A 60,959-nucleotide genomic window follows, 5' to 3' on the forward strand; every position below is an offset into this window, starting at 1 on the left:
TATTTGTAGTACTCGGAATATGTTAATTTGTTATTGTCATATATACGTCACATGTACGTATTGGTCTTTGTTCTCTATATGATGATTGATACAATAAAACCTTAAGCAACTACAATGCCAGAAAAAAGAAGAATTCTGCGAATTGATTGTCTCCTGCTGGAAACATTTAACTTATCATAGAATTACTATTACCAGAGCAATATCGCTACAAAACCTGGCTAAGTTACTTAAAACGCACCTATTTCAAGTTTGGAGAGGATTTGTTGAAGTAAGAGAAGTAAATACGGTCAACGTTGGATGACAGTGAGGAAAATGAGGCCGCTAATGAAGAGGACAGCTGCAAGATCTTACATGCTAGGTACATAACGCGTTTTAAGTGAATGCCATTCAAAGAATAATATGTCTGTGAGCTCGTTAGTCTGCATGAAAGTTGAACTATGCAAATCAAATGAATACAGAATATGAACACGCACCCCTACGTTTTACCCGTCGTACACAATGAGTGAGCAACAGCCGTTAAAGTAGCCGAATGAAGATTTTATATAAAAAAAATCAGAAATGCATATACGCAGGTTTCTAGACAAAATAATTACTGAAACTTGAGTCACTCCGATGATTGACAAAAGACAAACCAATGCAACATAAAACTTACATACAAGTGGTCACACGGAGAATATACATACCTGCACTTATTTAAAAGCATGGTTTTTAAGACTTTATCAAAAAAATATTTTTGTAATACTTGAAAGGTATAAATGCAATAAATGTTCTACTTTCTCTATATTATTTAAATTAAAACACTTAATTGAAAATTGCCAAGCTTAACAGAAGTGTAATTTAAGATTGACCATTATTCACACAGACATCAAGACCAGTTTCAGGTCGTAATATTCTTTTCTAAATTAGCATATTTAGATTGTGGTAATGACGTGTTTCCCTTGTATATGAACTTTTTGTTGTGTTGCATTGGCCGTGGCAGTTTGACTATTGATGGTTATTTGACAGTTTAGCAAATCAGCTTATTGATAACATAAGTCACCTGTCAACTCAACCAATCAGCGGCGTTGACATTTGTACTGACTTGGTTGACTAATAGGGGTTATTAGCGTGGCCTTTGGTACTCCCAAGGTGAACGTTCGGGACACAATCGGTAAGCAGTTTGAGCTATATTGGTGAAACTTAGTAAATCGCGACCACATAGTTGACAGTATTTGCATAAATCTTGCCTACTGCTGTGTATGATTTATTTTAGATCCGGAAGGGCGACAAATCATATGGAATATATGGGGTCGGGGGTAGTGAAAACCTCATTTTGTCTAATAATATAAAGAAAACAAGACTAGCTATATTATACTGTTTTGCTATCATGACAATATCATCTACTTTAAGTTACGAGGTTTATAGTCGACCCGTTAAATCACATCGGGTGAGAAAGAATATGGGTTTCTGCGCCTTGTATATCCAATATCGGGTCACCTACTTACCCGTAACGTATATATCACATCGACAACCTGTAAATATGTTTAAATGTTTCATTTATTCATCGGAATATTCATCGGAATTGGAAAATAGACGCCATTTTGGTATGATATAAATTTGATGACCCAATATGGAAAAATAAATATTCACCGCGTGACCAGTCCTTGACCAATGGTGTTGCGTCAAATATGTTGGAGGCGTGATATACACATTTATCAGTTTCAACCCATTACCGACGTCATTGTAACGACAAGACTATAATGTTTTCATGCACATATTAAAATAAATATAATTTCGTTACCAACAACTTTGCTAAGAATCTATATGGATAGTTGAAAGAAATAAGAACAGGATAATACTTCCCTTGAGCTTGCACCAGTGTCAGATAAAGAACCAACACAATAAAGCTAATCGCCATGATGAGGTTATAAATAAAACACAATTAACGCACATTTGAATTCATTTTGTAAACGCTTGAATTCCGCCATTACTTTAATTTACCAAATAAATAAAAACTTCGAAAATTTACTGTCATGTTTTCAACTTGATCAAGATTTAAAGTCAAATCCTTATTTAAATATATTTTCAACCAGTCATGCCTTAGCAACAAATAAATATTTAAGCTCACAAATAAGGAAGTGAATTTAGATAAGTGCCAGTAAACACTGTACGGATACACTTAAAAGAAGACAAATTTAGTAGATGAATATTGTTACTTCCGATAGAGTATTCTCATTGACATGGGTTAAAAGTAGTGGTTAATGGAATTGATAATTTAAAATAAATTGATTGAGTGAAAATTGTATTAGCAGAAACGTAGCGTTGTATGCCAGGCAAGCTAGACTAATATGATCAGGCACAGTAAACATCATTACAATAATTACCAATTTCTAAAATGTTACAATCACTTGTATATTCCGCAGCGTTTACCAAAATACAAGAGTCTGCTTCTGAGATTATAAGTATCTTCCATGACCGTTCGTGTAAGATAGCTTTATCCCTTGCGGATACGAAGTTTACCGAGTTTCCACACATCACCTTGCTAAAGAGTTAAGATGAACCTATCTTCCACGAGCGGCCATGGTAGATGCTTTTTCTGCCGTCTCATTTAAACAAAATAAAAGTGAAATGTATGTTTCCGCTGGAACTCTTGTTTGTAGTTTAAATATAGATAAGCGATAATTTATGGTTGTAAAATATAAGGGCGCAGAAATTCAATATATGTAAATAGAAAATTTGTTTTTTAAAATGTTGTAAGGAGATTTCAGTTTCATTTCTTGAATGCAACGTGAAAACTATTTGATGCCATTTCTAGCGAGATATGATTTATATATTTAATTATTGCCACCAGACAACATTGCAATGGTGCTACAGACGAGGGTCTTCAACACGGGACGTGATGACAATAAAAATGTAGTTTCATTCGGGTAGGTTTTGATATTTACCCATGGGAAGATAAAGACATCCAGCATGGCCATATCTACTTATCTGGGTGGTAAGAAAACATGTATACATTGATAAGTATTTGTAGCACATGGACATATAAAAACATTGGCATTTGATAACCTTAATCCAACTTCAGACCATATGTGCGATTTCAAACTCAAGACATCGCTACTTCTCCTGTTGAGAATATCCTGAATTAATCATGAATTGTTAATGAATAAATTCAAGAATAGTTCATGAACAAATGATGAATTATGCACGAATTTAAAAACGACTTTGCTCATTCATAAGAGTGTTCATGAGCACTTAGTTCATGAATCAGTCAGGGTGCATGGGCACACACGTGATGAGCAACTTACTGTCCATGACCACATTATAAGAGCCACCAACTGTGTTTGGTCTTCGATCCTCGGCTCACCCATAAAATCCTCCACCATGCAATATAAACTTCCTCCATGCACGGCACTAACCTAGTATTCAATTGATCCAAATACTTTGTTTATTAAAGCGTCACTCTCACAGATTGAACGTATTGGCAACTTTTTTTTTATTTTGTGTCTTTGAACGAGCCAATATTTGCGAAATTCCATGGAAACCAGTTATATAAGACTGCTGAAAAAAATTAGATCGCAGATTTTTATACTTAAGTTCATAAATTGATCATTGGTTTGCAGATATTTACGCAATATGTGGCTGTTTCCAAGACAAAAAATAAAAAAGTTAAAAAAGGGTAAATTTGTGAGAGATATTACCTTAAAATTAATAAAAAAAATACTTTTTTAAAAAAGGGGACAAGTTGTTTTCCCTGTTGTCGTAGGCACACTATAGTTAAATGTGCCCCAAAAATGTTCTCAAAACATTTCAATTTTATTCAATACGTTTATAGTCAAAATTGTATTTTAATACATCAATATCAATAGAAAACATAGACGTGTATTATTCACCAAACATTTTCTCATAATATAACATTTTTTCCATAAATCACATACTGCATATGTAATGGTTTAAGATCATGAGTGTTTACAAACAATCATCACATGTGCGATGTATTTAATTCATGTTGATATTAATTAATAAAGTGCTGGATGTTAAAGACTGCACCGACAAAGACCGAATATTTTCAGTAATAAGTGACACGTTGTCATTCACCACGAACAATGAATTAATTATCGTTGAATCTTGCATAAATATTTTCAGGATTTGTGGGAGGGGAAGGTGCACATGCAGATTTTCAGGCCGACTTCCTTGCAGGTGTCATTATCATGCAGCGTGTTGGAACTTTCAGGGCGAGTGATTTTTGAGGTCAGTTGTTGGCAGACCATTGATAAGACACGAAGTATCATCAATCTTTTCCTGTGACATATTAGAATAGAAAAGAAGTCCGTTGTCGCGATAGCATGACCACCTGACTGTACAGAAGCAGCACGCTATCAACTAACGTAATAGGCACCTTGTTATTAGCCCGATTTTAATGCAAGTGACAGGATAAGTTCTTATATCAGTGCTCTCTTGTATAATAATAAAAATATATCAGGTACATGAAAATGACATATTCACTAACTTATTATTAATGGGAAAAACCTCTGTTTTCCACAAGTGGATAACATTTTCTCTCTCCAATCCATTTACAAATTTTATAGAAAATAAGTCTCAATTGAGTTAGATCAGTTGATTTCTGTTAACTGTGATTATTGATATGCATGAGATATTGTTTTTAATTGTTTTTGTACAATCCAAGCACACACTGTAAAGAAATTTCTCACCTTAGTTTTCATAGATATAACATATGAATCAAAACACGACCATCACCAACTCCGACTATTCTACATGAATATATGTGGATGAATGTTTGGTCAGTTTTTGTTGCTCTGTACGTAGTATGTCTCCCGTTAAGCATATGTTAGGCCCTGGTAAACAGTTTATTTCTTAAATGTTTGGCTACTGGTGGACTTGTTACTTCCATTGTATTATAAATCAGTTTACGGTCTAACTTAAGAAGTTCTTAGAAAGGATTGAAGTGAGTTGTTGGCGGACTATTGATAAGATACTAAAGTATTGATCAGAAATAATGGCAGGGAGCGACCAGTCCAAACAAAGCACAGGAAGTCGACCGCCCATAGTATGAACATAATTCAAAGTTATATTTTTTGTACACGGAAAGGCGTTTACGGTGCAATTGTGCTTCCTTGAAAATTCCCCACGACAAAGCAGTCACTAAGTGTACGCTGTGACAAACATATAACATTTAATTAAGTTGAGTATCTACGGTTTACTTCCATTAAATATGACTGTTAGGGGCCTACCCTATATCCGCACTAGTACTTGACACAAATTTTAAATGTGGACACCAGCTATAACAATATGCTCAATTTTGAACTTTTGTAATCTCTGCTAAACCTATTCAGTAAGATTCCTCTCTTGGATGACCACCTGAACTATGATCTCTTTTATAGTGCACTTTTAAATATCATAGTTAAGGTGGTCACCTGGAACGCTTGTAAGCTTTAAGGTTTTATTGCATTCTGAAAATATATTGATTAAAACAGCACTTGAACTGAGAATAGTTATTCATACAGTGTTATATCAAGTAATACCACATCTCGTATTAAGGATTGCTTAAAACTATGTCCTTAGCTCTTTCGCACGTTTCATAATTATTGAATCATATTATTCCATCCATCTTTTGTATAAAATATGAATCGCACGACATCATTTCATGTTGTATAACGCAACTTCAATATTGTCCTGATATGGGCTATCTCAAAGAGATAGCACATACAAGTCTTCTTACTTACTTTCCTTTGTTACTGCCCTTGGTTATCGTTTTCAACATATATATTATGTATACTCAAAATACATTAATTAGGGCGTTTTTGTTGGTTATAAACTGGTTTCGGCTTTATTTAGGTTTTACGAAATGTGCATGTGTTGTTACAGTTTCAAATAAAAACAAAACCAGTTTTATCGTTTCTTTAACGAAAACCGAAACCGGTTTTCGAAACTATTGAAACCCATACCGGAGGCGGTTTAATCGGTTCGTTCCATCCGAAAACTAGTTTACTTTGAAACCAACATGGCGGTAAGTGATCAACCACGTTTGTTAAAACTCAATCCTTTTGATAACAATGCCTTACAATGGGCAAATGAGCTAAATGATAAAGGTTATATTTATAATTGGAAATAATGGCTACATGCAGTAGCTCCCCCATGTTGTTTAAACTGTATCCAAAACCATGCATTGTTACTTCAAGTCAAACTATCAAAACCGAGTTCGAAACTGCTGAAACCATTGACACCAAAACTGAAACGGGTTTGGTATCAACAAAAACGTCCTTATTCACCTGTCAATTTTCTTTGCTCTCTACACGTTTCCTTGGTGAAGAGTATCCGAGGATTATTCGACGTCTACAATTCAGTTTACTTTTATTATAACACTTATGCGCCTAACGAGTTAAGACAATAATAGAGAACGACTTTTCGTAAAAAACAAACATTTTAATTAATTTTATTTTAATAAGATAAGGATTAATTTCACCCACATCGCTGAAGCTCCCACTGTCAAACGTCACTGATGCATAACAGATTACCTAAATGTTGCATTTTTACACAAAACATATGTTAATAATGTAATGCCTCCTTAATATGTTCGAAAACTGATGAAAAACCACTTTTTGCACAGGTAAAAAGCAAATATCGACATCTAAATATGACCTATAAATAGGTACGGCACTCACAGCCTGAGAAGTTGAAATTTAATAAGGTTGTATGATGGTGTCAATGCAAACGTTCAATAAAAATCTTGCGAAGAAATGTCAATACTACAACCAAACATTTCGTATATTGGTTTGTAAAAGGGTTATTGGTTATAATCGAACAGTAACTTCAATATTCATTGAACGTATCTTTCATTCTTGCTGATGGTCTATCATAGTAACTCAAATGAATGGGATTATAATCACAAAGGAATAGAAAATGGATCAAACCAGTCAATTGAAGAAGAATCTTTATTCAGTGTCATTTTGTACAACATATATGAATAAATTAGGTCAAAATGAAGCATGATTAAAACATTCCAATACATACAATGCAAGTCATATGATGTTGCAGAAATAAATAAAACATAGAAATATCCTGTTTTAATTTGCGCAGATTCCTTAATGCACTGTAAACTGTATGTCATGTGAGTTTGAGTGGGAAGTTTTTTAATCCATTAGACCTTTTATACATTGCACATATCGCATATGGAAATTAATGAGATTAAAAATTCTATACAAATACTGATATATATTCTTTACAGTAAAAGTAGTGCAAAACAGAAAAACATAGGTGTAAACATTCATTCCAATGGTCTTCTTCATTCAAATCTTCTTTATGTACATCCCATCTCGTCTATGACATACCTTTTAAGGTCTATAGCTTAAGCACACTGAAAGCCTGGATTAATACAGCAATTATTTAAACAAAATAAACTTTCAGTCATTTTTTTCTATGTTTCAAATTTACAGCATAATTGAATAGATATACTAAACAAGATGATCATGATAATGTACAATGCAGCCAAAGTAATGCAAACGTGAAATACATGTGTAAATATTCATTACATCTTCTTTAAGCAAATCCTCTCTATGTACATCACATCTCGTCTATGGCATACCTATAAACGCATATAACACTTAAACACACTGAAAGGCTGGATCAAATAAAGCAATTATTTTAGCAAATAAAAATCTTTCAGCCTATTTTACATGTTTCAAATTTATTGTTGATTCTACCAATTCCTCTAGCATACTTGAATAGGTATTCATGCTAACCCTGCACATATGGGCGTGCTAACATTAACTATGGATGTATCTCATCAAATGTTACTTACCGCACGGGAAGCATCGAAATTAAGCCTTGACTATCGGATGATTTTCTGACATAATTAAAATGTGGTCGACTCAAAAGAATAAATATATGCAAATATTAACAATGTTATTTACAACACAGTGCTCATTTTGGAATATTAACTACTAGCGTTCTGTAGCTTATGTAATGACGGTTATACAGAACATATAATGTGTGCAAGTATAACCATGTCTGCAAATAGTATACATCACAGCTTAACATGTCATCATGTATCTGTCAAATGTGTGTTAATTTGTTTGTGTCAATGACGACACACTTGCTATCATTGTATCACGCAGCATTCTTTCATATGTTGTATTACGCAGCATACCCTTATATGTTGTATTACTCTGCGTTCCCTCTTATATTGTATTACTCTGCGTTCCCTCTTATATTGTATTACTCTGCGTTCCCTCTAATGTTGTATTACGCTACATTCCCTCTTATGTTGTATTATGCGGCATTCCCTCTTATGACGTATTTCGCAGCATTCCCTTTTATGTTGTATCACGCAGCGTTTTTAGTTGCGTTCATGGAATGGAGAACACACTCGTGGCAAAAGTAAAACTGCTCCTAAAAGATCAAGCACATTCGAAAGCATTAAAAAATAGTCGTACTTTCAAAACATGATTTAACTGTAGGCAGTCTTCACGACGAGAGCAAATGAGAAAATTGAAGTGAGCGACGTTATAGAAAAGCAATACGTCACGATGTAATTACAACGTAGTCACTATTTCTTGTCCAAGTTGATAGTCAGCTTGACATTAATATTAAGAGATGCAGAATTTAAAAACAATATAAGTACAAATAGTATGTGGTTAAAACACATAAGTTTGCTAAGACTCAAAATGTATGGTGATTAAAGCTATTTTATTATTGTTCAAATAGTGTATAGTTAATTCATTGACAGTCGTATTAAACAATCATATTGTGTTGAGTGTATGTTAGGACTTGAACCTTGTGGCTCTTGACAGGCTCATTGTTACTTATCTTCCTACTCGATTGTCCCTGCAAGTCATTGGTTTCTATTGTATCATTGTCATGCAAACCGAGTACCAAGCAGATAAGTAAACACATGCCATATGAACTTGTTAATTATATTCCTACTTCCATTGTCCCTGTAAGTTATTGGCTTCCATTGTCCCTGTAAGTTATTGGCTTCCATTGTATCATTGTGTTACAAACCTATTATCAGGCAGATTATTATATACAATTATACACAATATAATTATTGCGTTGAAATTCACCTTATTTGGAATAGCGAGCGGTCTTCTAGCTTTGACAGTCTTCACCGCATTGGCCACACTGACTTCATTGTCTTCAATCAGTTTTTCGAGTAATATCGAGACAACACATAAAAGGCCGCTCTTTCCAGCACCGTTCCTGTCACAAATTAATGTAATGCGTGTAAATAATGGAGTATTTTATCGTTGAATAAAACACCATGCTTTTTTGTTCTATCTCCTCTTACAATTGTATTACATTTTTGGATTTACAGTATTCGTCAATACCATTCAAGATTCGATGAATGCACTAATCTCTTTACCTTATTGTTAAACTTACGAGAGCGTAGCTTAAATATTGCACGGATTCTCGACTTAAAGGGATATCAAAGGTACAAATGATTTTTTTTATAATATTTACACCAAGACAATGTTTAAATAGAATATGAGTTAAAACAAAGTTGGTACGCACAGACAATGCAAGAGTATCGGTCCCTTGAGGTGAGATGATTTAGATGCGTCTTCCACCTCCTTGATGAAAGCAACAAAGCTTTCTGCCGACTTCGGAATATTGAGTTTTAAATCCCAGTCCAAATATTCATAGTGTGGAATCATCATATCTTTTTTTGTCTATAATTCAACGGAAAGATGATATTTACTGGCAATGTTTGCTATTTAGAATCTTCAATGAATTAGAGGTTGTTGTTCTTGTTGGTGGTGGTTGTGGTTGTTTTTGTTGTTGTGATGTTGGTGATGGTAGTGTTGGTGGTATCCCTCTTGCACTTTTGTTGTTGTTGTTGCAAACATTTATTTGTTATATTTGTTTTTGGATAAACGATACTATAAAAATTACATATCATTTTACAAACCAATGACAGCAAATTCACAAACTGTTTAACTTTACCTTTCGTTCATGCTTAAAATGCAGCATTGTTTTTACAAAGTGGCTAGATCTTTGATCTTTGGATGCTACTACGGAGACCATACCCTTCGTCATTGTTTGATTGTCAACAGGAATGTATAAACCAATCCCCTGTATAAAACAATATAAGTAGCAGGAAACCAATGTTTCACATCTGAATGAAACATAGAGGATATTACAAGTAATTAGATACAAAATGTATTTGTTTTTAAGAATTTATTAAAACGAATATTTTATGAGATATAGAACTCAATTATATATAACATAACATAACATAATGTTTATTGTAGTACAAGGCCTCCGGCCCAAAATACAAATATCAGAGAAATACATAATAGTGGTGACAGAGTTATGCATATATAAGTAGTTTAAATATAAAACTGTATAATACAAATATATCAGGAAAATATAACTATGATAGAAAACTATCGAACACGAATAGCAAAAGCCTTTGCAATATAGTGTGCAACCAATATAACACTTCGCCTATTGTACTATTGTAGTCTGATAATAGTTTGTAAAGCAAGTGAAGCGTTATCATTCTATGTTCAAGTTGGTCATACAAGTACGTTTGTCTAACATCATTATACAACGGACAGAGTAAGGTTGCTATAGTAAAGTTTATTATGTACAACGCTATTCATAAAGGTGTCACATTATAACTTATTGTACGAGCAATGTATGACAAAATACATAACTATATTGACGTTATTCCATATTGGATAAGTCATTTATAGAATGTAATACAATGAAACAATATTAATACACAATGTTAACACCACTTTCAGTTTAGCATGACAATAAAAGCATACAGTCAGTTTTAAAATGTCTGGCAAGTCAACTACGTACCTCATGCTTTTCCAAGTTTGCCTCCATATTAACGATACAGGAACAGTTTTCTTGAACAGCAAGTGTAAGGAAATCGGAAACAGTGTCAGGCAGAGGTGTTTGTGCAACTAAGAACCGGTTTTTCGTTTTGAAACTCTGAAAAAGAGATAGTAAGTGTGCATTTTTCATTAAATGATGTTTTTGTCTCCCTTTAAGCAAATGTTCGGCCTTTACTGTATGTCTCTATAAAGGAAATTATTTTAGATTGTTTTACCTTTTGGCTTTTCCATTTAGTTTAAATGGTAATATCCTTTTAAAAAATGATCGGTTTATTTAAATTAAATGATTTGGAAATAAAATGAGAATAGCTTTTAAGCAAGCCGAATCTTTTAACAAACGCAACAAAGAGTTGTAAAACTAATGTAGATGTTTTTATGTATTAATGGCCAAATACTCGTAAAGGACATTCTATCAAAGTACAGGTATTTTCTCAGTGTTATATATTCAAATCATTACTATGTTTGTATAATCCAAACAAGCATGTCTTAACTGAACAAAAACCTAGTTCTGTCAAAACATTTTTTTACATATAAAAAATCTCGATTCTAACATATTATCTGTCGATAAGACAGTTTTATAGGAGATCTCACCAACGAATGTATCGTACGATTATTTTCGAATCGTTATTTCTGAGTACTTATATTATATTATTTTGTTTAATTAAAACTATTCCGTCTTTGTTTGTTTGTTTTGTATTGGCAAAATCGCTCCATCGTTGATATTACGTCCAGCAATTCAGTGAATGATGAACTATTACCTCCAAATTTACACAAATTATACAATTGTTTTGATAAACTAGAAAGGATGAATAAATGTCGAAAATTATGGTTCTTATGAAGGATCCGAGTTTAATTTGAAAGGAATCTGCAGAAAACACGGTGTTTCTACCTAAGAGACAATAGCAGATCACTGTATATCTTTAAGAATTCACTAATCATTTAATATATTTGGGTTTAGCTATAAATTATACGGATACAATCTCGTTATCAGTAATTAATATTTTCCATAAATGCGTTATTTAGTATGTAAATAAAGAATTATCACTCAAAATGTATGCTTGTTATATATACATGTGTGTGTATTGATTTTGAATAAGAGAATCACTTTAAAGCAAACATACACGTCAACATAGACCATATACTTACGTTAATGTATATCGCATTGATGTAATCAGGTTCGCCTGGTTTCAAAAACAGATAAAGACGTGGTCTGTAGGAATCGCCTAACAATAAAAAATACAACGCATCTTCTAACAGTAATTGATCGTCAATTTTAAAATAAAAATAAGACGTTACGTTGGATATTTAAATCATTTGATGTTTTATGATTACAGCTTTAAAATCTCTGACAATGTATATATAGATATTATTCTTATAAGGAATTTTTCAGATGTGGATTCGTCTTAATCGTCGCCTTTTGAGGCATATGCAACATATGTACGACTCTGTGTTTGTTTAAGTAATGTTGCACTTGTGCAACTAAGAAATATCGTTGTACCCGGTATATCCGCGTGCTTCCTGTTCTTGTATGTCAGAATGCTATTTCTTTCCGTTGCTTGTAAATCCTTATTCGACTTGTGCTTATGAGTCAACTGCATTGTCTAAAGTATAATCAGGATGCATTGTTATATTTGAATACTATTATTTTATTATAAAAGCTCGAGTAAAGTATTCACATACTATTTCAAACATTGATTCAATTGCACATTTTATACTTGGAGTTACAAGCGTACCTCATACTGCTGGTGTACCTTCTGTTTACTGGACATATATTTATGAAAGTGTTCTCTGCTTATTAACGAGCAATCAAGAGTCAATGAATGGACCAAAGCTTCGTGTAAAAACTTGTATTGACTCTGCAAATATAAATCAAATTTATTAAATTAACAGTGATTCTTGTATGCGCATAATTTGGACATAATGTTGAGATAGTTTATATGATGCGTTTCTGCTACATATTATTCAACGGCATATGCCATTGATCCTTTAAGATAGACGTTTGTATGTCAAATTGATAATGAATAAAATATTCAATTATTAACTGAACAATAAATAATAAAAACAAGGATTGAACCATTTTGGCCAATACTCATATTGCTATGAGCTAAACTAGCATTACCAATTCGCATACCAAAGCGCGCCTATCGATTTACGATTTACGGAAGACGTCATATTGATTGAAAAATTGATTAACGGACGACAAGTTATTGCACCAATCTATTAATGGACGACGTCAAATGGCGCTTATCGCTTATCGGACGATGTTTTCAACCAAGAAATCGTTGGTTTGAGGTGTGTATATTTGTTTGTTTGTTTTTTTTGCCAATGGAACAGACAAATTCATGATTCATTTCAGGTCATAGTTGTTTTCGCAATGTAATAAAAATTGATATTAGCATTCACATTGCAAAACTAATCTTACACAGCATATATATCAGTAAACATCCCACCAAGGTCTGAATCATGCTGGGCCTGTTCTGTCTCATGTTGAGAACACATCCAGGGATATTTATAGCTCCTTCTGTCTCACCCTGGTTAGTCAGAATGTCCAGAGCAATATAGGTTCCCGTTCTTCCAACGCCAGCACTGAAATCATACAAATCACAATATCTGAACATTTTGTCTGTCGAGAAAAGATACTAAGAAATTATTGTTTTAATACTGCAAATCTCATTTTGATTTACAAGTAGCCACATTTCCATTGTGTTTACTGTTTTATACTTTATTATATTCAACAAAAATCGTCAAATGTATTTTCATGTTTATACCTGGCGTTAAATTACACCCAAACCTACATAATTTGCGTGATGGAAATTAATTTAACTCACAGAAATGGTAATGGTCTTAATATGTGCAGCTAAAACATACTACCCATGTATGCCTAACCATCATAAGGGTTTACTTAATGGTTTTAACGAAAACGTTTAGTGATTTAACTACATTTTTTAAGTCTTTTTAGCAAATTCCAAATGACACATGTGCTTCATTTGGTTGTAGAGTGTGTTTAAAATAAACCACTATAAATGACGATCCCAGGAAAATACTTGAGTCCGTTCGACGATTTCTTGAGACACCCTTTTAATCAGAGTGTGGCTCCGAGTATAAATTCTGATGAAACTTTGCCAATGGCAATGAGTCCATATCGTTAAGTAGACACGTTACCGATACGATAGGATAAACAAAATGTTCATGGTTAAAATCTGTTTCAAAGATATAGTATGCATTGTAAACATGTTTTTTTTTTCCACAGCATGTATTTGAATATATTTATTGTGCATACAACCATTTAAGGATACTAGGTTCTTGTTAAGTCAATCGTTCTTATACCATTCTTAGATTGGGACGGTATTCATTTTCTATTGATATACTATAACGATGGAGCAATGCTATGCATCAGCCAGTACAGTTAACTGCTTAGATTATGTGTATTGGTATCAAGTCTAAACGAACAACTTACCAGAAACGCCCGTCCAAAAAAGCCCAATCCATATACTTTATTTGTAAGCCAAATTATTTCTCTTGTTTATCTAAGTATACACTTAAATTCAAAAACGCATTGCCGAGCGGATTTAATTGTTTAATTAAACACATATTTTACTTTAAAAAAAAAAAAACAAGTATCATGAAAAACGAGTAACTTCTGCTCTTGAACAGTCTCAATCTAGCCGAGACTGCTATTTTCATTACTTGGGTATACACAAAGCTTACAATGGATCATTTATATTCATTTGAACATTTCATTCAATTTGAACTTAAATGTTTTGTTTTGGATTCATTTTCTATCATATATTTCTATTTTTTTCATATTTGCTACAAACTTAGGAATGAACGCTTAAATCATCTAACCAAAGTTTAATATCGAACCTGCAATGCACAATCACTGGTCCGCCAAATGTTCTCGGCAGGGTGTTCACCCTCTGTCTTAACTCTATCAATGATGTAACGTTATCAGGGACGTCTTTGGTTGGCCAGCTTGTAAACTGAAGATGATGCAGACTTCTTTCTTCGGAATTCTGTAACAATGTTTGAATTAGATAGAAAAGTGTCAACAAGTAGTTTCATGTAGATAACCTTTTTTTGTTATGATTGTATGTATCTACAATAATACCATACCACACGTAATATGATTTATTGTTAACTTACCTAAAAACAAATGAATGTGTAAGTGTGTGTGTTAGTTGAGAATATTGTCATATTGAACATAAAAATAAAATCACCTGAAATTTGTCTAATAAAAAAAAATCAAAATTAAAAACAGCATTATCAGCACCATAATCTATATCTCTATAGTTTATAAGTCAACTGTTCTTTTTTGATCGGTGGATTATTTTTATTGTATGATCCTCAGTATCTTCGCCCGGAACTTTTAAAGTTAGTTATATCCCTACCAACCTTAAAGATAGAAATAATACATCAAAATGGTCAGGCAGTCAAGGATAAATTTGTTTGCATTTTATACTATACCTATTGCAAATTTACTTGATACTTCAGAGGTTGAAGATTTGGGTTTAGAACAATTTACTATTCCCATTTGATTTGATTTGATTTGATTACAATTGGATTTTTCAAATTGATTCTATATTAAATCATAAACTGATGTACCATTTGTTCATCGTACTAAATCACCAGATCATGTACAACTTCTTACGTTAGTTTTAAATTAATATTTAATATTCACATTTATATTGCTCTTTCTTAGATAAACGCATATCAAGGATACGATAATTGCAACATCAATGAAATATGCGAAGTTATTCGTCAATTGACGTTTAATTGCGGAAAAAGAAATGAAATTTTATTCTTGTAGTTGGAGTATACCAAAGACGATTTCTAAAATATAAGTATAAACATACATTTTGAATTGTTAGAATTGAAGCCCGTTAATATTTGTTGACAGTGAACGGACATCACAAATCCGTTTATGAATTGCAATGCAAAATTCTTAAATCCTTTAATAGGATCGTTTATAGACAGAATAGTAACGTTGAAAATGCAATGAACCTTAGAAAGCTTAAATTGTCTCCAAATGAAATCTGCGTACAGTTTGTCCATTTTGCACACAACTTCTATATCGCCGTATAATATACTTTGATAATGATCCGGCCAATATTGCTCGCATTTGGCTATCTGCAAAGAAACAAATATGAACTTAGTACTTTGATTACAATTTAGGATCAAATAAATTATTAACTTAAAGGCGGCTGTACTATAATGCAGTTTCTGTTGTCGACCAAATCACATAGGAACATCAATGAAATAACACATTATATACATAATACATATCTCTATAGCACATGATACCGTATGTATAAATATAATCATAAATAAGTTATACTTAATCTTTAGGTGTGTTGCTGCTGTTAAGCCAAGTTCAAATTTGTTTATAAATAGTTCAAATTAATTCGTTGTCATTGTCAATTTATTACATCTATGATCAAATAATTTTAAAGTATAACATCATTTAAATTCAAACGTAATATTACCTCATCCTCTTCCAAATCTCACCAACATCACACTTTACTATAAAAGGTCAAACACATTTAATTAAAAGATCACCTTACCTTACCCTCAACCAAATTGGTCAACATGACAATCTTCTCTACTTCCTGTTGCCAGACCATTCGCCAGAAAAGACCCAAATCGTCAAGCTGCTTAGCCATTGGACCTTAGAATTGCACTATTTATTCTAAAGCACATGTGTATACACAGATGTACAAATACTCGTGAACATTACGGTTGAGTTTGAAATCAATTTATTCTTCCCGTAGTAAGTGTAAATGTTTAGATACCATAACAAATAATATTGTATTCTCAAATATCAGATTAGAGAAAGAAAGACGCGACATTACCCAAAGTAGCAATATATGCATTTCGACTTCTGAATCCCTGAAAGAAAATATAAATTCAGCTATACATAATCACAGTATTTGATTATCAAAGTAAGTATTCACTCCATACCAATTAAGAACAACAAGGTGTTCAGAAGTAATGGCTGAAGAAAATTGGGCAAATGCGAATCCACTACCCTCAAACATGTACACTATGAAGTTGGTCTTTAATTTTTAGGTAAACAATTTTCCTTATGTAGATAAGAGTGTTACATTATAGAACATAACAGAACCAAAGAGTAATTTTGTCTCAAGCATTACAAGTTTATCATCATACATAAAAATAAACAAACAACCATGCCATGTGACATGAGAATAAACGTAATGCTAATACGTTTACTTCCTCATATACACACAATAAAAACTATTGGTGTGAGCAAATTTATTTTATCGCAACAAGGAGAGAAGTGTTTGATATATAATTGAACCCCTGAATATATATAGTAGTATAACAGTTCATTTAACAACTATATAAGACAAGTATAGCATAACAGTTAATGTTTAAACATTAGCGATAGACTTGCCACAAATGCGCTTTTGGAAAGTCATTTACACTGATATACGATATGTATTATACTAACAGTTGCGACCCAAAGCAAGCGGCAATTTCATTAAAGAACATTGATATAACTTCTATAATATCCTATACAATGAAACAATATTAAATGAACACAAGTCAAATTGATTAACCATCAATATTATTTTCAAGACTGGTCATCTATTTAATGATGACACTTTTAAGGCCCAACAGAAACTCAATGAGATACACACAACTTGTAAACATTACAATGACATAGAGAGAGAAAGAGAGAGAGAGAGGGGGGAGGGCGGATGGGAGGGCATTTCACTTAATTATATTGCAAAACCACTGTTTAATGACATAACGTATATTTCAACTTACTAAAAATAGTATTTCATGAAACGGGCTCCTGTATTACTGTGAACATACTTATATGAAGGGCAGATACAATCAATCTGCCCTTTTAAGAAACAACATACGTCTATATAGCTTGCATTTATGTAGTCTGTTTCTCCACCGCGAACTAAAACTCGCGTATCATCATCTGAAATAAGACAAACTAAATTCGATTTCTGCAACGCATGCAAATGATATGAAATGTGTACAAAGGTGCATGGGTAGCCAGATGTACCAATTTAGCAACCACAACACAATTATGCAATAAAAACACATTTGAGTTTAAAAGAAATGATAACAGTTCTTACACGGGCAGATTCCTTTGTACCTATTTCTGTGCAGGTTAAGTTTTGTTTGTGAAACATCATAGGCTTTCAAAGTACCGTATGGAATTTTCTGCAAGAGATAAACCTAGTGAATAAATTGAACGACAAATACAATTATATTAACATCTCAACGCGAAATATTTGCACGTAACCCTCGAGTTTAAGACATTTACATTTCAAAATAATGTACATTAAGGCAGTATAATGTACCTGAAATTGTTCTTCTAGGTACTTCAAAGAAATATTGTGTACATATTCTGGAAGGTCGGCAACATGTAGTTTGAAATTGTTAACTTCTTTAGCATTGCTATAATAAACGCCTCCACTTTCCTCAAAAACGTTTGCAATTTCCCTTGCAGAAGCACCATCTTCGTCTGCAATTGTGGAAGATTGAGTTAACGTATTTTTTTGAAAATAATAAATGAGTTCATATATAACAGATATAAGTTTGTTATATCGTTAGTTTTATTATTCGTGTGCATTGTTAAAACAAATAATATTCCGGCATATCATAAGCTTGATTTAAAACGCGCTTAATTATAACACACACTCCTAGGACATATACTCTTGCCACAAGTATTACACACGCATATTCGAATCATGTCTCTATAAATATAACAGTATTACCAATTTCAAGTTTGTTTTCTGTCAAAATAGGCGTATTTTCCATGTCAGAACTGTTTTGAAGTAGACTGTCGTAGATTGGGTTTTCTATGATAATGACAGAGTGCAAATTGGCAGTATCCCTATTAGCATACTGTGCTTGGGATGCTCCTAAAACGAATACATGTTTAAATGTTTCCATAGTTATTTGTAGTAGGCATTGTTTTATTAAAAATGTATTTGTTTGTACTGGCGATCAATGTTCCACTGATAATCGTTAATTACAGATTACAGTCTGTTTTATATAGATACGTGTATTCAGCGTGTCGTGTACAAGGCAACCCACTGTTTATTGAACTAGTTCATTAAAGTAGAATGATCACCAAGTATCTACTAAATTTAAACGTACTGTACCAAATCCTAGCATCTTCATTGTTCTTAAGCATAATATTGTATGAGCACTTAAGAAAATAATTACTGACAGAACTGATCTAATACGTACTCCCTTTATTCATCCTTGCGAACAAAGTGGAAATGTTTCCGGGTTCGTTTTCAGTAGTTTTGCTTTTGTTGTTGAAATTGATTTGTCTGAAATTACATGGGGATATAATTTCAGTTTAATGTTTCCTATAAAGCATCAATTATTCAAACGCATGAAATCCTTTTGCTTTAAGAAAGTGTATATTTAGCTATTACCTTCGTCGAAGCAAAACCAGTCCAACAACCACAATTACACAAAGAGTGACAACTCCTCCGCCAACTCCCCAACTGATTGCTGGTGTTAACGGTGTTGGTTTGTCTGCTTTTGTTTTAATTTTTAGGAAATTCCAAGAATAAAATTAAATACAAACCAATCATAGTATAAATTGCAAAATACGTAAGGTCCTATACTAGTGCAATACAATTTCAAGTAGTTTGATATTGAAAACAGTCTGTTTTATTAACCTGAAATATAATTACTAAGAAAAAATCAATTGTAAATTCAATGATTATGTAGCGATAGTATATTAAAAATAAAGCCGGTTTTACCAGGATGACAGAATGTTCCTTTGTACCCAGCATCGCAGCCATATAAACACTTTCCAGTCTTTTCAGAACAAAGTGTTTTGTTGTTCTTTGGTAAACAATATTCATAACACTTGTTTTCACATTGCTTGCCAAACGTATTCATAATACATCCATTCGTACAATTCCCAGTTATGTCACACAAAGAATATTTACAGGTAGTACTGCATCCCAGTCTACAGGAAGGTCCATATTTTGTACTGTTTTTGCATTGTAAACACAATCCATCTGTTTGACTGCAAGAATAACAGTCTGGTTCACACTTTTTATCACAGGCTTGGTTCCAGTATCCATTAAAGCAACCTTGAGGACATATGCCAAAAGTCGAATCACATTTGTTTTCAAAGCATTGGGAATTGCAAGTTTTACACTGTCCATTTTTGTCTGGAAAATATCCACTTTTGCATTTTTTGCAAAAAATGGTATCGGATGTCTTTGTGCAGGAATCACAATTATCAAGACTGCACAGGCAACACGCATTGTCATTTACAAAATAGGATGTTATTGTGCAAGAATTGCAATGTTCAGAATGGTCGCAAATGTCTGTTCTACATGTACACTGTTTGTTTGTGTTTAAATATCCGGGTTTGCATACGGAACATGAACCGTTTTGTTCACACGATTGACATAATTCCGGGCAGGAATTGCTACAGTGTTTTACGAAATACCCAGGCTTGCAAGATAAACACGATCCATCAGCCTTATTGCAGATATCGCCTTGGCACCCGTCAGGACAAAACATTTGACAGGATGCCCCAAAATGCCCGTCATGGCATGAAAAACAATTTGACTCGTTTTCACACGAATAACACCTTTTAGAACAGCTTTGCTCACACGTCTGACCGTAACTGCCGGTAACACAGTCATTGCAATCCGTTGTGTTTGTTGCATCAAAATATTCATTTATGCAGCGACAATACCCTGTCATTTTATTGCATTTATTTCCAGTACAACCTCTTCCACAACGGTGTTGGCAATAACTTCCATAATGACCCGAGTTACAAACCTGGCAATCATACAATCCAGTGCACGAATCACAGTCAGCGTTGCATTGTTTATCGCACTTATCTCCAAAATATTGATCAGCACACATGTCACATTTAGCCGCCGTCCATTCAACTGTACATGTGCAAGATCCGTCATTCTGCGAGCATGTATCAGAGATGCAACCTACGGAACACGTTTGGTTGCAGTCGATACCATAATATCCCGAGAAACACTGGTCACATTTGTCTCCAGTATAATACATATTGCACTGGCAAGTAGCTTTCGTTGACATACAGCTACCGTGCTTACAACCTTCTGTACACTGATCTTGACATTTATTTCCAAATCGATCGTTCGAACAAGAAGTGCATTGTGTAGAACTAGTGCACGATGTACAGTACGTTGGACATTGTAAACAAAACCTGTTTATGAAATAGTATCCAAGTTTGCATGATGTACATCCGTTTTGAATATTACAACTGGCACAATATTCTCCGCAGTACAATTCGCATTCAGAGCCATGATATCCCGTGGTACATTCAGTACAGCCTTCCCATTGGATACACGTTTTACACTGGTGTCCACATTCATTGTTGCAGTACTTTCCCCAGTATCTTTCCACACAAGAAATACACTGACCGGCAAGCCTTTGACATCCTTTACAGTTAGGTGCACATAAAGATCCACACTCTTTGCCATAAAAACCTGTCTTACACTCGTTACAGTTGGAACCATCGTAACGATCACATATTTGACAGTTGATATGCTGACATTTGTTTTTACAATAAATACCCCAATATCCATTTAGGCATCCGTAAACGCAGGCACCAGGATAATTACATATGTCATCCTTAGGTTTACAGCAACCACAGCGTTGACACTCTCTTGGAATGCCTGTAAACATGAGTAAAGAAATAAGGATTTATTTTACATCTAATATCAAAATCCGGACTAATTTTACCTCGAGCCATATCGTGGTCATTTTGTATATGACGTTAAGTTGCACATATGAATCCTATCTGTTCAGATGATCCTTGATCCATCATAAATATGTATATCATGCTTTCGTATTTTATATAATGTATCGACAACTGTATTTAATCTACAAATGTTTAAACAAAATAGTGCCTTGTTGAATTGTATTGTACACGATAAATAAATGAATATGCATGCAACACGGTGTTTTCATTTGTTTTGATACACGTTTAGTCGTTTGATTTCATCAAATGCATGTTATATGTATTGATTATAAATAACTTTTCAAATCTTGTTCACGTGTTTTTATATTCTTTTTAACGTTGTTTTATAATGCCATGCAGGAACGTTCAATAGCCGGTTTTAGTAAACTTAATTTTAAAACGAGAGCAATCAATATGCATTGGGGAAAATTGCACATATTTCGTCATTAAACATATTCGCCGTAACGCTTTTAATTTCATATACATCAGAAATGATTCAAATATTATGTTGTCGATCATGAACATTATGTAATACTTTCTTTATTCTAAAGTGGGCGAATTATTGGTACTGTGCATAGACATTTCAGCGTATTTTACGGAGAAGATAAGGTTTGTGAATACGTTAAAAACGTGCAAGAAAGGTTCCGTATGTGTTTTATCTGTTCAAATTATTCACTTTAATAAAGAGATCTATAATGTTATTTTTGTCTTTAGATTCTGAAAGACTTCCGCCACTGTGTTAGTATCTGGCACTGTGTTATGGAGAAATCAAAACCACAAACAATGACGCCATCGAAGTCAGTGAATTCGTAGTCAATTTTAAGGCAGACATGTTTTTACTGTATTTTAACATTCACAAATAAAAATATATATTTGTAAAAACAACAATAATATAAAACACTAATACATTTATAAATAAATCATGGACCATCATTTATAAAAGTATTAAATATTTAGATTAATCAATTTGTTATTGTCTTTTAAAAGAACAATCACATTCACAAATACAATTATTCATACAAATACGTTCAAACAAATAACATAAAAACAGGTTTGGCTTGGCTTCAAGTTATAACACATTTAATTTAAGCACTTTCCTGTTACTTTAAAACCGTTTATATTTTAGAGCACATGCAAACAGAAAGAACAGTAAAGTTTGAGACCGCATGTCTTTCATCGTTGAGTATGGCCTAATTAGGAGAAATTAAGGGGGGGGGGGTGAAATGAACCGAAAAGTACTTACCTTGCACTTGAATAAATATCATATTTAAAACCACCACTTTGTAGCAAATCATCATGGTGAAGTTATGAACGAAACAGAATTAAAACTCCTTTTAGTTATTATTTTTCCACTAAAATAACGGCACTTCTTCTTTATTTAAAACGAATATCAACTTGAATGATTTATTAAGTTTTGGTTCCGATGAATAACGCTTTTAAGATTAATCGACGTTTAAACAAATGTTAACAGTCTGTTCCTCGTCTCTACGAAACTAAGGCAGTGAAATCAGATATATTTGCTGACCAATATACCGGATACACATCACCAGTGTTATGGATCAATAATATTTATAAGCTCCATTAATACTTCGCTGAATTAAGAGTTTGTGAACGCCGTCAGTATAATATGAGATGAGGCCCTGCCTTAAACGGGCCCTCGATGGAGAGTAAGTAATATACCCGCATCTGTATATATATCGAACGAATTTTATTTATTCGCTTCATACTGGCCACACGTAAAAAATCATGTAGGCAATCACTCATTGGAGCACGTGCGAGTTGCCTCATATTTTTAAAACGGTAAGTTGAAAGGTTTGTAGGGACTTAATTCATCAAAATAATTATTTAAAAAAATGTTAAATCAATCATCATTTTTTATGGACCTTCCAAAATTTTGGTATTGTCAAAAGTAGTACATATTTACTGCGTTTACTTTCAGGACCTTACAACGAAATTGTACTGCGAACGATGTTTGAAGCATCAGGTCTTTTATAAAATTCCAAAATAAAACCAAGAACTATGAGCCTATCATTCTAACTTTATTTCAAAAGTGTTTTGATCTTGGATGCTGTGATGCAAATTGTGTGACTTTGAAGTTAACTCAATCAAATGTTAACATCTGAAAGCTCACATTTATAGAAGATCGGTAATGATCGGTAACTAAGAACGGGATATTACCTATAAGAAGTATTACATTCAATTTTACCAATACAATGTCTTATATTCGACGGGCCCGTACAAATGCCCCAATTACATTCATGCAGCTCCTTTACGTAAGCCCCATTTAAATTGTTTGAGCGCCGCACGGATTATTATTAGTTAAATCCAAATGAAGTAGTTTGTACCCTTTAACAGTTTACTCATTGTATCCCTTTGATCAGAATATTTTAATATGACCGATAAGTTCGCGAACTTGTATTCAATTGCAATCGTATGTTTAAGTTCAAATATACAAAGCTTACAGATAATCTACAGCATAGCCATTCACAAGATCGAAAAAAAAAATGATTTCAAGCTGCTTCCCAATTGTTTATTTAAAATGTTCAATATCATATTAAATATTATGGTAATAGGTATTCAAATGCAAATATTTTATAAAACAGATATGACTGATACTTATCATTATTTTAAAATTCACATACTTCTAGTTGTCAATTTCAGGAAGGAAAGTAAAGTGCATTTGAATCCCGCACTGACCGCCATTGGACCAGGTGAGAAAACACTGGTGGAAACTGATTTGGCGGGGTAATGGTAGAACGCCCGGGCAAAGGTTTTCTCGATGTTTTTCTTTTTTTTTCTTTTTTTTTTAAAAACATAGTCAATTGTAAATAATGTTGAAGTAAAATGGTATCATTGGCGAAGGAAAATCATCATAGCATGCAGCCTGAAAATAAACAAAAACTATCGACATCTATCATATTGTTTTAAACAATTTAACAAATTTGGAAATGGTTGTAGTAATTCAAATTAAATGTTCATGTTAGTACGTACGTGCTTTCAATGACTCGAAATATGTTAAAAGAATGATAAAAAGAAGAACATGTTTTGAAACCTGTATTGATGACTCAAGAAATGTCAGGATGCTCTCTTTATTCAGAGCAGCGTTTCTCCCGCACATAAACAAAACTATTCATCCTAAAACAAGAAGACGTAACACACATAAAAGCTTTGATATTGTTAAAATACTTTCCCACCAGATTCAATTCGGCAGTTCTTTGAAGGCAATTGACTAAATGTTACAAAAACATAAATAAACGAACACATACGGCCACTCGTCAGCATCGGCGCCGTCAGCAAACCTTTTGCAGGCAATAACTGTAAATATTTAGAGTGATTAAAATAAAACATATAATAGACAAAAGGGTCAGTAGAAAACGTTAATCGTAGACAATAATACACATTACTTCAGTGTCATATTACATTATCCGGAGTTGATAATCAACCTTTGAAAATTGAATGGATATAATTTATCGGATGAAAACCAATATTCGTATTTCTGTGCTGACGGTTGTTAGAATGCCATATGACCCTCAGTGACATTACTGCGTCTCGTTAGTTGCCTATGGTTACATCCAATGGTTCGAGGTTGATTTTGGCCTATACTTCCCTGTCAGAGGCGAGTAAGAAAGAGGAATTCAGTTCCATTTCATTGATAGTTTCATGGCCCACCCAACGTTAATATAAAACACGTCAACTTATCGGCGCCTGGGTCCGTTTCATGAATGATCCTTGTGGTAAAGTGACATTTGTCAGTGCCAAATGATGTTTCCTAAACAATGTGTGAATTAATATAAGTCAGTATCAAAGTATTAACTATGTATAAATGTTATAATGTTCTGATATTTTCAAAAAGATACAAGCACAGCATAAAACAGTCGTAGGAAATAATGCGGGTCCAAATGTCTGGAGAAGTAAATATTTGAAAGTGAAAACCAGCACGTCTACAACGTTGATAACATAAACATAAGGTCTTAACAATTGGCTAATCGTGAAATGCCATGCATTGATAATTTTTCCCCTATTAGTTTGACTAATGTTCTTATTTAGTTCTATGTAAATGATCGAACAAAGGTCGACATATTCTCAGTCTAGCTTGCACAATTTCAACACGACTTTGAATTTGCTGATTTTCTTCAGTTTTCTGCATCGTTTGATGGTGTCTGCCGAAACCTTTTTCCAAAATTCCTATGGCTTTTAATTCCATATAATTAATTTTCTTCCTTTGCCTGAATGTGAGTACCTTTGCTTAATCTGTATTGATAATTATTTTGTGTTTTTAATTCCTGTTATAGTATATTTATTATCATGTTTTTATTTATGCGGTAAATATTAAGGAGATCAATCGTATTAGATGTGACTATCGACAAAGCAGATTTAACCATCTCCACCTTAATACAAGTTGTTTTTGTAAAAGAACGTTCGATTTCGTTAAAATACGTAGATTATCGTAAAAATGAAAACTTTAATATTGCATATGAACATGTCAAACTGTGATCATTATGAACCATTGATTTCGACACACTATATTCATTGTTAACATTTCACTATCTACCCTTACTAAAGAGTGAGGGTGTCCCTTACTACAAAACCATGTTGAATGTCAACTTTGTAGAAAGTTTTTTATTGACATTTTGTCCTAAAATCTACGCTCACGATACAGCGTAAGTAATCTAAACTGAAACGGGTTTGCCAAAATGACAATATTATTCTGAACTGTAGAACATTTGTGTTAAAGGTCAATATCGATAAAACAAAGGTAAATGTTAAGATACTAAATGGCCAGATCGCTGTAGTTTCCAAATACGAAAAAAAATAAAGTAGAAACGGAATTAAAAAATCAAAATCCAATATAAGTTTCTTTTTTTTGTAAAACTTTCACGATTCGGACGAAAAAATACCCTTTTTATGCGACTTTACAAAATATACGACCATGATAATATCCGCAACTCCAGTAATGCTACCAAGTACTAGTTTTTTTATTTACACTGCTGTTCGATCGCTTATATTTTGATGACAATGCATGACGTGAGTGACACAAAGATGTTTGACATCATAACGCGCCAACGTCTGTATCATGTAGGCCCTATATTGCCTCATGTTAATTGCACAGCCAGTGATATGAATATATCCCTGACTCACTTCCAGTTTTGTAAAACTATTCAGAACGACGTATTTGCAAGTTCTTCCAACGCCAAGATTGAACAAATGACATAGGTTTGAATTGCGTTTACAGATGCATAGCATATTGGCCGACATTACTGTTTCCTAGATGGAAAAGATAAGAATATACCATGTAACAAAATCCATAAGAAAAACTAGTAAACAATTAAGCCTTGTTAAAATCGTGCAGTGGATGAGAAGAGAACCATCAAATCGGTCAGGTACGTACAGCATTCTGTGCTTGAACTAATTTATTTCGGTCATATCCTCATGCACATCTTTGTGTAGCAAACAAGTGGTAAAGCTGTCTTGTCTTGATACCCTTTTAAATTTTTAAACAAAGAACAAAGACGTATATTGCTTGTTAACCGTCATTTTTGTTTATAATCATATTCACATTCGCTTACCCATGCATGTTTTAATGTCATGCATACTTGGCAATACTCCCTAGCAATGATTTGAAAATCGACTCTTTTGTTAGTTTGTAATACTTTCTTTTCACTTGTTCGAAAAAACTTACTGTAACCTTATCATTGTTTGTGTAATATTTGTGGTTACAATTCCCACGTTCGAAATAAATATTCGAATATATTATATAACAAACTAGAAGTATAGATCAGGACCTTGATATGTGTGCTTTAGAACAAGTTCAGTGTAATTCATGTCATGTCAAGTACACTCATTTATTAAACGTAGGGTTTGACTGTAAATTAAACAACGAAGTTTTGTATTTGTTTATCTATTATTAGCCGTAACTATTGCACCATTGTTGAAAGTCCTTATATTTCTTTACACGCTAGCTCGTGAAATATCTGAATGTGTGCATACACATATGGTAAACAATGCAAACCGCAGGGTGTCATATTGTGCATTGTAAGGGTGGCAGTTTAGTAGTAGTAGTAGTATAACTGTTATGAACAGATTTTAATGGCCACTGAATATCATCATCACAAATTTAAATCGAAATCGTGCGTGAAACTGATCAAAAGATAAAACAAATAAAAACAATGACAGACGTTTTTTATACTCAGCCATTTATTCTAATGTTAATTTCCTAAAATTAAATGTTGCGTAAATTCCATACTGGACTATTACTTTCTTGGCTTGTCCTTGACTAACCATGCAGAATAATAATTTGAAACTTAACACACGCATTTGTTTTCCACAAGAGAAAAAAAAACAACTTAACATACAACACTTTATAGAGGTTATATATAGGTATTTGAATTATAGTTTGGAAATCAACATCAGTTTTAAATTTGTCATAAATCATATTATGTATTTGTACATTGATTATTACATAAAAGTGTTAAAAAAGGTAGACAACCATATGAACTGTATACATAGATGTCACGAAAAGAGGGAATTTGTATATTCCCATTTAAATGGTAAAATAAACATATTTAGACAAAGGGATAAAAATATTTCTTAACGCCATAATACAATTGTGCATGGATACATTCATTTATATTGTTCCTTTGCATGTTTCTGTTTTGTCAATCATTAGGGAAATTTCTGCAAGAAAAACTTAGCGTGTGATAATATATACTGTTTCTATCGATTATATGTCCTAATTCCATAGTCGAATGTCAGAAACATCAAGCAGCCATTCTACTCAAATTTGGATGCTATAGCACGGGCTATATGGTCATCTTTATCTAAAGGATTGCTACGTAAGTTTGTTGATGAATGCCACAGTAAACAAGCACACATTCCATACGTTGTATAGGTGTACAAAAATGAAAGGATTATTTTTTTTCCGGACAGCAGTACTGAAATGCTAGAATGCAGCTACTTTATTTACCTTCTTCTAATACCAACTAACATTTCTAATAATTTCCAAGACGTATACTGAAATACATGGGTTTTTTTCATTGAAAAAACAACAACAACAACGTAGCACTTTAATGTTAAACTACATTTAAGCAGACTATGAAAAGTTTGAAAATCAACTTAAGTTAGGAAATGAAATAAGATATGTTATGAACACGGGACCTGAAACTCAAGTATTTTTTCCAGATTTATTACGGGCTCTTAACCGAGCGAAGCTCGGCAGAGCCCTATTACGGCTACATGTTCGCAAATTTACACTAAGCACTACTTTCTTTCAAAAATGCAACCACTTTGAGCCTGAAAAAAAGACGTAAAGGTGATGGAACCAGTATTTTTCTGTTCATAAAACATAATGAGCGCGTGCATGACGGACACCAAAATTTCATCAGAGCGTGACGACACTGCATTCGGTAGTTTTTGTCATCGCCAAATTCGGCTATTTTCGTGAGTATGTTAATAGAAGCTACGAGATGCCAAATAGCGCCCCAGTAGTTATCAAAAATAGTTCAAAGTATGCTTATAAACAATTACTATGAATACTTTTGGTAAACACACAAAGACAAATCAATCATATTTCTGTAGATTGTCGGAGATATATATTTTGTTTTCACTTGTTCATTAAAGACATTCATACGCATTGTTTACCATTCTAGAGGACACTATTTTGACAGTTCATTCTTCAGTAGTTGTCATTATGATTACCGATTGAATTTCGACAACGGATTACACCGGTACACGTAGCAGAGCCTGTCACGTACATATATGTAACAGTTATGATTATTCTGTAAAAACACTATTCAGTAAATAATAAAAGGAAAGTATCAATTTCATTAACTTATGACATGCAGTTGACCAGTTCGTAAAACGCTATGGCTGAGTGAGATATTGTCACTGAAAAGATGGATTGGGTGTATGTGAGCCACAACCATGGCTGAGTGAGAGGTTTTGACTGAGATCAAATGATGGGAACACCTTTCAATTATCAACACGCTGGTTTGGATATTGAAACTAAAAAGATATACAGTAATTGTGTGGCAGTTGAACTCTTGTGCCATGCAACACCAGTTTTGTGTGACAGATTGTTATCAAATTAAGAAGTTGGTTGGGGTGGGTGTGGGAGGGATACATCCCCTCCTGCCAAGTGAAACTATGGCGGAGTGCAAGGTTATGAATGCAATGATAAATGGACGGCTGCAGTCAGACACCATCTTTTATAAATACAACTGCACCTTTACATTTAAAATGGAGGTGCACATCTTTCATAAATACAACTGCACCTCTATATTTAGACCGTCATGCCTTTTCTTAGACGTGCACCTTAAAAATTAGGTGCAACTCCCTTTTTTCAATTTACATCGCCGTTTAGTTTTTCACCAAAATGGTAAGTCAAGCTGTACGTATGATGTGACGTATGGAGAATGCGTCGAAGGCCAACCGGAGCTTGTCGAAGAGCACGGAACGTACATCTTCCGTTGTGTCTTCATGTTCACGCTCCTCCAACCCAGCAAAATAAAAGATTGCATGATCTAAGTTTTACATCGATGTCAAAAGACCTGTATTCTGGCGCACAAAAACTTTTATCTGTAAAATCCTGACGTGCCGATTCTATAAACATACGGCCCTCAATAGTATCAACACGTATTTTGAGAGGTGTGAAGATAATACATCATATACCGATGAGAGTTTGTCATCATTATCAAGTTTATTAAAGTCACCAAGTGGGAGCCATGCCTTGTAGTATTTATCAGTACCTTGCTGACGATACCTTGCTGAGATCCATGCTGAGTATCTGTGGGTGGCGTTCTGGTGAAACTTCGTGCACGTTTTCGTCCTTTTGCTTCCTGAAAATCGTCTTGTAAGGGTGCAAATTGTCCAGTGTATGGAGTTGTAGGTTGGCTGTTATAAACTCTTGCCATATTTAATATATATGTGGTGATAATTTCAATTAATTTGAAAATTTACGAGCTCGTGTAAAATGATTTCCGTCGTACCCGATTACTTACCCTGCCTAGTTTAAATCTGTTGATTTTTTTATGAATTTACAAAAATATGTTCCATGTTCTAGTTTTATTCACATGCATTTCTAGGCAATATAGGTGTATTTCTTTCCGCAATGCTTAATACATTAAAACAGTATAATTTCGAGGCAGAGCTCATGATGTTTCGTATATACTACATCATATTTATGTACGTAGATGTAGCCATTTACGCAAGTATTGTAAATTCAAACACCTCGGTGTGGTTTGATGATACCATTGCACCTCCTATGGAATCATACGGTTGAATGGTAGCGTATGCTTTGGCTTACCCCAAGATTGAAGTTATTGGGCGGTGCTAGGTGATAGCCCTAGCTGTCTCCTACATGCCAGTACCCGGTGTTGGGGCGTCCCATCGCCTCCTTCTGATCGTAACAGCCGCCCAAAGTGGGTCAATGTGCTTGTTTTACCCAAATATGGGATCCTGGGCGTTGGGGTTCGATATTGGTCAAGCAAACCCGAAGATGGAAGTTATTGGGCGGTGCTAGGTGATAGCCCTGGATACCCCCTACATGCCTGTACCCGGCCTTAGGGTGTCCCATCGCCTCCTGGTCGTAACAGCGCCCAAAGTAGATGAATGTGCTTGTTTTACCCAAATAGGGTGTCCTGGACGTTGGGGCTGATTTTGGTCAAGCTCATCCCAAGATGGAAGTTATTGGGCGGTGTTAGGTGATAGCCCTGAATGTCTCCTACATGTCAATACCATGTCTTTGGGCGTCCCATTGCCTCCTTCTGGTCGTAACAGCCGCCAAAAATAGGCCAATGTGCTTGTTTTACCCAAATCGGGGGATCTGCACGTTGGGGGTCGATTTTGGTCAAGCTCACCCCAAGATGGAAGTTATTGGGCGGTGCTAGGTGATAGCCTTGGATGTCCCCTACATGCCAGTACCCGGTCTTGAGGTGTCACGTCGCCTCCTTCTGGTCGTTACAGTCGTCCAAAGAAGGTCAATGTGCTTGTTTTACCTAAATATGGTGTCGTGGACGTTGGGGGTCGATATTGGTCAAGCTCACCCCAAGATGGAAGTTATTGGGCGGTACTCAGTGATAGCCCTGGATGTCCCCTACATGCCAGTACCCGGTCTTGAGGCGTCACATCGCCTCCTTCTGGTCGGAACAACCGCCCAAAGTAGGTGAATGTGCTTGTTGTACCCAAATATGGGGTCCTGGACGTTGGGGGTCGATTTTTGTCAAGCTCACCCCAAAATGGAAGTTATTGGGCGGTGCTAGGTGATAGCCCTGGATGTCCCCTACATGCCAGTACCCGGTCTTGGGGTGTCACATCGCCTCCTTCTGATCGTAACAGCCGCCCAAGTTCCGTGATGTTTGGTGTTTATTGGTTAGGCTGTGGTGTCCTGTACGTCAAAGCAGAGTTTTATCGTATATATTTATTTAAATTTTCATTAATATTCATTAAATATTACATTTATTGCATAATACAGAACGTACAGAAAGTCCTCGTTCAGCGGTTATAAATACATTTGATACAGCGATCGATGTTACTGATATTAAACCATATTTATGGTATTTTTATTTCTTTAATCGATATTCTGTCATCATTATATTTATTGCATTAAACTGAATTACGTCCAATTCTTATTCAGCGTTCACCAATAAATGTGTTTTATGTTTTCTTTCACTTCCACAATCTCGTGCATTTCAATAATTCTCACAGCAAAATTGATAACGAGTATGATTAAATTCATTATTGGGTGCTGAGTTAATATATTTGGTTGTTTTCTCTATTTCGTCGTATCTACTTCCGTAAGTCAACGCAAACACTTATTGGCTGCTAGCTATTGGCTGCTGACTTGGCGTTACCCAAAATGTTTCACGTTTACGATTGCCGGCTGGGTGACCTTCACCTTAATCTTTTAAACGCAAGAAAAATAAGTAATGAACAGAAACTAGAAATCATAACGGCTATATTGCACTAATATCTGTAGAATCTTCTCGGGCCCAGTACTGAGTAAGGTCCCTATATGTAGAAGAGGTACTGCATAACTATACTTAAAGTGTCATATTGAAGAAGCATATTGAAGTTAAACGAACTGTTTAGTCATGTTAAACTGTCTCTGTACATGGGTTTGACGTTTACTAAACTGCGAAACGTGCTTTTTTACCTCAGAATATGGTTATTTTCGCGAAAATAAGAATAGAAAAATAGGACTATATTTGAGGGAAAAGAAGCAAAAAATACGTTACATTAATATTTTATTTTTTGTTTTATATTATAAGACAGTTTAATTGAAGATAAATAAATAAATTAATTTTTTTTTGTGTGTTTGTTGTTGAGGTCTTTGGGGATAAAACTTGGCTAAAAATAAGGAATAAATTAATAAAACATTTATAAAAAAATAACGCTTTGATCGGTTAAATAATTAATATCGCCATACCACTGTACATCACTGATTTAAGTATCACCAATCAGGTCGCTTTTCATTTCTATACAGCCTCACGAACTGGCTTTGGCTCTATACATGCAGAAAGTTTACAGTTAAGTAATCGATGGAACTGTTGACTGCAGCCTGTTCAACTATTTCTATTCCCGGACTACGTAGGAATTGGACCATGTACATACTTTTTTTCAGCTTTGAACTACCACATTATAGACGCACACTATGACAAACATTTGACTCTATACACTTACAAATTGGACAGATATTTGACTCTATGCATCTATGACTTTGTCACTTCAAAGGCGTCCCCTGATAGGCTAAACGTTAAAGTTTAAACAGCCATGACTTCGGCCCTTTACTTACGTGCCCGATAAGACAAACGTTGTACTCTATACAACTGAAAAGGGCTTGGTGTGGTTTGTTATGTAAAATGGCCTAAACTAACATAAATTCTGAGCTTCAAATAATGAAAAACAAATGTTTTTTTTAAATATATAATTAGTTTGTTTTAAATAATTGCCAATTATGTTGCGAAAATAAACTCGTGCATTTTTTTGCTATACGACCGTGCATGACGTCATATTTGTGACGTCATCAATCGCAAAGTGCACGAAAGTCGCGAAAATTGGTTACATCGACAATATTTCAAGAAATAAAATGTATGCGCAAGCCATTAACTTTTACTTTTCTATATATTACAAATATATCTTTCATTACCTTTGCAGAAATATATAATATGTAAAGTTTACTGCATGCGGATTGTATTAATTTTGCAAAAGTTGTCTGCGTGGTGACTGTCAAATGCCATTGTTTACATAAGGTGTCATGGAAAAGTTACGTCAAGGGGGGTAATAAAGTATTAACTATGTGTTGTTTATTGAAGGTTAGAATGTACTCAACTTATGTGTTTGTTATTATTGATTTTAGCTACCCACGTTTATGGCTGAGACGTACAATATAGCTGTTCAACATTCAACTGTTACTGTTCCATCTCCATCAAAAACCTGTACTGTATAAATGGCAAAACGGGTAAAACTGGTTTATTTTCAATCATTAAGTTTTTAAATGTTCAACAAGTCGCTATTAAAGAAAATACTGAGGACTGTCTGATTATTTTATAATTCAAGATCAAAGTGTATAATTCATTAAAAAGATATTAACAATACGTCAAATAATAAATACATCGATAATACACAAGATTTGCTGTGTCTATTTAGTAGTTTATGCCCGCAACAATTACAATTCAATTAATTACAGTATATCTACTGCAACGACCGTTATAGTTGAAACGGCTCCCAATACCAAATCAGTTATGTACATATCTGATCGTCGTACATTTTATAAAATGTTTAATGAAGTTTGATATGCATTATTAAACTAGTACTCATGTACGTTCGCACAGGCAGGCTGTTTGTGTGTGTGTGTGGGGGGGGGGGGGGGATGCACCCGCAAATGAAAACACGTTATATTCCTATGTACTCCTAGCGAAACGAGAAGTGGTTGGTGGTAGGGTCGGGGTGGGGGTGTACGCCCTCATTGTTTATAATCGTAAAGCTTCAAGTTTTCATTATAATAAGAATGTCGTCAATAACGTAGAATTTCGGATAAAGACTAATTTTTATAATACACAGTTCTAAATTAACAACTTCAGACTAAATGTAGCTAATATACTTATAAAACTTACATATAAATTATGGTTCAAATGGACGGACACATGCCATAAAGTTGCTCACGTAATTTACACCCAAATTGCCACCTGCTCCCAACGTGAAATCCTCAAGCGCCCATGCGTTTGATTATTGGGTTTACGCTCAAACGTGTTACTAAAATCCATCAAAATACTGTACGAATGTCAGCGATTGTTATATACAAAATTTATTTAAAATTGAAAATATATATGAAAATATCAAAACGACCCACCATCTGAAAATGATACTGTGGGCGATAACAATTAACCTTTATTTTATCTAGGCACACTTTTATGCAATTGTCAAACTAATTAACAGTGCGATTTATATATATATATACCATACATGTGTACTACAAGGGGAAATTGTTTATATACGTTCAGAAGCTAAGCAATCGCGGCCACCCGTAAATCTTGCCCGCCTGATCACGCCTTTGGTATTATCCAATAAATTTCCTGGTATATGACCAATACATAATAGGGTATAGGTTTTCAGATTTCCCGCCAAAAAAGGTCACACACAACTAACATTTATTTTTACAAATGAGACGATAATCGTGATGAAAATTAGAGCAAATAAATTGCGCTTGTGCCTTTTTACTATACGATCAATGCGAGTCTGCTATTAATTGATATTTCTTACAGAACGTTTATTTTCTATTTTATAGGTCGAGCGCGTCCAGATGGATTATCATTTGAAGTGTGTGATTTGCACAAAACGCACAAAACCTAAAGAGCGGGTCCCATTGTCAGGAATAAGAAACCAGGATGTGAGAGATTATTTTGTTAAAAAGTATCATGTACATTTGCAAAATGATACGAACGAGGTTTCTTGCAGAAAGTGCAGGCAACAGTTTTATGAGTGACACTAAAATGCCTGTGCAACCAATTATTAGGACTGACTTACATGTTTATGAACGCCATGAAGGTTGTGCTCTTAATGATTCCGTTCTGCCCACAAAGGTTACTATGACAATTCGAAGTACCGGGTATACGCACTCGCGATGGTTTATTTGCGATAAACCAGGCCCAAAGTTAGTCCGTGTCCGAAAAGACGCTCGTCATCAACTGTTCATTGATCAAAATATTTTATTGTCGAGCGGCGCTAGATGCTGTCCCAAACATATATGTGGCAAATATCTGACTGACATCAGTTTGCAATTGATCAAGGGAAAAGATAAAATTCGCAATGTCACGACAATAAGCAATGCTGATCTTTCAAACCTGTTAGAACATTTAAGGCAAAAAACAAAAGCCGCTCAGCACAATCGTGTCTGTTTCGACGATGGATCTCTGACATCGGAGGATTACGTAACCCTAACGGGGCTTTTGTCGGAGCAATTTAATGACCTTGTCGGTTATCTAAAAACAAATAAAAATTCGTCATCAAAAAGCAAACGAACAACACTCGGTGTATTTCTAATAAAGGTGAAAACCTGAATGTCTAACAAATTGATCAGCACTGTTTTAAACCTGTCAAGGAGTCAAGTACAGAGGTCAATTGTTTCGGTTAAAAAGCAACTAATGAAATACTTTGTCCCCCACTTCGTCGGATTTCAACATATAGACAGCCGAGACGTTATTCAGTCATATACACGACCGCTGGCTTTTTCCTTATTTGGAAGAAACGACTGCAGCCCACCAGCAATATTGGTCCTTGACGGCACATACATATACATTAACAAAAGTTCAAACAACAAGTTCCAGAGAAGAACATACAGTGTTCACAAGAAACGGTCTCTCGTTAAACCAATGATGATTGTATCCACTTCCGGGTACATCGTGTCCGTCATTGGGCCTTTTCTCGCTGATGGCACAAGTAACGACGCAAGTATTCTAAACACTGTTTTAGAAAACAACGTTGAAATGGTCAAGGACTGGGTACATAATGGCGATATTTTTGTTGTGGATCGAGGTTTACAGGACTCATTAGACGTACTAGAAAAAATTGGTATTGATGCCAAAATGCCTTCATGTTTGCCAAAGGGCAACAAACAACTTGGGACGACTGAAGCTAATGTGTCCCGACTGGTAACAAAAGTGCGGTGGGTAGTTGAATCTGCAAATGCTAGACTCAAACAATGGAGGCTCTTGGACAAAACACTCCCAGCATCTTATTTGCCTTCAATAGGGGAATTTGTAAGAATAGTATGCGCGTTATGCAATAAGTATAAAGGCCAACTTTCGCATACAGAAGACCCAGTCTCGGACATTGCTCTTGGAACTCATCTTTTCCAACTTTCAAAACGGCATAACGACCTGAAATTGAAAATTGATACTTTAAATGAATCAAAACAACTTGGAAACAAATGTACCACCGAAATTAGAGAATATGAATTCCTTGGATTCCCTAAGCTTACAGAAGAGGCCGTAAGAGAGATAACTTTAGGGATATATACAATAAAACTGGCTAATTCTTACACACAAGAGCACATGGAAACAAAAAAAGATTACAAGTTATCACTATCCAAACTCGTCCCCGGTCTGCTCCAGGCTCAGCTCCAAAGCCGTCACTCGTCTGCTTTGAAATACAAATGCTGGGTAGAACACGACCATAGAAACGTAACGGCATGGTATTGTTTGTGTAAGGCAGGTGCACGCGTGGTTGGGACGTGTTCTCACGTTGCCAGCGTGATTTGGTACTTGGGTGTCGGTCGTCATGAGAACGTTGTATGGCCAACAGACTTCAGCTCGTACATAAAGGATGCTGCGACAAGGGGCGAAGAATAAAGATTATTACGTCGATTAAATTGTTCTTGAACTCTATCTTCCTTAAACGACTACGCAAAAAATGTTGTTGTTTTTCGTTTTATTTGATCAACTGTTTCATGGAATGATTTGTTAATATAATGAACTAGTAATTGCTTATCTGATGGCTTTGCTATATATATATTCATACTAATGGATTACGCAAAATAACTCATGTTTCATTGTGTTATAACTGATATGATTTGATTCGTGTGTATTGTTTTTAAATGCTGAAATGTGTTAACGCAATACTTTATATATATATATATATATATATATATATATATATATATATATATATATATATATATATATATATATATATATATATATATATATATATATATATATATATATGCATGTATGCCATAATTGGATGCTATAAATATAACGAATATGCACTTATTTGTACTTTTTTTTTTTGGGGGGGGGTTACCCAAAAAGTCGAATGAAATACCACATTTAAATGACCTGCTGTTGTTGCTTTTTTACATAAAAGCTCCCGCAATTGTTTTTCCCTTCTCTCGTTTAAACATGGGAAAGTATTACGATTTATTTAAACAATCATACACATCAATGACCTTCATTTTCCTATACATTCTTATTTTTGGAAAACTATGTGTAACACAATCTGTTAAACAGAACTGAGTGGCCGCAGTAAAAGTTAGATCACTTAATGATAAACTTTAAAGTTATTAAAAACTAACATATTACTATTAGTAATAATACACAGTACTCTTGTATATCGCTAGGAAATAACCTTCAGACCGCGGTATGAACATTTTAATCGTGTTACTCGGAACATTATCGAATTTGGAGAGAACTTCTTCATGTCACGGAAATGACCGAGTAGTTACGTTCAGGTACGGAACGCGCATAAAGCACGTGGAAATGTCTACGCGCCATAAATAAAATGTCCCTTGGTGGATCGCGATACAAACTTATGCGTTCAAATTATAATAACAATAATGGTTGAATTAAACACCTTTGTAGTAATCTAAGTAAAAATCATAAAGTTTTTTTTTCGAAAGTTTGTCTTTTATACGAACGCATGTAGTATTATCTCTTTTATATTATAAGCGATTTAGCGCACTCAATTATAATTCACGCACGTACTGCAACGAGAACGTGCGTGTTGATATTTTATTAATTTCATTAACAGCAGTTTATGCACAAGCCGATGGTTGATGGTAAAATATTATATCAATCAATTATTAACTCTAGTTTTGACATGCATTTAGTATGACGTTACAACGTCAACGATAAAACCATTCGCGAAAAGACGTCGACGTCGGCTTTTTATTTGACATTTGATTGGTCTTGTAATTTAATCATATCTTACTTAATAATAGTCCGATTCATTAAACAAACACATGCCCATTATGTGAAGGGAATGCACTTTCATCATGGTAAATGTCGTGAAAATCTATGATAGGCCATTTTTTCAAGCTAACCGCACCAAGCCCAAATTTATAACTTTGCAGACGTACTCAGATAGTGGACACTATATATTTATACAATTAACCAGACATGTGAACAAACGATGGCATCTATATAGCTATTAATAAAATATTGTACAGATGTCCCCGATAGCACATACGTTTGAATCTATACACCTATGGCACTTTACAGACGCCCTCCTATCACCAAGACGTACATTGGACGTCTTACAGTTACACAATTGGACAGACATTGGACTCTATACAGTTTCAAATTGGACTGTCATCGAAACATAGGACTCTATATAGTTACACGTTGGACAGTCATCAACACATTGGACTCTATACAATTACAAATTGGACAGTCATCGAAACATTGGACTCTATACAGTAACAAATTGGAGAGTCACCGACACATTGGACTCTATGCAGTTACAAATTGGACAGTCATCGAAACATTGGACTCTATACAGTTACACGTTGGACAGCCATTGGATTGTATTCTGTTATTGGACCCTATTCAATTACAGAACTTATTGGACCCTATTCAATTACAAATTCGACAGCCATTGGACTCTTTACAATTGCTAATTTGGACAAACATTGGACTCTTTACAGTTAGAAATTGGACAGATATTGGACTCTATGCAGTTATCATTTTGACTTAAATACAAAAATAAAACAGAAAACAGAAAGGCAGAAAAGGCAATGGGTTTTTAATGTTTTCACATAAATATACTAGGATTATATAAAGTTTAATGCTATTCATGTCTGATATAGAAATACAAATTAAAACTTTCTTATTAAATTATTTTGTTACACATATAACTAAACGGAACATTTATTTAATTAAGACTTGTACAAAACGCGAACATTTTAAAATAAAACATTTTTAAATTCCTGCGAAATCCTAATTTAGATTTGTTTTCATGAATCAAAGTTAAACACCTCGTGCACAAAAAACGTTAGGAGGAGAAAATGGACTTCAAGTTAAGTGCGTATGTTAAAACGAGATGCTGCTTACAAAGAAGAACAAATTAATGTAAATGACTGTAAAAAACACATTCGATTGAAAGCATATGTCTTCCTGATAATATTTTGAAATATTTGCTTTGGTTCATTATTATTCTTAATTTGTTGCTCACACTATATAAAGACAATTTTGGTGCATGATGTTAGCTAATGCGTATTTAGTCATATCTGTTCTGACGCAATAGCTTGGCCAAAGTACTTATTCGACATTCTTATTGTCGAAAGCATATCTTTCTAGGTACTAACACGTTATGAATTATCATTGTAAATAGGATGATTGTAAAACAATATGGGTATGATTCATGATTCATTTATTCTTAACACACATAAAAAGGTAAAATATATACACTTACATAGATAACATTTAAATAAACCTTAACCAACAGTTCAAACATTCAATATAACATGACGTTATCCATAGCAGAGGTCACAGTTAAATAGTACAGTATACAACTGATTGAATAAATAAGAGAAAAAATAATATGCTAATTCTTACATGACATGACTTATGGTGCAGAGAGAATAAACGATATAACGTAAATGCCGTTTATTTGTAAATTGTTTCAGTGTTTGCTTATTACAAATACATCAGAGTAGTTATAAACGTGTTTACACTTCTTCAATAATCTATATAAGAAGGTAGACATATGTATGAAATCTTCAAAAAATAAAGAGCTATTAAAATAATATACTCAAACAGTTGTATTGCATGATAACTGATGTAACCGGTTAATGGAACGAACAAATATATAAAATGTTTACGTAAGCTTACTGATATTGTTTAAATGAAGTTGACCAATATATGTTTGAATTGTGTGAGCGCGTTCAACCCAGTATCATTGTTTTCACATTGTTCAACAACAATGAAAATCTTTCTCAAACGAATTGTCAACTGCAACTTATGTATATACGCGTAATATACATGCACAAGGAAAGGTATAAGTAGAGATTCGTGTACTTATAATATGTGCAAAATCTATTGTCATATGGCACTGGTAGCTTTCAAACTACAAGAGCATACGTAAATACAATGATACAGAGACGTTGTTTCAACAGTCACTATCGCTAAGGTTTAAGTAATGTATACATTTCTTAAGCTGTTGTAGAATCTATTGATTTTACTAGTAGTGTTTAAAGTTTTCCCAAGTACAAAAGCACCCCACCTGCCCTTTAGGTGATGTCTTCGAGAGGTCTTAATAACGCATTTACTAGTTTCGACCTTGTACAAGTCCACCACAAGTGTTATAATAAGTGTTGCTCTCACGCATGTTGATGAAGTCTTGATAATGCATGTACTAGTTTTGCCCACGTACAAGTCCACCACAAGTGTTATAATAAGTGTTGCTCTCACGCGTGTTAATGAAGTCTTGATACTGCATTTACTAGTTTTGACCTCGTAAAAGTCCGCCACAAGTGTTATAATAAGTGTTGCCCTCGCGCGTGTTGATAAAGTCTTGATACTGCATTTACTAGTTTTGACCTCGTACAAGTCCACCACAAGTGTTATAATAAGTGTTGCTCTCACGCGTGTTGATGAAGTCTTGATACTGCATTTACTAGTTTTGACCACGTACAAGTCCACCACAAGTGTTATAATTAGTGGTGCTCTCACGCGTGTTGATGAAGTCTTGATAATGCATTTACTAGTTTTGACCTCGTACAAGTCCGCCACAAGTGTTATAATAAGTGTTGCTCTCACGCGTGTTGATGAAGTCTTGATACTGCATTTACTAGTTTTGACCTCGTACAAGTCCACCACAAGTGTTATAATAAGTGTTGCTCTCACGCATGTTGATGAAGTCTTGATACTGCATTTACTTGTTTTGACCTCGTACAAGTCCACCACAAGTGTTATAATAAGTGTTGCCCTCACGCGTGTTGATGAAGTTTTGATAATGCATGTAGTAGTTTTGACCTCGTACAAGTCCACCACAAGTGTTATAATAAGTGTTGCCCTCACGCGTGTTGATGAAGTCTTGATACTGCATTTACTAGTTTTGACCACGTACAAGTCCGCCACAAGTGTTATAATAGGTGGTGCTCTCACGCGTGTTGATGAAGTCTTGATAATGCATTTACTAGTTTTGAACTCATACAAGTCCACCACAAGTGTTATAATAAGTGTTGCTCTCACGCGTGTTGATGAAGTCTTGAAACTGCATTTACTAGTTTTGACCACGTACAAGTCCGCCACAAGTGTTATAATACGTGGTGCTCTCACGCGTGTTGATGAAGTCTTGATACAGCATTTACTAGTTTTGACCTCATACAAGTCCACCACAAGTGTTATAATAAGTGTTGCTCTCACGCGTGTTGATGAAGTCTTGATACTGCATTTACTAGTTTTGACCACGTACAAGTCCACAACAAGTATTATAATAAGTGTTGCTCTCACGCGTGTTGATGAAGTCTTGATACAGCATTTACTAATTTTGGCCTCGTACAAGTCCACCACAAGTGTTATAATAAGTGGTGCCCTCACGCGTGTTGATGAAGTCTTGATAATGCATTTACTAGTTTTGACCTCGTACAAGTCCGCCACAAGTGTTATAATAAGTAGTGCTCTCACGCGTGTTGATGTATCCAAGCACGCACTCGTGGCAGAAGTGAAACTGTTCCTGAAAGGAATAATTTACAATTGACACTTTCGGTAGCATCAATTAAAGTAATGACATACAACACGAACGCACTAATAGGCTCTAATTATTGGCATGTACCTTTCTGATATAAACTTAGTATGAAAACAAATCGAAAGTAAGTACTATGAAAGGTATTGTAACCTTCAGCAGTGTTCTAAAACTATGTACCTTGTTTGGAATAGCAAGCTTCCTCCTTGTTCTTACTTTTCTCACAACATTCACTACGCTAACTTCCTGGTTCACAGCAACTCTCTGAAGCAGGAGTGATACCACACAGAATATACCACTCTTGCTTGCGCCATCTCTGTTGGAATTTAATAAAGGTTGTTAGATGTAACTTAGCAGCTGATTGAACGCATTCGGCATGGAAAGGAATACACAAATCAAGAAATAGTGGGGGAAACATGGTTTAAACAAACAATAATCGCACTGAAGGACTGATATACCTTCGGTAATTATTTCATCTTTTAGGAATCTGCAACATCAAATCTTTCAATTTATATCACAACTGGATAGTTAACCAGGCTTAGGAATCAAACATTAAATATGTTAATGGAGGTTTCAGCTCATATTTGGGTCCTATTTCTTAACCAACATACATTCCTTGGAATTACTTAATATCACGCTTGCAATTGGTTTGATGATAGAGGATAATTATTTGTTTCAGTGTTTGAACATGGAAATATCAGTTTTATTTTACTGATAACTCTATGTAACCCACTGGGAAGCATAAAATAAAATGATATTGCATTATTTCACTTCGAACCTACTCTCAGATCTATAATATGTACATTTAATCATGCTAACATGCAACAATGCACTGATGGTGAATCCACCACAAGTGTTAATTGATGATAGCTTTATGTTTCAATGCACTGGAAAATGTCACCCTAAAAGGCATATCACTCACAAGCAATGGACGAGTATCGGTCCATCATGTCGTGACGCCTTCGCCGCAGCATCAACATCTTCAATGAAGGCCAGGACATTCTGGGTAGATCTTGGAACGTTGTGCTTTTTGTCCCAGTCTGTAAATTGTAGATTGGGTATTGTGCGCACATCTGAATGCTAAAAGTAAAATGTATTACTTACTAAACGTATCAGATTGTAGTAGGCTAATAAAAAATGTACATACTCGTAGCAAAATAACGTAAGACACATTTTCCTATCGCGCTATTAGCAATATACATATCACTCAATCTTACGATTCTGTTTGTTCTGCTTTGGCTATTGAGAAATAATGATAATTTTTTTATAGGCAATTTCAAGTGTAACTATAACATGAAGCCTACCCCGTTTGCAGTGTCGTGTGTAATTGTCAACGTTCTTTTCTGGTAGTAATCCTTGCCTTCAACTTTGTGACTTCTGACTGTAACATCACCAATAACAAGTTCCTGATTGTCAGCTGGGTAGTACAATCCCACGTTCTTAAATATGAAATAAATATCAATTGCATAGTATGTTAGCAATCTAAATTATCACTCAAGTTTGTCTAAAATTTCATAAATTGCTCATTTCAAATTTTAAGACAAAATATATATCAAAGAACAATGATTGATGACGCATTGATAATTTATCACGCCGATCAAAAATATTTAGAAGTAAACACACATGAACATTATATTCCAATATCTGCTTACCCTATGTTTTTCCATTTCACTTTCAAAGCTGACGACACATGAACATTGTTCTTGCATCACAAGCGTGACGAAATCAGACACAGTTTCTTTCAAGGGAGTTTGGCAAACAAGGTAACGATCTTTCACAGTGAAACTCTGCATTTACATAAGTTACATTACCAGTCAGTGATAAGCATATACGTCTGTTTTTCTTTACAAATATGCAAATAATTCATTTCCGTATGGATAGGATAAAGCAATGATCACTAACAAAACGTAAGGTTATTGAAAAAAACATGACTTTCGTAATAATTGTAACGTAAAAAAGTATTGGAAAGTTTAATACATACGTCGATGTAAACAGCATTGATGTAATCTGATGCGCCAGGCTTTAGGTTGAGATATACTCGTGGCCTGTTCTTATCTCCTGAATGAGTAATATGAAATGTAAATATGAGTTGTTCAATGTTTTTATCTTCTTTGAGTCACGTATGAAACCTTCGATTGGGTTATATTTGATATTAGAACGTGCAACAAAGCCTAAATGTATTCATAGGAGTCATACAAATGTTCAAAGGTGTAAATGGGTTTGCGTGCGTGTACACAAACACTGTTTTAAGACTATGACAAACTATATCCAAATATACACTGTGTCATACCTGGGATGTCTGAATGGAGTCTATTCGCTTTAGTCTCTGTCTTGTGTCTTTCTACTGCTATCATTTCCTCATTTGACATTGTTTCAACAGTCAGGTTAATTTTCTGAAACATTGGAATAATTCCAAGCAGTTGCGACATTCAAAGAAAAGTGAACCATGATTAAAATGCCATTTTGCCCGCTTTTAAGTAAGTATGAACCGTGTAATATTTTAATTATTTGTTCTATGTGACACTAAACTGCTTATACCAATAAATTAAAAGAAAAAAAACACATTTTCTTTTTAAAACAAATGTCAAGGTTTCCGTAGAAGTTGAACCTCATAAAGGTGCACCAACTCGGAATCTCTCGTACGGGTCAGGTATTGCTGGAAGTCGTCTGCTTTGATTGGACTACAGCTGAGAGTCAATGAATGAACCAGAGATGTGTGAAGGTATTTGTACTGAATCTAAAGTGAAAAAGAATATCATGCTTCATAATTTATTCAAAATCTGTTTAACGGGTAATGTCATGTTTCGTTCAGTTCACTTCTGCTTACACAAAATGTGTTAACTTAAAATGTTAAATTATGTTCAAGTTTGTTTTGGGGTATAAGCCAACAATAAGAGTGTCAATAACAAGATACATTAAGCAAGTCCTTCTTGCTGACTAAGTCTGTTATCGCTGGGGTACAAAATTGCATCTACTCGCGGACCGATTCACCCCCACACCTTTGATATCGGATATGTTTTTGCATTTGTTTAATCAGTTATGTTTCTTAGAGGTTTGACTCTTGTGTCGCTTTAGTTTGACCTATTAACAGGATCGAGTTTAATGTTTTTGTTATTGGGCTCGTCACAGTAGCCTCCCTTCAATTGTTTTTCTTATAAATAATAGAGTAGGAAACATGGCTCATGAAGGAGTTGTCAAACCAGTGTCTGGATCATGTTAGGCCTGTTTTGCCGCATGTTGACGACGCATCCAGGAATGTCAATAGCTCCTTCGGCCTCTCCTTCTTTGGTCAAAATATCAAGTGCAATGTATGTCCCTGTTCTTCCCACTCCAGCACTGCACAAAACAGATAAAACCATTTTAGTTAACTAGTTGTATTTGCGTCAAAGAACTTTTACCGTATAAAAAAAACAACAACACAAATTGAATTGCTTAAATGATGTTTCGTTTCGGTATAATGCAAGTGAAACCGACAGGAAATAAGTTCCGTAAATGAAATTCAATTCCCGTTTAGAAAGATTTGTGAGATTCTCAGAGTTATAACTTATAACAGTCATGCTGTCGAATTGATTTTTATAAACTAGTGATAATTGAAAAGTTTTTATCAAACTTAAACATAGAAGCAGTCACTACAATGGCAACTTAAATGAAATGTTAACATTTAAACCTGCAATGAACAAGCAGTGGACCATTGAACTGTTTTGGCGAGTTCAACACCGCCTGTCTGAATTCAATTATAGCGGTGACATCATCGGGGACATCTCTATCGGGCCAACAGGTAAAGTGAAGGTGGTGCAGCATTCTTTTTTCTTTCCGCTGAGTAATACAGTACTTTATTCATTTCAATCAAATTAAACATTATAAAAGTGCTACCAGACCCTAGCTTGCTACAATATGCAATTAGAATTCTTGAAGTGAATTGATGCAAATATCTTATTTATATTTAAAGCAGAATTTGCATCAAGCAATCAATTTTGACAAAATATGTTTTGAGCGTATCGTTTAACATCTTGACAAATATAAAAAATAAAATATATACAAAGCATGCGGAAGTTATTAAAGTGGCTTACACGGTTTAACATCCTTATAACTGAAAACATACCTTGACCTTAGATACTGAAAACACTCTCTTTGTGAACTCTGTATATTTGTTTTCCGTGTAGCACGACACCGTGATATCGCCATACGTCTTACTGACACCAGGGTCGGGCCAGTACTGATCACATTTATCTTTCTGAAATGAATTCATTCTAGCCTCGTGCAGTTTGTACATTGTGCATGCTTGTTAAAATTAATGTGAAAAGAAGAAGCGTGATGTTGCAATTTAAATAACGCATACGATGTTAAGTCGATTGATATGTCATATTTATCTATCATATTGTGATATAATGCAACAAAGTATTATAATCTCGCTTGTCGCAAAAGTGATTAATAGAGGTTCATGGTCATTATATTTAAGAGACATACCCCGTCCTCAATCAGATTAGTAACCATGGCAATTGTTTCAACCTTTTGTTGCCAAACCATTTGCCAGAATATACCGAAATCTCCAAGCTGTTTCGACATTGGCCCTATATAAATTATAAATTGCCGTTATGAATAATTCAGTACATGCGTGATATCTGAGATATAGGCATCGGCATGGGGCCTAAAATGTACTATGTAACATTTGTCCACATGACTAATTGAATACATGTTTGAATGTCTAGCAGTTGCTTCGACCTATGGTTTTTGGTTGTGATAATTGTATACACCAGTTCGACTTTTTGTCATGGAGGGTTAGATTAATAGTGTTACTATCAGTACCTTTTAACCTAACTTGAACACAATATTTACCTGCAGTTTTCATTGTAAAATTGAACATGTTTAAACATTTCTTTTGTCAAAACAAATTTACCTGGTTAATATTTTTTGAAGCTTAATTTCGGTCATACTTAAATGAAATGAATACAAAGTACAGATACTTCCTTCTCTTACCCAATGTAGCAATGTACGCGTGTTTCATGTTGTAACCCTGCAGGAAAATAATACGGTTTGAAACGTTAGCCTTTAACATTTACTGCTGATAATAATTTATCATATTACTGAAGTATGGACTGTTTTGTAAAAATATTTTCCTCGCTTCAGCAAATAAACAAACAAATGCAATTATCCTTAATTCAGCGAATACACAAATAAAGGCAAGTTTAGTGAAACAGGAAGAACAACTCATTGAAAGATACGTTTACAATTTACAAGTATTTGTTGATGTCTAAAATCTATCGACTGAATACCATAAATTGAAAGTATGAATGTTTCAAATGGGCGTACATCGATAAAACTGGCATTGATGTAATCCGATTCCCCTCCTTTGATCTGTACTCTTGAATCGTCATCTTAAAACAAGATATCAGTGACATAAGAAATATATGTATGTTGATAATAAACTATATATAAACATGTCATGATACGTACACCTATGTAATGCTTGATCATTATAGAGGTTATGAAACATTACTTGTACATGTGCTTGTGGAGTTCAGTAGGTAAACTTCGTTATCCACGTAATTGAAATTTGTATATGACTGTCATATCATGTACGATAACAAAAGGAATGGGATTTAAGAGAGTACCAGTGGGCAAATTAACAAGATGTATTTCGCGAACGGCTTTTAATCTCAAAATATACATAAAGGTGTAGCAACACGTACAAGTACATGTTCACGTCGTGTTTCGTAAACACTCTAATATTTTTTACCATCGGAATTTTATATAAAATACATTTCGCATTACTCTGACAAAATAGAAATTTACTAATAGAAACATGTATACTATTCAGTCTATCGTGACGGTGGTGATTAGTTTTAAATCATTCTAGTCAATACATTCCACAGTAGTGTGTCATAATGTGATGGCAAACACACATGGATAGATTCCCCGGTATCTGTTCTTCAAGACGTTTCCTTTCAGTTGTGAGGCCTGGTACGGTTTTCTAAGGCCATTTGGAAATTTCTGTAAATAATTTGAGGAAAAAAGAAAAGTTGGTCATATTTATTTTAGATAATCTAAACAAGCAGTATTAATGCAGTGTAATGATTGTATCATACCACTTAAACTGCATTTTATCATCTAAACAAACTATAAAAGCCAAGTTTACCTGGAATTCTTCCTCGTAATCTTTTTCTGTCTTTCCCAACACACATCGTGCCAACGACTCAACAGGCACCGTATGCGTATCATCGTTATTTGCATCGTTGTCATATGCTGCATCATTCTCGTTACTTCCCTTAGCGATCCCTGCATCATTTACATCTGTAATGCAAAAAATCATTGGTAAAATATGACATTAAGCCTTACTAAACACATACTTAAATGGGCTGGTAGTATACCACTTTGACAAGAGATAATGTCATCGAACGTTCAAAGGATGTAGCTGACAAAAGCGCTTGGCAAGTAACTATCTCCAGTACTTTTTTATAAATCAGTCTTAAACTTCTTCACAATCACGCTAAATACATCAGTAACGACTATTTGTACACGTGGTGATTCATAGACAAGCCCACTTGTAACGTCATACAACATAGGCTTACATTCTTCCAGTACTGCGCTTGTCACGGATTTCGCAGGTGGTACATGTCGTCCTGAAAGTTTTCTCGTTTCGCTTGATTGTTTTTCTTGTGCATGTGTCTTCTTTACTTGTTTAGGCAAAGGCTTGTTATTTTGAGTCACTATCTGAACACATGGCTGATGAGTTACAGTTTCATTGGCTGTTTCATGAACTACAAACATTAAAACAAGAGCGTACGAGCAAATGCGTTTGGTGTCTTGAAGGGTAATAAAGAAATAAAAATAAAGGTTCCTTTACATATGTTTTATATTCCCATCTTTTTAATTAACTATTTATGCAAACAAAAGGTATATCTACCTGAAGTGCTCGTGCCGGAAACATTCGCATAAACAGCTTTAGAAGCATTACGTTGTTGGTTAATGATTCTGTTTGAATATATATCAACAATAGTGTCATATTTATATGATAAATCTGGAAGGAAAACCCGGCATTTCATTGTTTTCATTTTTAATAGTTTATGTCATTGTATACTGGCGCGTAAATTATTATGCATATTGGATACATAAACGTTATTAAAAAGGCGAGTATTATGCTTACCTCCGCCGAACAAGGAAAATGATAACACAAGATACCAGAAAAAGAATCAGACATGCGCCGACGCCTCCAGCAATTGCACCTGTTGAGACTGTATTGTCCTTTTCAGAATTGGCTTAACAAAAATATGTTATACATTATAAGCAAGTCCATTGAAATATAAATTGTCTAGTTTTTGCAAGCAGTTACATCGTGTGTGATGACAATACTTTCATGTAAAGAAGATCTTACGGAAGCACACACCATACCATAGTTCACAAATAGTTTCATCATATTTCAGGTGATGTTTTATTGATTGAAAGTGTTGATTGGCAGTAAACTTTCAATTATCAAATCAATTAGAGAAAGCGATTCTTTTCAGGTTTGATAATGGTACTTACCAATATTGCATTTTCGTCCTTGGTAACCCGCTTTGCAATTATATAGGCATTGACCTTCAAAGCCGCAATTGGAATTTTCGCCGCTTACTTCACATGATTCTGGACATTTATACTCACATTTAGGACCGTACATATTTGTAATGCATCCATATATACAGTCACCTGTCGTTCTGTTGCATTGCAATTCCATACAGCTTCGACTACATGTCAAATTGCAAAACGGCCCATAAATTATATCTGATGTGCATTCGTTGCATATGCCCGATACTCGGTCACACCCTTTGCAGTTTGAACTACACTCTTTTTCGCAAGTGTTGGTCCAAAAATTAAGTCTGCACCCTTTGCTACACACACCACTTGTAGTATCACAGGCTTTGTCAATACAACCAACACATGAAGTGCAAACACCATCTATGTTTGGTGAAAACCCTTGTTGGCATCGGAAACAAAAATGTGTAGTCTGGTTACATTTTGTACAATTACCATCGTAATATGTACATAATTCTGCACAGTCTACACCAGTGTATCCGTCTTCACATCCATTCAAGCACTGGTTAACTGGCAAGCATTGTTTATTTTTACAATTTGTGCTACACTCACAACATGTATCCTCGTAAGAATAAACTGTGTTATTTTGGCACGATGTACAGTGCGACTTGTCAAAACAGTATTTTTTATTACATTTGCAATCCTTGCTTTCCACTTCAAATCCATTTGTACATTTTTTACACACCTCATTGTTTAATTCACATTGACAGTTTGGAACACATTTACAAGAGAGTCCGCTGAATTCACCTAAGCATGCTGTGCAGTGTGTATAATTCGTCTGGGAACATATTTTACAATTCCCATCACATCTTTCGGTGCAATTTGCGGTTGTAAAACCATCCAAGCAACCACCCGTACAAATGCCATCAACTTGTTCACATTGTGACCTTAAACAATTAGTCGAACAACGCTGTGAGCAGTCCAAACCATAAAATCCTTCTTTACATGCGAAACAGCTTGCAATTGAAGAACAATTGTAGCAACCATCTGGGCATGAAACATTGCAATTTATACCGAAATAGCCATCCTTACATATATTGCACTGCGATTCTTTGTAGTTGAATTCACACTCACATGTGCCATCATATCTGTCACAGATGTTGTTTGTACAACCTGATCCACATTGGATATCGCAAAATTTGCCGAAATATCCTGTACGGCAGATTTCACACATGTCTCCGTCAAAATTTGGTAAACACTGACATGTTCCATTTATATTGCACGTGCCATTGATACAACCTCCGGAACAAGGCGTTTTGCAATCATTTCCAAAATAACCATTTAAACAGGTGCGACACTGCGGTCCAGTAAATTGCGAAAGGCATTTACAGGTCCCGTCATTCTCACATACGTTCTCACAACCCAAGGAGCACTGTTTGGAACATAAAGTGGAGAAGTCAAAATAGCCAGACTTGCAAGATACACAATCTGTTGCGTAAGTGCATCTACAGTTTTCGTTTACGCAACTATTATTGCACAGATCTCCGTATTTCCCTTGAACACAGAAGTCACATTTATCTCTTTCAAAATTAGCGATGCAAACACGAGTACCGTTATCATTGCACTTCCCGTTATGACAACCCTTTGAACAGACTAAATTGCAGTCGTTGGAAATGTTGTAAAATCCATTCAGGCAAAAATCGCACGGTGTATGATCACAAGCGCAATTCTTGTGAGAGCAACTATTCGAACAATTGCTACTAAGACCATAAAATCCAGGAATACATGTAAGACAAGCACCGTCATCTTGCTTGCAAGTCTGACAGTTTCCACTACAAGTATGCATACAGCGAGCTTGATGATATCCGTCCTTGCATCCTTCAAGACAAACACTGCCCCATCCATGCCATTTACCCGGAGGCGGATCTCCACAGTTGTCGTTTACACAGCATTGACAAAGAGCAGGACATGTAAACCCTGATAGGGAAAAATAGCTATCATTGATGACGAGTAGTACCTGGATAAGTCATTTTGGGGTTTACGCTTTTCAGATACGGTTAAACAACCGTTATTCGAAGTATCTTGTTAGAACAACTGCGTCCGCTCGAGGTCGCCGGGGACCGAGCATAAACCTCGAGGGAACCGATATTTCGAACGACCCGATTTTAAATTATCCAATCTGTTATGAAATATATTTCAGTGTATTTAAAGTATGAAGTAGTCTGTTTACTAAGACACCGATTATGTGTTGCATTGTGGAAATAGCTCATATGTTCAAAGGCTGTCTTTTACTATATGTTTACTAAATATAGAATGTTAAAGAAATATCAATTAATCAATAAATCGATTTTTTACAAAATGGCCATATTTGCAAAGCAAAATGACAAAAAGGAATTATTTTCAGAGATTCCGATGTTGGATCGATATGGTTGTGTTTATTCATATTTTCATTACTCATGTACATTTCTCACAATTAACTTCTCATAATTATCTTCTAAAATGCCCATATCAACTATTGTCGGTCATGCGTACACAGTGTTAAACTGGTTTTCACACCTTATCAATTGTCTTTCAACAGTCATTGCAATTTTTATAACTTGCGAAAATTTAAATACCTAGCAATTAGTTGTTTATTTTGGAACACGCGTTCGGGAAAGAGTGTACAATTATGACCTCGAGGGAGCCATAAGGTTTTGTGCATGATTTGTGTACTTGGGACCGAGAATATTGCTCGACTGCTCGAGATAATTAGGTTTCGGTGCAGCGTAGGTATATTTTATGAAAATAGAAGGAAAAATGTTCGGGACCAAGCTCTGACCTCGAGGGAACGCCGGTTCTCGAACGACCGCTTGTTCGAACGACCGCAGTTTTACTTTTATAGTAAATGTTTCGCTTACAGTCTTTTGCAGTTAATGGACATACGAATTATATAGTTTCTATAAGATTATCAAACAATGGTGATCTTGATATCACATTTTTTCCCGCGTGTCAAATAACATGTAATAAGGTATTGCTATGTTTAATAGACCAGCTCGTTATCTCTATAAGGCTTTTTAACTGCGCTCTAACAATGTAGCGTTATTATTGGAATTTTATTTACAAGCAAAGTAACATGGTCACTTGAAACATGTATGAGACCCATGAACATTATTTACCTGTCCAAAATTGACACATGACGAAGACAACGACAATCAAGGTCATCTGGACAGTTTTCTGAAATCAAATTACTGACAATGCTTAAGTAATAATATAAACTAATATTGTTAACTCTAGTCTGAAGGTCTATGGCATCTTCTCTAAAAGAAGCTTCTTATTGTAAACTGAACGTTTAGTTATGTAAACACTGTACATGAATGTATTCACAGTCCAATACAAACAAATATGATAACACGAAAGAAAATCGAAAAGTATGTTTCGTATGATCATAATTTGCACAACCCTTCGAGATGTTAACTCATAAAAATAATATAAGTCCATATATTGTCCATGTCTATATTATGTATTAAGTACATATTTTATGTGATTTTTGACAAAAAAATGATTGCCAGGCGCGGTTACAAGATAAGATGTCAGAAGGTAGCGCTTTTTGTGGGCGAAATTGGGATGTGCGTCCCTCCTGTTGTAACCGACTACGACTTTCCTCACTTTCCATTGTACGCCTTTTACACTTTTGGTTGTATAAAGCCATTTGTTGTTTAACTGGTGCACGACTTTTCTTTAGCTAGGGTCGCATGTGCGTTAAAAATAGTCATATTTAGGAGTAGGGGCCGATCAAAGAGTTGGCGTAAGAGGGGTTCAAAGGGCAAGCATGGAGGCGGGCCTTCTACAGAATCGAAATATAATTCCTAATCGTTTAAGTGTGATTATGGACATGTTACGGCTCCTCGCTCCAAAAAGGCAAACTATGGTGAATTTCGGCATTTTGCATTACCGTTTTCTCCAATTATAACATAAATAACTTAATTAGACACTCCAATAAGTTTAGGATTTGTGACTTGGTTCGCTCCCTTAATTCGCTAGTGATTGCCGGCCGGTAATTCCAAAGAGTTGAACGTATTGTTAATATGATATTAAAACTATTGAAACGCAAATAAAAATGATTTCATGATTACAAACATTTATTGATTTCAAACAAGAAATAAAACGTGAGGTGAAAGTCGGCACAAGCAGAAGGTGAAAATAATATACATAAAGTATTATATCTAATTATTTCTAATTATTAATTGAAACGTACCTGATTCAAATCCATGATTTAAGTCAAGCAATGTATGTCCTAGCAAAACTGCAGTTGAAAAACAGGAAGAAAATATATATAAAAGATCGGGAACACAATTGATGTAAAGCGTAAAGCGCTTGCGTGACTTCAGGGAGTAATGTATGTAATATGAGCTTACAGGTTGTAAATCAAATAAAAGTTAAAAATGAAAATTTACAAATGAATGATTCATTTCTTTTCTTCCATTTCTTTGCCCCTGTGGTCTTCATTTAAAGTTTTCGGCAAGCCTCAATACCAGCTGAGATCATCTCTGTGGCCTAAAGGACAAGGCGTCCGCCTACGTAGCGAGAGGTCGTGGGTCCGATCCCGGGTCGCGTCATACCGAAAGACGTTAAAAGTTGGTACAAGTAGCTCCCATTTCTGGCGCTCGGCATTTAAAGGGCAGTGCTTTGAAAAGTGGTGAACTCAGTACTTGTTCAACCCAGGAAAGTTGTATCCCGTGTATCGGTGCTTTAAACCGAGCACGTTAACGAACCAAGAGGTTTCTCGCAAAGAGCTAGGATATCGAACCCGGATCTCTTGTATCTCACTCTGTTTCTTCAAGTCTTTCAATGTCTGGATTTGACTGCGAATTGCTGTCACTTCTATCTCATGTCACTTATGACATTTAATCACAATTTAAGTCGTGATGGCGTCACGGCGGGACACACCATAATACAGACAATGGGCGCAGGCATACCTTTATAATCTCCAATAAATAAACAAACAATATCAGCTAAACCGCGGAAACTCGGGTCGAATATATCCGGATCGGATACAAATGATACCCAAAGAGAAGCGATAACGGATAGATATATTTATGTTTTATTGCATATTCCATACGGTTTCATTTCTGCACGATTAGTTATTTAATTTACACTAACAAAAAAACGCAACTGCGTGCCGTTATTGCTGTATTGTTTCAGTGTGTGGTAGATACAAACACGTTATGTTTGTGATATATATTATTTTTCTTGGCCGGGCTGTTCAAAAGCAATGAACAGTTAAGCTCGTATCATATAACATTTATCAGGTAAACACTGGTCTCGGTTATGCATATGAAAAACCAAAAGCCGGTCGTTAACGTAGTAGTAGTAGTAGTAGTAGCAGCAGCAGTAGTAGTAGTAGTAGTAGTAGTAGTAGTAGTAGTAGTAGTAGTAGTAGTAGTAGTAGTAGTAGTAGTAGTAGTAGTAGTAGTAGTAGTAGTAGTAGTAGTAGTAGTAGTAGTAGTAGTAGTAGTAGTAATAGTAGAAAAAGTAGTAGTAGTAGTAGCAGTTGCAGTAGCAGCAGTAGTAGCCGCAGCAGCAGCAGTTGCAGTAGCAGTAGCAGTAACGGTAGCAGTAGCAGTTGCAGTTGCAGTAGCAGTAGCAGCAATAGTAGTAGTAGTAATAGTAGAAGTAGTAGTAATAGTAGTTGTAGTAGGATTTCAATATGTACTGAAAAATATTTCGGAATCGGTCTCAGAACTTAAATCAAGGTTCATATCATTTATCATCAAATCTTATAAACCTGAAGAAAGAAACCAATGACTCTTACAACATCCATTTTGTGCAAATAGTTTGTTTCGATTTACCATATTTATAATGTTTTGGTATAAAACGTTATGAATAATACAACAAAGGCATGGCCATTATTCAATGTTTTATCTACAGCTGTGCGGTACAACTTGCTTAAAATTTTCAACCATATTTTCTGAATGCAATTCACCTTTGATGCACGACAAATCACCACCATTGATTTTAAAAGTTGTTTTTATTTCTAATTCCTAATGGCTATTAAACATAAACAAGTAGAAAAGAAGGTAAACGTTCATATAAAACAAAGATAAACATACGAAAACTTCATTCTACTTAAGGTTTGCTTTATGACATTGCTTTGTGCATTCTAGTTCATTGGTCGTTCATTAAATAGCTATTTAATAATGTTTCTACATATTTATTAAGCTAATTTCTGCCCGCTAATTCGTAAGCGTCCACTTAGCGATTGTAGCGGACATTTCGATTTAAGCGAACACTGATTGGATGCGCTAGCGAACGAGGACACATGATATTTATACATTAGGACTAAAGGGGGTTTCATGACCATTAAAGACAATGTGAGCTGAAGTGTGTTATAATACATTCATAAATGTATGAATTAACATAACTTTTATTTATCTGTTAATCTTATTTGGACTGTTTCGACATACAACGTAAAAATAATCCATTTGTGCGTGAGCTGACGGCGAATCGGTGTCTTGAGAGAAAAAGCCATTTTATACAAATGTTGTATTTGTTTTAATTTACGAATTAAAGATTAACGTTTTAAAGTTACTTGAAGATTAATCGTATGTAATGTTATATTTGTTAGTTATACACTGTTAAAAGTCTTATAAAGACAAATCAATCTGGAACCCTGACGATATGATACTCCAATCTGAGTGTTAGTAGTATTATAGTAGATCAACATGATATAACACACCGTAGTGATCTCCATTTGTTTGTGTATACATCCATTTTACCGTAAACAATTACGAAATATCTTATATTGAGCAGGATGAAAACGTTACAAAATCTTTGATACCTATTTAAGTGAGGCAATAAATCATTGTGAAATTTGTGTTTGTAAACAGGAAGTAAAGTCTGTTTATTTCGAAACCGAGGCGCACATGAGGTTAGTTATTAAAGCCCCACTCCCAGTTTACCAGTGTACTTGGTTATATTAACCGATACAGTAATAATAATGAACTGGTTGCATTAGGTTTTTTAGCGCTTTTTATACATTGCCTCACTGAACATGTCGACAAAGGTTAAAGCAAAATGCGCCACAAGTCTCTTATAATTCTTAAATAGAATGGCTGTGTACATGCATATTGTATAAACTTTGAACTGTAGGTACATGCATGAGACGTAAATAAACATTTATATATAGTATATCTTACATAAAGCCCTGCAGCCCTGCGTTCAGTAAAGATGTTTGTGGCTGACGTTTGCAATTTGGTGCCGGCTTGCATTAAATGCGTTGCAGTAAAAAAGGACACAAAGCAACAACGTTAGCATTTCCTAGATAAAGACACTTGTCCTAGCAGCGCTTGCAAAGTAACATCTTGTTTCTGCTGTTTTCCTCAAGAACTCCCATACATTGTTCTTGCGAGATGAAATGTCAAAATGTTGCACACTGGGTAACGTCGCCACAGTGCGCGTGCCCAAAATAAAAAGTAAATATTGTTGTAAACGCATCTGCGTTGCCTGTAATGCTATTTTATTATAATAATATTTACCCATTTACAAACAGAACACGAATGTTTCTTATATATCTTCCGTTTAAATCGAAAAAAGATTGATAGCATTTTTTCTAATGTTAATATATAACCTTAAACTCTTCTGCATATATATCGCTTGACGAAAATTCTAAACCAGCGTGAACAAAAAAAGGTAATTTCAGCTATCCATTATTCGGAAAAAAACACTTTTAAATTACTTGAATAAAAGTAATTCATTCCGCCAATTCAAACATAATTCATAATGGATACATGGTAATATATGTGGCCAAACAGCTGTAATAATAGTAGTTCAGTGACAAATAAATAGAAGCAAGTAACATTACATAGCAGCATCTCTATCGATTTTGATTGGATGTGAGTTACCACGTTAGCCATACATTATTTAGGCTACATGCCGAATATGTCACCAATAGTAATTGATCGATGATTTTGTAATGGGTCTATCAATTAAAGGTGCTGTGACGATTCGATAACTGCATCGAATTTAAAATATAACCGTATTCCGGACGTATGTTAACGATGAACCCGTCTGTCATTGTTATACATTTTCGCACTCTTAAGAACAAGCGGTAACTTTAACCGGGGGTGGGGACACCCGGTAAATCTCTCAGCAAAACAAGAATGGACCTATCGTACCGTTTGAAATATAATATCATTAATTGTTCTTCCAATCGAATGCCATATTATCATAATTATTCTGTTATAAGTGTTCTTAATTTAAATAGTTTGCAGGAAAATCTAGAAATGGTATTGAATTATGTTTCTTGTCTGTTTTAATTTGTTGGCTGGATATGTAATAACCTCCAGTTTTGTTTTGAAACTTGCCTGTTGTAATAATTCCTGGTCTTGTTGGGTATTGTATTGTAAAAGAAATCTACCGGTGCCTTAGGAAACGATAAATACTAATTCACGAATGAAATAAGTGTAATGCGGTCTCAGGCTCAGAGATATAAAGGTTGGAGGAAGTTTGTTTATGAATCTTTCAAATATTTTAAACAGTTTCTCATTTCGCTTTTTTCTGGATGTGCAAAGTAATAACCACTCTCCCTTTCTATTTTATTACAAGTATTATTTCCAAGTCAAATACATACGAAATGAGAACGTGTTTATTATTTTTGCATATTATAATATCTGAGATCTAGTATTGATTAAGATGGAATACATCGTACAATTTACACAATTTCTAGTTTCATCGTAATTATGTTACACCTGGTCAATTGACCATGCAATTTGACTCATCGCTTCATAACAATCTTAACGTTAAACTACATCCCCAATATTTCGCATTTAAACACAGGCACAAAACTATACGGACATGGTATTACTCATTACGGCGCAAACCTTCAGTACCTGCCATCAAGTCTAACAGACGTGCCATAAGCAACGTTTTAACTCCTACTAATCTCATCTCTAAACACCTTGATTGTTCATACAATTTGTAGACAATTACAAATACAGGGACGAATAAATGACCTTAAAGATGACAATCAAAATCAAACGAAGGAGTGTATTCATTCTTTAAACAGCAATATCAAATAAAGTAAAACAAATCAGTTTAACAAAATCTAAAAGATAAATAAAAACAGTAAACCATTTAATGTCCTACTTGGGTAAAAATGTTGTCTTGTTGACACATGATTTTTGCGATAACCATTTGAAGTTGGTCGAATATATATATCGGGGAAGGTTATGTAAGGATAGTGTACAGCAGCTCTCGATCTAGTCGGTAGATAACTATACATTCATTTGTCGGGAGTTTATGAATGGAATGCCATAGTATTAATTTTGTGAATGGATTGCGTTGCGCTTGGACGAAAGTTATTTTGTATTAAAAGTGTATTTGAAAGAGATAATTTTGTATTGTATATACTTTGAATTAGGTTAATTGAACTTCTTTAAGTAATGTATGTTTTCCATCTCTGTTATATCGTAAAACATACCTTAAGCAAGGAACCAAATTGCAAAAGTGATCGTTAGCCTAAACTGAACACATGACAGTCGTACGCCTCCTGGACTGGCACACGCCTCCAGTATTTATCCGAAAAAAAGAAACTCTTATTGAGAGTAAACTGAAACCCAATGGTAAATCAGTAGATACACTCATGAGAAATCAACAACTCAGAATAATCAAGTTCAAATCTTATGATCAAAAGTTTAAATAGATATACCTCCGGTTGTGTTTTTTGCGAGTATGTAGCCATCAGGTGCGTGTATGTTTTCGTTATCAAAGGGGAAACAATATTGCTGCGGCCGTGGTATTTTTATTGCAATATTCAATCAACGGATTTAGCACAACAAACGTTTTATAATCATCCTCCGCTTTCATGTATCGAATGTATAAGCAACATTTAAACATTCAGACTTGATTTTCCTTTTGCGTTTTATTTTCATTTAGGATTGTTGGGATAAGAGTGAGGTTTGTGCACTTAAACTGGTTTAAACCCCCAGTATATTTAAATTTTACTGACCGTTCCAATGCGGTACCTAACAATCCTTGATAAACATACCTAGTTTGTTTATATATAGTATGTATGCACAGTGCTGCTTGTGGAGTTTTGTGCTGTTCTTCCATGTTTCTTGTTTGTGATTTTATGTTCTATGTCTTTGGCGTTTACCCAGTGCCATTAAACCGGGTGTATGTTTAAACTTTTTGCAACTGAGCTTGTTTCTGTAGCTATTCGCATAAATTTATATTGAATATGTTCATATGATAAAACAAATTAAATGTTGGTAATTTTTTGTAAATGCATGTCTCAAAGCGACAGAACGAAATTAATTAAATAATGCAAATGATAATGATCTAAAGTTATTGGCAAAAGAAAGCATGGTCATATCCACCAGTTCGTATTCCATGTTGTTTGTTTGCGTTCAGTGTACGTTTCATCGTGTACTCCTATCGTCGTAGTATGTCGATCGCTCAATTGTTGTTATATGTCCTGCTCTGAAACAAACAATATACATGTAACAATGTCAGTGTCTCAACTTTGGAGATGTGAAAACAAAGATTACAAATGCTTTTCTTAAGAGGCTGTATGCTAATGTTTTTACCTGGATTAAAATCTAAATCTTTTTTGTGAATGTCTGTTCTCAAATAACTAAACCAACTCAACCCTCACATATGAGTTTAGTGTTATATTTTCTCATTTGTTGTTTACGTTGATTAAGTAAGGTTTATGTGAAAAGAAAAACAATTTTTATTCAACGTGAATCAACATGTGTAAAAATATTCATATAACTACAGAATACTTTATTCCCTATATAACTTCTGTTGTAAATGGATAAGGGTTATGGAATGAACGTAGGCTTCCACTTTCAGATTGCTTCTTATGTAGTTTTCCCCTTAATGCCAATGAATATAGCAATATGGGTTTTCGTCATGAATGCCAT

The 60,959-nt window shown here is 34.6% G+C and overlaps 2 protein-coding genes across 3 annotated transcripts; both read right to left on the bottom strand.

The window, feature by feature from the left end:
* Nucleotides 1–10,105: 10,105 nt before the first annotated feature.
* Nucleotides 10,106–16,504, bottom strand: LOC128204619 (tyrosine-protein phosphatase non-receptor type 7-like). The gene is made up of 6 exons (XM_052906021.1): nt 16,406–16,504; nt 14,709–14,857; nt 13,295–13,430; nt 12,578–12,700; nt 10,807–10,941; nt 10,106–10,111 (listed from the first exon to the last, which is right to left on the bottom strand). Exons 1-6 carry the CDS (start codon nt 16,502–16,504, stop codon nt 10,106–10,108), a joined length of 648 nt encoding a protein of 215 aa, XP_052761981.1.
* A 23,709-nt stretch (nt 16,505–40,213) lies between these two features.
* On the bottom strand, nt 40,214–54,413 carry LOC128205785 (multiple epidermal growth factor-like domains protein 11). Of its 2 annotated transcripts, XM_052907740.1 has the most exons (22): nt 54,290–54,413; nt 53,211–53,268; nt 50,068–52,032; nt 49,691–49,802; nt 49,451–49,518; nt 49,116–49,304; nt 48,683–48,837; nt 48,450–48,537; nt 47,857–47,921; nt 47,524–47,560; nt 47,014–47,117; nt 46,649–46,780; nt 46,214–46,362; nt 45,747–45,882; nt 45,155–45,283; nt 44,837–44,939; nt 44,528–44,604; nt 44,199–44,333; nt 43,851–43,985; nt 43,469–43,626; nt 42,727–42,862; nt 40,214–42,537 (listed from the first exon to the last, which is right to left on the bottom strand). In XM_052907740.1, the coding sequence occupies exons 1-22, from the start codon at nt 54,302–54,304 to the stop codon at nt 42,433–42,435; spliced, it is 4,251 nt and encodes a 1,416-aa protein (XP_052763700.1). In that variant the 5' UTR covers nt 54,305–54,413; the 3' UTR covers nt 40,214–42,432. The 2 variants fall into 2 exon arrangements, with proteins under 2 accessions (XP_052763700.1, XP_052763701.1); XM_052907741.1 differs by lacking the exon at nt 49,116–49,304.
* Nucleotides 54,414–60,959: the final 6,546 nt, after the last annotated feature.

This window comes from Mya arenaria, chromosome 10, assembly GCF_026914265.1.
Source record: "Mya arenaria isolate MELC-2E11 chromosome 10, ASM2691426v1".
Classification (NCBI taxonomy): domain Eukaryota; kingdom Metazoa; phylum Mollusca; class Bivalvia; order Myida; family Myidae; genus Mya; species Mya arenaria.

Bases quoted from the DNA above. Each gene is read 5' to 3' on its own strand.
- LOC128205785 (XM_052907740.1), bottom strand. The intron at 47,118-47,523 runs GTAAGAGAAGGA...TAATTTATATAG, and splicing joins CGCGTACATTGCTACATTGG to GGCCAATGTCGAAACAGCTT. The intron at 44,334-44,527 runs GTATGTATTAAA...ATGTAAATGCAG, and splicing joins TCAATGCTGTTTACATCGAC to AGTTTCACTGTGAAAGATCG.
- LOC128204619 (XM_052906021.1), bottom strand. From the start codon at position 16,504: ATGGCTAAGCAGCTTGACGATTTGGGTCTTTTCTGGCGAATGGTCTGG. The intron at 12,701-13,294 runs GTGGGATGTTTA...TTATATTTGCAG, and splicing joins CCAGCATGATTCAGACCTTG to AGTCAATACAAGTTTTTACA. The intron at 10,942-12,577 runs GTACGCTTGTAA...TCTCTTTTTCAG, and splicing joins AGGTACACCAGCAGTATGAG to AGTTTCAAAACGAAAAACCG.